The following is a 72,089-nucleotide window of genomic DNA, read 5'->3' on the forward strand; positions in this document are numbered from 1 at the left end:
CAATATGATGGTTTGTACTGGTTCTGTTCACAATTTAAGACTAGTAAAGTCAATGGTGACTTTACATGCCCTGGGAGACAGTAGTCAGTCCCAGGGTATGGAGTCTATGTTTGGGGGTCACTATGACACCCCTGTGTTACTGCACTGAGGGTGCTGTGTAACACATTTACCAAAACCCTGTGGAGTAAAAGACCCCATAGCCCATAGAACACATTACAAAGTCAAAGGATATCTCAAATCATGTCTATGAGTGGGAGAAAAAGAGTCTCACTCTTAGCAGGAGAAAAAAAGAAACCCCAAAAATCCAGCAAAGCTGCTGGGGGACTCACTAGGTTTGGGAAATGAGCTTTAACAGAGTATTCTCCCTAAGACTGGGACCCAACAAAATCACCAGTGTCAGAACAGAAGACCCAACCATAGGGTACATTTTGCTGTCTTTATTATCCAACAAAAATGACAGGGATCATACTAGAACAGCATATCGTTTCCAGAGCTCTCGTCCTCCAAATGTGTGTCACCCCGTTTTAATCAGGAGTGACGTCACAGAAACCGGTTACATCCTGTGAAACCTATCAGGGATGCGGATTTGTACGTTTAGTGAAAATACATGTACGGTATATATGAGTTTGTTCGATATTGGATCACCATATCTGGTGGCTCCCCCTGGGACCACTTCTACCTACAACAAATACAAAGTTGCAGGAAAGTAAAGAAGCTATTGGTCACTGGAACATGATATGCATTAACGTGAGAGGTAACTACGGATTGGACACAGCGGGCCTCATTACACGGATGGTGGTATGGGATTACCGGCACCGGTAAGGGCACCGGTGCCGGTAATCCCTTACCACCCTACTATGAGGTCCCTCAGTGGGTCCCGTCCTTTACGTGTGGTCAGACCACACATTAAGGACGGGACCCGCTGAGGGACTTCAGCGCAAATAACGGTACAGCTAATTGCGGTACCGTTATTTGCTCCTTCCACATTCCCATTGAGCCCTATGGGGGCTCAAATGGGAATGGGGAAGGGCCATGGTGAATGGGGAATTACCCCCCCGCCAACCTTGGAATAGGGAGGTAATTCCGCCATTCACCATGCCAGACTCCGGCAGCATGGTTACCGCCATCTGTGTAATGAGGCCCAGCGTGTCTTCCCAGCCATGGGATCTTGGACAGCTACCAGACTGGGTGTACCTTTTCAAGGCAATGGGAACGAGCAATGAGGTGCTGTGTGTTCCATCATGTTGCCATCTCTGATCACCTGAGCCTGAGAGACTACATTCAGTTGTTATCTTTGGGAAACAATTGTACCTTTCAACCTCTGGTTCGATGGGAACAGCTTCCCTCCATCTACCTTCAGTGAATAGGCATTGTCCTGTTCTTCCAGGTGATGTGTGTATAGACCATGAAATCGAGCTCTACTGCTTGTAATTATGAGGATTTTAGACTGCATTCCTTGCAGGTGCCTTCTTGTATTGGTAACTGGAAACTTTCCATCTCTGCTCGTCCGTGGTTAGGGTGTGCACTGTGTCTGTGCTCGAAGCTCTGTCTGCCTGCCTTGGCTGAATCAGGCTGTCCGCCCGTCCATGTTTCCGAAGTCTGTCTCCCATTCCTTATTTACTTCACTGCACCTATAGGTCCCATCTTTGTTCTTATGGCTTTCCATGTTAGTTGCAATCAAGCATGTGCAAGCTGGATATATGTATTCTTGGCATCTTGCAGTTTTTGGTTTGGCAAAGTATATATATGTGTCTGTCATCTACCTGCGTGAATCATAAGCATTTGTTACGTGTCTACCTACAATAATCAAATGTATGTTCGTGTTGCTTCATGCATGAATGCCTACGTACTTCATGTCTACAAGCACCTATGTCGTGATGTCAGTGATGCCAGTGATGACATCATTAACTACTTGAGTTACAGTCAGTCGACCTGTTCAATTGATGACAACTCTACCTGCTCCATATCGTCAGTCAGCTATGGTTTGAATATCTGTCTGAGAGAGTAACGTTTCTCACATCTGGGATACATCGATGATGGTGATGAAGGGGCTAGGAATGATGTGCATCTGTCTTTTCTCTGCTTTTGGGCTGCGAGTGAGGGTCACAAGGGCCACACTTGGACCTTCATCTATCAACGTAACAAAGTGATAAACACTTTGGAGCTAGATGTATATGATTTGAAGAACCGGAGAGGAGCCCATGCTTTGGTAAAAGTCTCCTTATGTAAGCCATGTAAGTGTGACTTCTGCAACATTATTATCTCTGCCCCTTGAGGCACACAGTACGCTTGGATTTTCCTAGCTTTCATGACATTGTTGAGGCACCCAATATTCCAAATCAGCAGGGTAATAGCTCCCCTTGCGTTGTCCTTTTTTAACAATACATGACTTTGCATTGCCATTCTATACTGTTTACATGTCCATGGCACATATAGCCATGCCCACAGGGCTGTGAGTCATGTTCTCCCAAAGATTGCACCCTCCAATGTGCATCAATGTTCCCCCACCCCCACTCTCAGTGCAGAACCCCACCCAGCAGTACATATTGCCCCGTCCTTCCAAAACATATTACCCGTAAACCATGGTCTGACCCCAAGACCAAAAGAAAGAGCAGCAAAGCCAGGTGTGGGCAACTATCCAGGGGCAGCTGATCTGATACCAGGAGCATACGCGACAGGGATCACAGCGCTATGACAAATACTTAAAAGATAAACTTACAGACAATGGCTGAATTGTTACATTCTAGATCACGTAGTCATCAAACATTAAAGCATAGCTGAATAGGGTGAAATAAGCCAGGTTTCCCCCATGGCCATTCCCCGGGTCAGATGATGATGCCAGGTTGTTCAGAAATGTATGTGTGTCTTTAGGCGACAAGCAAAAATGTGCCTTGTTTCCATGGATTATCCAGACCTTTGAAGGGAAGAGCATGGCGCATTTCATTCCTTTATCGTGCAACTTTTGTTTAACAGCCGAGATGGATTGACAGACTTTCTGTGTGTTCACAGTGACATCTGGGTAAAAGGATATGGTTGGTAGCAGAGTTCTCCTAGCTCGATTGCCCTCTTAAGAATTGTATCCCTATAGTTGAGTAAATGAACAAACACCGGTCTCAGGTTTTGACCCGGTTTCCAGTTGGGTAAAAGGACCTATAGGCTCCCTCCACCAGGATTTAAGATGAAAGAGGAGAGTGTTCTGGGAGCCCTATGATGTGAAGGTTATTCCTTCGGGACTGTGCTTCAAAGTCTTCATTTCTAGATTGTACTACCTTCATGTTTGACTGCAGCGTTTGAACTATACGTGTTAGGGCTGTGATGTCATCTGATGTGCACTGAAGCGGGTTTCGGCCTCCGTCACTCGATCGCTCTCTTTTTCTATGCTCTGCTCTGCTGCATCGTGTTGACCTTGAACACCACATTGTCGAGTTTGCAATTTACGGACTCAAAGCCGGTTTCCATTTGTGTGAAGACCAAGGAAAGGGTTGTAAAAAGAGCCTCCTGTGTCGGATAATCAATAGGCGCTGGTGGTGGTGCAGGCCCAGGGGTGTCGGGGCTCCCTCCACCTCTGCCGCAGCCACCACAAGCATTGCGTATTTCCTGCAGCTGGCTGTTAAGCGGGTTCTCTGAGGAACGGGCAGTTGACACTGGCTCTTGCCTCCTTTTGCCATTTGTTATGCTGCAGTGAAGTACTGTGCCTTTTCCCTTATTAACGATGTTGCAAGGTTGTACGTTTTGATGGGGCAGGATCCTGAGGGTTTCCTCATGAGCCAGGGCTCCCTCCACAAAGCGTCTCCTGTGCAACCATCTCACTGTCCAGCAGCCACACTTCCGAGTACCCTTTGGCAGTGCTAGACACTGTTGGGGGCCTGCTCCGGATCACCGGGCAGGCTCCATACACACGTCGGGATCACTCGACAAGTCCTTCAGGGCGGCGATCACGCCGCAGACAATGGAGTGGGGGTCACCCCATTCGCTCCAGGTCACTGGAGCCACACATGTGGCTGGGGGCACCAAACACACAGCAGCCCCGGCTCTGGGGGCACCCAGGACGGGGTCGCACCGGCAACCATGATCACATGGCCCGGCAGCCGAGGAGGGCGGCGTTGCCCAGCAGGGGAGCCGACCTTGTGGAAGGCCCCGTCCCTGGGCCTACTCCACGCAGTGGTGCATGGACCTGGTGCACATGAGGAACGACACCGGAGCCAGTTGTGGAGTTACTGACGAGCCGGAAACAGCTCGTTTTTATTAGCTCGGTCACCTGGTTCCCCATGTGACCATGACAAACACACTGGGAGATACCAAGTCTCCCTACAGGGGTGACATGCAACAGACCCGAGGCGCCGCAAGAGTTACTCTCCTCCCCTTTAGATGGCCTTCTTGCCTCGGCTCAGTTCCAACATTGGGTCTGCAAGGTCATTTGCTGCAGTGGGCACGCTGAAACACCACGTATCTCCCTTCACTGGGCCCCTGCTTTCGCTGACTTTCAACAGATAAGCCGTCGGTGGCCCAGGGCAGTCCACGGGCCTCCCCAGTAGGGCTTGGATTGTGTCAGGCTGTGCTCTTGCTCACTGCTACCTGCCGCTTGCAAATTGGTGTTGCATGGGCCACAGTAGGCTGTTTAATCCCCTGGTGCGCAGCTTTGCAGCACAGTCCAGGTTCCCCTGTCTCTTTCTACCCGTCCTGCAGGGGCACCGCTTCCCGCTTCGACACTCTCCAGGAGCGGGCGGCCTCACACATAGGCCGTCTGTTCGGAGCCTCCATGAGGTCTCCAGATAAGAAAATGTGGCCACTAGGTCCCCCTCGATCCAGGCCACGGGGGTTCAGCTAGCTCTTTGGTAGGATCAGGGGACACGCCAACGTGTGTCCTGGCACTGCTTGCCTCCATCGGAGCCTCTAGGAGAAGCTGGCACTGTGCTGCGCAGCTCTCTAGTGCCCCCAGAACACATGGGCTTTGTCAATCAGCCAATTACTAGCTTTATTTTAGCATATGCCATGAAATAACAATAATGAATAAACCTCCATCTTATACAATCTAATATATACGCATTGAATCCTTTACATCTTGTGTAATTTATTTCAGTATACTAGGCTCTGTCAACTTCAAATTACACATTTATTCACAAGGAGGATCTCTTGCACTTGTTAGAAATGTCGTCTGAACTAACCACACTTTCGAAAAATAAGCAGTAATTACATCATAGGTATAGCTCGATTCATTTGCTTTAAATAAAACACTGGCGTCTCTCCTCTGCATTATCACAAATGTATTTAGTAGCTGTTTGAGCCACGTGACTCTTAGACTGTCAGTTCTATTCATCTGCGTCCCATATTTTACAAAAAGATAAGGCGATTTGGGTGATGACCCCTTACCCCAGGGGCATCTGAACTGGTAAAGCGACAATACCCTGAAGTGTCATTTCACCATAAGGTTAATTCGATTTTTCTCCTGGGGAAAGTGAAGACATTTTTCTGGGTTTAAGGAATGTTTTACCTGCAGATAATGTGTTCATAAGTGCTGTCGAGTGCATGCACCCAACTGGTTTCTTGAGGTGCAATGATTATCTATTTATTTTATTTATTTATTTTTCAATTTGTGTAGCACACCAACCACAGAGGCATCTAGGCGATGTTCTTACAGAAATATACGTGTATACGTACAATGGAGATGTCATTACAGTGAGACACCAGTGTCAGTGTTGGTAAGTCAGGAAGAAATGCCGGCAAGGCCCAGGTGCAGTGGTTACATAGTTGCATCTGTAAAGTCAGTCAGACCGAGTTACACAGGTAACGTTGTTGGTCAGTCAAGAGATAATACAGGACAATGGTCGGGTTCAATAGTAACATTATTGCATAGGTAAAGTCAGACAAAGAGAGTGAGAAGAGATAAAAGATGTAAGGAGTTAAGCTGTGGTGAAGTCGTATTAAGCTGGGGTGTTACTTGTGTTACAAACTAGCAGGTTGATGCGGACAATTTAGTTGTTGATAAAACGGGATTCAAGTATGGGTTTCCAATTGCGCACGTATTATGCCAGAGAGAGGACCGATTCCATAAATATGTTCTTAAGAAATATAAACCATAATGGATTCATGGCTCCTTGTGTTTCTAGAGCATCTCTGAGTGCAGCGAGACAAGTTTGCAAATCACCGGAGCTCCATTGCGTAAGCCATTATAGGAGCAGTGTCAGGATGACGTTACATTAAATGCCTGCAATACCGTATACTGCTTTATTCGAACAGAAAGCAGTTCTGCTCTCCTAGTAGCAGTTTCAATTCAAATGGGAATATATGTTTTAGAAGTTTCTCTTCTTGCATGTATACTCATCGCCTCAAACTGTATCATTCTTTTTTTAAAGAATGATTTTAGTGGTATTTAGCTCGAAGCGTCTAATCATTTGGTAGCCAACGAGGGGACTGTGGTTCAAAGTGCTAGGTCTTCCTACTGCGTACTTGATACTACCCATAATGTAACGTGCCCACAACATACCTCCCGGGTTACCACACCATAAGCGGACTTGGTGCACAGCAGCGTTTCCACTTCTGACTTTGCTCTGGGCAGAATTCCACTGATGGTCTAATCGCGTGATGTCAGGGCACAGTGAGGAAAAGTAATTTGCCTGTGATCACACATTGTGGTCAAGTGGTAAAGCCAGAAATGGAATCTACGCACAGAAGTTATAGTTTTATATGATGGCTGCATACCCAGTCAGGATGTTTATATTGGACTGCAACATACAGAACGTAGGATATAATCATGTATGGAATTTATACTTACCAAAAACATACACGTGAAACTGCTTTTGCCTCTAGCCTCAAGCCACCACAGTGTGTATGAATTGCATTGCAGTTAATGTATTTCTTAGAATTCAGATTCTGGCTGAAGGACAGCTATCAACATCAATGTATTCCACTGAGGCAGTCTGAGCAACATCATAGACAATGAGAGTGAAGCCGAGAAATGTAATATGTCACTCAGAACCCTGAAGTAGAATACACCCCTTAGTTGTTAGCTACACATCAATACTTTTATATTGTGCACCCCCCTTACATCCCTCCTCCCCTTGACCTGTACCCATACACCTGCCTTGCACTAGTGGAGAATGGTGGCACGAAGGAGGCATATATAACATTAAAAAAGATCTGGCATGCGATGACCCTCCCTCACCTCACTTGTGTGTGAGGGAGGGTCATCGCATGCCAGATCTTTCCAAAGACAGCCTTGCTAGACCGTGTTGGCGTGGCCGATACGGCGCCCAATGAGAAAGAGGGGTTCCAGCTATGTGTACCATATTGGTGACTGAGGGAACTGCGATATTGACATGATGTTGCAATTTAACATGTATCTAGTGTAGTTAATGGGACTAGGATGAATGTTACTTTTAGTTTACTTTTAGTGTTACTTACCCAGCAAGATGAATGTCAAAACTATTGATGCAATATAAATGCAATAAAGGTGTGATTTGTCACATGGCGCCTTAAAGATTGGGCAGCGAGGAGCTTCATATGTGCATGCGAGAAAGGAAATTTGCAATGATATGGTGTGATATGAGAGGTTATTTATAACATGCTTAATACCCAGAGGTTTCTAAGCGCGGACCCAGGGATCGAATCTGTGGTACTCCGTGTCGTCTTGCTTCCAAGGCGAGCACGTGGCCCCTGAGCTACCCTCCCGAGACCACTGTGAAGAGGACGCAGTAGTCTTGAACACATGTGCACAGACATACATACATGGGGTCTTTAGGAATATGTGTTTGGGACAGTTGGGGGTTACATAATAAATATACAAAACTGTATGCCGCAAATCCTCTCGTAAACTAGGATTTGTGCAGGCCCAGAAGCCTGGGTTAGCGAGATGAACTCTGTGTCACTGGGAAAACTGGCTTAGCAAGGTTGGGGGTTGAGGAAGGGCAGCAGGCAGCTGCAATAATATCAGATGGTCAGTTACTGTCAAGCTCAGGTTTTTACAACTTGGCACTATAATGGAAAGGAGATGGAATCTTTTTAAGTACATGGGAGATTGTTATTCATTGTCCAGGGAAGTTTGGCCATCCGTTTGTGAGCAAGTAATAAACTCGGTGCAAGGGCCGCTCAAGGGCAGAGTTGACAAATGCTTTACGGGTTTCGATCAGTGTCGCAGGAAGTGCCCAGAGGCCATGCATGTTGAATTGGTAGTCGTGTAATTCGTTTCAAACAATGATGCCAGCAAGTCTGGATGGTTAAGATATTTATCGACAGTTCAAAGGGAACTTGTTTATTTCCCCCCTCCTCATATTGTTGGAAGTGTCCTTGCAAACCATGTGCCTAACTTCCAGAGTTAGAGGTCCCAGGCCATCTGAAATGCGTAATTAATTGTTTGTGTGTGAATGTGTAACTATGGGACGACATCTTGACCTACCATGGAAGGATCCCAAAAAGGGGTGTTTTGTAAGTATGAGCTGATATAAAGATGCATTGAAAGGGGATAGTAGCTAAATAAATTTGTCCAATGAGATTGGGGGAATTAAAGGAGATTATATTACTTTTGTATAGGTTTGACCAATCATGTGTGAGTGGGATGATTTGTAAGAAAACATATGGGAGTGGTTTAACTGTTACAAAAAGTATACAATGTGTAAACTTGTGTGGCTCGAGGAGACTCTGGTTAGTTTGACTTTACAAAGTCATCTAGCTCACCCCAACCGTTTGTACAATAAACTTGCTTTATGGGCAAACATGCACATACTTCTTAGGAGGTGGGCCTATAAGGTGATGAGAGGTCCATCCACACACCTGTAGGGAAATAAATATGAGATTGCCCAACATGTTGGTATGTCAGAAAAATAGCAAGCCAGAGGCAGAGCAAGCCACAAGCAGGGGCCTGTTGGTGTATATGGAAAACAAGAGATTTCTTAACACGCTGATACCTCTGAAAGCTCAGAAAGGCTTTGGAAGAGCACATACTTTCTGGTTATAGTGGGGAAGAAGGGACGGGAACGAGGGAGAGTGTGAGAGAGAGAGAGACCGAGAGCAGCAGACAGATAGACAGTGAGAGTAACAGAGCAAAACTGCTGCCCTGTTGCTCTCCACTTGTCCTACCCAGCTGACTGTGTTACCTTTGAAGGGAAGCTGAGTGGGGTTGGGGACACGGATGACATGCTCCTCTCTGCTGCCAGATAGAACAGCGAAAGGAGTGAAGAATCCCTGCTTCACACCAGCCCTGCCTAACTCCAGTTTCTGGCAGATAGTATGAATACATGGGAACCTTATGAAAACATCTGTTACATGATGTGAGCAACTAGTCATATGATGTGATTAGCTTGCAAATGATGTGAGTACCTCGATATATGATGCAAATACCCTCCATATGAGGTGAGTACATAGTCATAGCTCCCCTATCACAACAAAAAACACAACAACCATACCACAAACACACATCATCAGAATACACTGCACATACCACAACATGCAGACACAACACACGTATCACTCAGCACACATACCCCAACTCCCAGAATGCACTACAACACAGCCAACACCACACATACAGCACAACACACATTACAATGAGGGACACTTGTACTTAACAACATGCTTAGCACCATTTACCATACAACATGCATTCCAAAGGATATCACACATATAAACATCCCAACACAGCTGATATAACAACACATGGTGCATTTGCCACAAAATGCACATCACTCAACATATGAATCACACAACACAAATACTCAAAACAACATGCTACTAAATGAACCAAATACCACACAAAACACATAAGGCGACTATATTAGTGATAGCCAAATATCTGAAATACATGCATATGGCAACTCCCTCACAGCACACATACCACTTAACACACATGCCACTACTCAGACCACAATGCACACAACACGCATATAAAATATCATACCACATAGCACACATTCAATAACATACCATAATGCAACATATTTATTACCTAACACCCAATGTCATCATATGCACACATAACACATAAGCTCACATACCAGTGCTCAAAATGTGCATAACACAATATGCTCATCTGAAAAAATTGGAGATCCTTGGAGCGCGGTGAGTGTGTGCCCAGAAGAAACACCCACCTGGTGTTTGTTTTTGCCCAGTAGTCCATGGGCCCGTGCCCAGGAGCAGGCCCGTGCATCCCCAGCGCACCCGCCCGCCTCCCGACCCGCCCTCCCTCCCACTGGTGCATCCGCTGCACACACCGAGTGTACCGAATCGCGAGGGCCCCACCGGCTGTTTGGAGATACTTGGAGCATGGTGAGTGTGTGCCCAGAAGAAACACCCACCTGGTGTTTGTTTTTGCCCAGTAGTCCGTGGGCCCGTGCCCAGGAGCAAGCCCTTGCATCCCCTCCCTCCCCGCACCTATTCCTGGCTCCCCAGTTCCGAACCCTCCCTCCCATTGGTGCATCCGCAGCACACACCGAGTCTACCATCTCGCGAGGGCCCCACCGGCTCCTTTGGAGATCCTTGGAGCGCAGTGAGTGTGTGCCCAGAAGAAACACCCACCTAGTGTTTGTTTTTGCCCAGTAGTCCGTGGGCCCGTGCCCAGGATCAGGCCCTTGCATCGCCTCCCTCCCCGCACCTTTCCTGGTTCTCCAGCCCGCCCGCCCGCCTCCCGACCCGCCCTCCCTCCCTCCAATTGGTGTATCCACACTTCATCAACGGTCCTCCCAGGGCAGCCCTCTGCCCGGCAGCCCCCAGCGGCTAAGGGCCCCAAGGCCAAGGGCGGCTCCAACAGAGGCGGATCCAAGAAGTGTCAGCCGGCGTCTGCAGGGGAAGCAGTGGCCAGCCGTCAACCTTCATCCACAAAGACCAGTAAGGTAGGAGTGGCCTGGGTCAGGATTAGAGCAACTATTCTACCCCAGACTCCGAACCACTTACCAAACCCAAAGTAAAAAATGATTGCATTTCATGATGTTTAGATTGCACTGATAGGCTTCTCTCCCACTGTGCGGGTCTCTCAAATTTAGCAGGGGCTCCGTCCCCAAACAGCATTATATGATGTTTAGATTGCACTGATAGGCCTCTCTCCCACTGTGCGGGTCTCTCAAATTTAGCAGGGGCCCTGTCTCCTAATCGCATTGTATGATGTTTAGGTTGCACTGATAGGCCTCTCTCCCACTGTGCGGGTCTCTCAAATTCAGCAGGGGCTCTGTCCCCAAACTGCATTATATGATGTTTAGATTGCACTGATAGGCCTCTCTCCCACTGTGCGGGTCTCTGAAATCTAGCAGGGGCTCCGTCCCCAAACTGCATTATATGATGTTTAGATTGCACTGATAGGCCTCTCTCCCACTATACAGGCCTCTCAAATTTAGCAGGGGCTCCGTCCACAAACTGCATTATATGATGTTTAGATTGCACTGATAGGCCTCCCTCTCACTGTGCGGGTCTCTCAAATTTAGTAGGGGTTCTGTCCCAAATTGCATTGTATGATCTTAGGTTGCACTGATAGGCCTCTTTCCCACTATAAAGGTCTCTCAAATTCAGCAGGGGTTCTGTCTCCAAATTGCATTGTATGATGTTTAGATTGCACTGATAGGCCTCTCTCCCACTATACAGGTCTATCAAATTTAGCAGGGGCTCTCTCCCCAAATTGCTGTGTAGGATGCTTAGATCGCACTGATGGGCCTCTCTCCCACTGCGCAGGTCTCTCGAGTTTAGAAGGGGTTCTGTCTCCAAATTGCATTGTATGATGTTTAGGTTGCACTGATAGGCCTCTCTCCCACTGCGCGGGTCTCTCAAGTTTAGCAGGGGTTCTGTCTCCAAATTGCATTGTATGATGTGTAGGTTGCACTGATAGGCCTATCTCCCACTATACAGGTCTCTCAAATTTAGCAGGGGCTCTCTCCCCAAATTGCTGTGTAGGATGTTTAGATTGCACTGATAGGCCCCTCTCCCACTGCGTGGGTCTCTCAAGTTTAGCGGGGGCTCCATCTCCAAACTACACTGTGTGGTGTTTAGGTTGCGCTGGTGGGCGTCTCTCCCACTGTGCAGGTCTCTCAGACTCAGCAGGGGCCTCGTCTCCAAACGGCACTGTGTGATGCTTAGATTTCACTGATAGGACTCTCACCCACTATACAGGTCTCTCAAATAATCTAACTGCGCTTAGTTCAGTACTCTACCAATCCCAGAAACCCACCACCACCTAACTCAATTAAATCCCATACCAGCAGACCGTTAACACCCTAACCCCCTCCGACAGTGCACCCTTAGGAAACACACCCTACCCACTGACAGAAAGCAACTCTGAGCCAGAGAACACCCCGGCGTATCCAGAGAAGGAAAACCGAGATCACTGCGACCGCACAACACAGCATAGAGGACCAACTACCATACTACGCCTGCACCTACGACTGGAAAATGGCCCGTACCAGAAAAGGACGCTGAGAAAGAGAACAAGATTGTGCAACAAGAGACGCGAACACACAACACCGACAAAACCCACAAGAAACAGCCCCATTGGAAGAAAACGTGCCTGAAACAGCCACAACCGGAACAAAATCCACAAGAGAAAAATCCTTATACCTCACACCCTACCTCGCAACAACCATGGTACACCGACACCCCAACACGGAAACCTCAAAACATGCAAAGAATTTCCTGATACACGCGGAAAAAAGATGGGGGCACTCAACAAGAGATGGGGGAGGGCTCCGACCCCATTACCCCTTACATTACAAGAACAGAGGGGCAACATTGATTTCCACTACATCCCGCACAATACGGCGAAGTACCAACAACCAGCAACGCCACCTCCCACCCAACAATCGGACCCAATGAAGAAACCACCGCTGATCTTCATCCGAGTAGCATCACAGCAGAAACACCAAGACTAATCAGCCCTGTTATCAACTTACTAGACCGCTTCAATGAAGAAGCAGCTGTCGCCGTTCTTCATCCTACCGACATCAATGCGGGAACATCACGAACAGACAATTACAAACTCGAACAACAAATAACCTCCAAACAAAATCTCGCCCAGAGAATCCGCTGTAACCTAATAAACGCAAGGTCAATGTCCAAACACGCAACGGGAATATACGACCTCCTGTCAGAAGGAGGCATAGACATCCTATTTGTAACCGAAACATGGCTAGACGACAAGTACAAGATCACCCTCAACAACTGCCTGCCTGAAGACTTCAAATGCATCCAAGCAAACAGAAAATCCAAAAGAGGGGGGGGGGACTAGCGATCATCCACAAGGAACAACTGGCCATCAAAATGGAAGATCCACTAAACATCGATAAATGCGAATCCTTAATACTACGACTTTCAGTAAACCCCAAACCAACCTGAAATTCATACTGATATACAGACCACCAACCTACGATGCGACTTTCATAGACGCATTCACAGAAGCAATCACTACCCTAGCCATCAAGTACAATCATCTGATCATCCTCAGAGATTTCAACATCTGGTTTGACGAAGAAACCACAACCACACAAAAATCCCTAACCGCCCAACTAGCAGCCATGAACCTACAACAACTAGTCAAAGGAGCAACCCACTCAGCAGGGCACACACTTGACGCAATCTTCGCCACCAAGGATCTCATCACCACGGCACCCCCAATTCAAATACTTTGGAGCGACCACCTCATCATTCCGTTCATAATCACAACGGCCGCTCCAACAAAAAAGCAACAAGAAAAACAACCCATCATGATGAAAAGAAACTGGAGAACCATAAAAAACTCCAACCTAACCGAGCTCCTAGAACTCAGCAAACCACAAGCATCAACCATGGAAGAAGCAGACCTAGACAAAAAAGTTGCCCTACTTCACACCTGGATCGCAACAACTCTTGACGACATCACCAAAAGCCCTTCACCCCATCACACAAGAAAACTACAGCAAAATGGTTCACCCCACTACTCAACGCCATGAAAAGGAAAAACCGAAAACTAGAATCTGAATGGAGGACCAACAACACCACCGCCAACAAACTGAAATTCCTACAACAGATCCGCGCATATAAAAAGGAAATACAAAAAAAAACGAAGAGGAAACATTACGACAACCGAATCTTCAGAGCACCAAACGCTCAAAAAGAACTATTCAAAATCATAAACAAAATACAAAAAACACCGGCCAGCAACAACACGCCAATCCCATCGACTAAACTTTGCAAGGAACTCGGAGACCACTTCAAAAACAAAATAACCTCCATCCAACACACCATACAAAACAGACCAAGCGTTCACAGCTCAAAACCCACCGACACAGACGAGGAACACGCAAACAAGCTATGAAACTTCCCAGAAATATCAGTTGAGGCTTTCGTCAAACTGGTAAACCAAAGCAACAAATCGGGCTCTCCTGAAGACCCTTGCCCCCCGGACATATACAAAACAATTCTCAAACAAGGAACCCCCATGGAATACCACAGGAACCTGCTCAATCTCTCAATCTCAACAGGTAAAGTACCGCAGGCCTTCAAATCGGCTTACATCAAGCTGCTACTCAAAGACACAACAGGAAACATAGAGGACTTATCTAACTACAGACCCATCTCCAACATACCCTACATAGCCAAACTGCTAGAAACGTACGTCTACCAAATAACCCAAGAATTCATAGAAGAGCATTGCCTACTAGACCAGGCACAAGTTGGCTTCAGACCTATGAGAGGAACAGAATCGGCTCTCCTCTCAATATGGGTTGACCTAAAAACAAACGCAGACTCAGACAACAGCACCGCCCTGATTCTCCTTGATCTGTCTGCAGCCTTCGACACTGTCAACCACGCCATCCTCATAAAGAGACTAGAAGGACTAGGGATAACAGACACTGCCCTACTATGGATCAAATCCTTCCTAACAAACAGAACAGAAACAATATGGATGAAACCTTGTAAATCCAAACCTAGAGTCTCCGCGTGCGGAGTACCACAAGGATCATCCTTCTCCCCGCTCCTATTCAACATCTACATGTACCTATTAATCAAACTCATCAAAAAACACGGCCTCACATGCTACAACTACGCCGATGATACTCAAATAATCTTCAACATACAAGACACCTGAGAAGAAAACACCACACTAGAGAATTGCCTTTGTGACATATTCAACTGGATGAACCTCAACCATCTCAAAATCAACCCAGGCAAAACAGAGATAAAAAAGGGAGGAGACATCAACTACATCCCCTGGCCAAGAGAGCTTGTCACCAAACCAGGACCATCATCAACTGTAAAAAACCTAGGGGTCCTGATGGATAACAATCTCACTCTGGAGCCACAAGTAAACTCGGTAATCAAGAAATGTCTCTTCCTCCTGCGAGCAGCAAAAAGCATCCTTCCGTTCCTGTCGTTCGCCAACAAAACACTTACCATCATCGCTCTGATCGTGTCTAGAGTAGACTATGCCAATAGCCTATACCTGGGCATGCCCGAACGACTTCTAAAAAAACTGCAATGCATACAAAATGCAGCAGCCAGACTCCTCCTCAAGCTACCCAGAAGAGAACACATCACATCTGCGCTAAAAATAGTACACTGGCTACCACTGAAACAACGAATAATGTTCAAGGCCATGTGCATCACGCACAGAGCAATACACAAACAAGGCGCAGAATTCCTAAGCGACAAACTATGCCTACATCAACCGACAAGAATACTAAGATCAAGCACCGACATACGCCTGGAACCAAAACCCTTCAACAGAAAAAAACTCAGAGGATCGTCTTTCTCTCACCAGGCACCCAAAACCTGGAATGACCTACCTAAGAATATGCGGAATACAACAAACCACCTAGCATTCAGGAAACTCCTCAAATCATGGCTCTTCAAAGCGTAACCACAGCGGAGAGGCACTAGAATCCCCAGACATTAAAACAATGATGAAAATAACTCCAACCTCGGCCATTCTCAAATTGGACAAACACTCAAACCAAAGAACCAACCACTCGACAGAGTATAAGACATCATGGAAAATAGTCACAAAGGAAGGCTGCAGAGACTGACCACATACCTAGACCCAGATGAAAGCCCTCAAGTGACTCTCCCACTCGTACGTACCGGACAAACATATCCAGTCCGGCAGACGCACCTAGAGAGACGTTGGCCTGCGTCACATCTGGATAGGATTGATTGAAGGATAACATGCCCGCGCCTAGAAAAAACATGAATGCTATCATGTGCCACACATAGAGTTGTGAACACCAGCATGCGTGGCGTTCGGATGGAGTTGTGAATGTTAGCATGTCCACACCTGGACAGATCTCTAAACTCTAGCCTGCGCCGCATCTAGATAAAAGTGTGAATGTTGGCATGACCACACCTGGATGGGGTCCTAAACATTGGCCTGCGCTGAGTCTAGATGGGAATGTAAGGGCCAACAAGTGCCACACTCAGACAGAACTGTGAATGTTAGCATGGTAAAGGTCAGGTAACCCACTAACCAATATAAGCTCAAACTCTGCATACTTATCTCACTCCAAAAAACTCACACAACCATCTCTCGCACAACAAGCCGCACGCACTTCACAACACTGCAACAACACATGAGCCGGAACAACAGCACACACGGACTGACTCCGATCCGATACCCTTACCAAAGCTCAGCACTTGGTGTATAATGAGTTGAAGCTGCCAACCGAACACCAATCCTCTCACTATCCTACTCCCTTCTTCACTTTACTAACCCATCCCACCTTTATCATTTACAGCGCCTGGGGACCAATTCCGTTGGTGACGGTGCACGGTACAAATACCTTTAACATTTAACATTTAACATTTAACATTTAACATTTAACATAGCAGACAACAATAATGCAAATGGCTCAACACAACATGAACTCAACCCCATACCACAATATGCAGGCCTGGTAAGCCTGGTAACCAGCCAGCACTCTACCTGCTGACCTAGCAACAGCTGCACCCACTCTGTACCTCGCTGCTCCATGCTACCGCCAGAGGTGTTTGCTCTCATCATGCTTACTCTCATCAGGCACCTGTGCTATGGACTGTTTTGTCTCATCCCCCATTTTCCCCTGAGTCTCCAGCCTGAGTGGAGCCTTATTGGTGCCTCTCTGGTGCGTTGCCTATTGCTTGGTGTGCCATGGTCAGTGCTTCACCTGAACGGTACAGGCATATCCAAAATTGCTCCATGGCAGTCCGGCACATCCGAATATAGACTTTGCCAGACTGCCCCATGACCACTCTGCAATCTTTCAACAGGGAAGTCAGAGCTGTTCAGTGGGAGCAATGCTGCCGCTTGTTGCCCCTCCACCATTCACTCTACAACAACCCTTTTTACTGTTGCCCACCAACGTTCTTTCTTTCTCTCACTCCACTCTCTCATCATCCATGCTATCTCACCCAGTCACTTTCTCTCACTCTTCTCACGTCGGCATATCAGCATTTCTGGTACAGAGAGAGACTTGGGTTAGCAATCAGAACTCACAGCATCTCCACATAGATATTAAAAAGCAACAGCTGGAACATAAAGGCATGAACACCATAACACATGGAAGGGAATCCAACTTAACAAAACCTAGCTGCATAAACACTGCTTGATCTTTCATAAATAAGGAAATCATTCAAGTGCAAGCCCACCATATGGGTGGAGAGGATGTTAATCAGCACCTCACAACATCATCCACCACTTGCAGCGTAGAAATCTTGGTGCTACCCCCACAATTAAAAGCAGGCTGATAACACCCAAGACGATTCTGATTGGAGTTGTAAAGTAAAAGTTGATCTGCTACACACCTCTGGAGGAAATTCCACAAGAAAGGCATCTAGGAGATGGGTTGAGCATTAGAAAGATTAGTCAAGTCAAAAGAGTTTTTCTGAATCAGAAGTATCTTCTCTGTCCGCAAAGGAAAAATGTATTAATGGGGCTCACAAGGTCACAATTACTTTAGGGATTTGCACAACAAAAGTGGCAGAAATGAGATCATCTGTCAAAGATGATGGCTTCGGAGAAATCATCTGTCAAAGATGATGGTTTCTGAGAAGCCAATCCTTGGACAAAGCCATTTTCAGTTATCTGCTCAAAGTGATCCCCTATAGGGAAAACCCAGGGAGAGACTGCAGTGTTTGAAGTAAAAGATTTTGTGATTTTGGCTGCAATAATGTTTTGTATATTTTGAAATTAATCAGAAAAATAAAAACATAATTTGCTTGATCACTTGAACTAATGAGCAGCAATTTCTTATAATCTTAAACAAGTCATTGGCCTATTCAATTCACTAGCAAATTGATTTTGCAAAATATAGATTTTGCTGCTGTTGGATTATGTTTTATGAGTTTTATAAGCTGACGCTTATAGAACTCTTAATCAATTTGAGCAAATTGAGCTCTTAGTCATCATTTCCCAATGCTTTGGATAATGGATTTTTCACTTTGTTGTTCAGAAGTAACCAAAGAGTGGCAAAAGGATTTTTGGCCTTTATAGTTTCATAATGGACAAGGATACCACTTCCCTGAGAAGCAGAGCAGTACAGTACAAATCCTGAACCAGACTATTCACATGGTTTTTCAAACTGGAATCAGATATATTACTCATGAGAGTCTTTGTCGCTGCCATTTCTATCACAGCTTCATTTTTAAAAGAGGCACAGTGAAGTGACTGGTCTGGAGTAGGGCTGAAGTGGGAATGTGTACAGAATGGTCAAAGATAGGGGTGGTACAATGATCAGACTAATCTGGACACATGGAGAGCTCACAAATAAAAATTAAGTTTTAAAAAAATCAATAAATCACATTTGTTTTAAATTACTGTATACGGTTTATTACAAACCTTTATACAACAATCTATATACCTAATCATCACATGAAACATTATATGAATAAATAATCACATTTGAACTTGCAATGAATATATGCTCACAATTCCGATGAAATAGCGTGGGATATATTTGGCCCAAAAAGAAGGAAACTGTAGCCGCATTGGACCTAAACATTGCAGGGCATGGAAATAATGCTGAGAGGAATGCCAAACTGAAAAGGCAGCATTTCATTTGCATCTGTCAAATATCATAATGCGGTTTCAAATAAAAAGAAATCCACTTACTGATTGGACCGTGTATGTGATTGATAAAGGCAAGAAAAATGAAAGACTTATTCTACATGGAAAGCATGGCATTTGCAAACACAGAAACTGCGATCGTGGAAGTGGGTGCATTTTGCAGCTGAAATAGGAAACACATGGACTTAAAATTTCCCTTGCCAAAATGAACATATCATGATAAGAAAATGAACAAGTGGCGTCAAGATGCAATTATATTAAAAAGGCCTCATGTGCCCAAGGAAATGTAACCTTCATAAATATAAGTGTCTGTTTCTATTTCTTGAAAAGGGCTCCGTTTCTATTCAGAATACTCAAGCAGTGACTAGGAATGAATTTTATTGGGGCCTGTTTTTTGAGATAAGCAATGAGATGACCATTAGCCCTGAGAGAAGAAACGCTGATGGGGTATTTGCTGGCTAAACTCAACAATGGACCAGTAGAGACTGGAGCAGATGCCCCAATGATAGATGAAACTTAACTGTGAAATGAAAGTCAGGATCTGCATATATGTTTGAAGGTTCCCATTAGTTTAAATGGACGATAATAGTTGTTCATTTTCTCAAGAATCATAAGTCACACCATAATGGTTCAAGTATCACTAAAACGCTGCTGAACAAGCCAACTTATTGATGTAAACCATATACAAATGTGACCTTTGGGACAGGAGTTACTAACTAAAATGTGTTTTAACTCCCCAGAAAATGTCACAAAGCAGAGATTCAGGGATGTGATAACTTAATAAATAAGATATCTGGATAGGCAATTTTACGACCAAAAAAACATATTGGAGGAACCCGGTTATTACAGGGAAGGACAGACCTGGTGTATTAGCAGCATACATGACATCAGAGTACTTTCCTGTTGAATATTATGCTACACACATAATAAATCACTTCCAGGCTTCTGATCTGAAACATTGTGTGTTACAAAGGTTATTCAAAATGCATATTCAGAATTGATTCCTATCAATAAATATATAAAAATGCATAGAAATGCATGATGACACAAAATTGCATATACATACAACAACGATTAACGATTAACTAACGTCAACAAGAAATTGCTGCAAAAATATGGAAAAAACCTTTGATAACTGTTGAGACTTAAAATTACATAAAAGGAGAACCAGGGACAGCAAGGCAGGGTTGGCAAGGAGGAAAGAAGTGCAGTATTACCAGAAAATCCACAGAGTATCCTGGAACAGGAAAGGCCAAATACCAGTAGGCGACGAAATGTGGGATAGAAATGTAAATAATTCCTATGTATTCTTGCGTTCCCGAATGACACCGCGAAACGCTTCCGCCTTCTTGCAGAAGTTACACACTGTACTTACAGCACTTTTCAAGAAACCATGAAACAAAGACCTACCTAACTCCATGGGGCATACAAATACCCACCTGTCGAAGAAATAGGCAGACATTACTAATAGCCACTCAGAGGCCTCCCCAAGTGCAACTATGAACTTTGCTTGCAAGAATACATAGGAATTATTCTCCTTTCTATCCCACACAGGGTACGAGTGGCACAACGAATAACTCTAGTACCTGAATGTCCATTTACATGATGAACCATGTCTCATTAAGATTAACGCTTACGGATTGTACTGTAATCTAAATTTCTAAGCATTAAATGTAATGAATTACTGTATGTTAAAATGAAACTGTAACCAAACATACGATATCACAACCAAATGTTATGAATTATCTTGGTAAATAGCCAGGTATTGTGTAACTAGCTTAGAGGAAGCCATAGCTTGGCAAAAGAAGAGGTATGTGCACCAATAGGTTTTTGCTGAGTGCTCATCACTGCATCTGTATGCAATGCCTGATTAAGATTGCACATGAATGCACCTAAAATAAATGATGTAACTGAAACATAGTTCCTCACCTAATGAAAGCACCTCTAGTTAAACCCTACAAGGAATAGAATTATTATTTGAATGACTGTTCGCAGACATTGAGCACACAAGGGTGAGGAGTCACCCAGCTAATCCATGTACATTATTTCAGACCGGTAGGTGTTACGGTCTCCCTCCCTCGCCCCACCAGATTGACATTGTCCAATTTTTCTGAAATAAAATATCATTAACATAGACACATAGATTGGCGCAGTACCACTTGGCAACAGATACCAACCCATATTTATACATTAAAGTGCGGCCCATACAAATTGTAATTGGTGGCTCCTGATAGACACCCAACCCAGATACAAACACAAACCCTAGGATATCAGGATGCCCTTCGAATCCTGCTGCATCATCTACAACCGCCAACCTACCTTGCTGAGATAATCAGCATCTCTGGAGGCCTACAATCCACCAGAATTCAGGTCATGTGCAGACTTGAACTCTGTAGGTGCAGGAAAGAAAGAACCAGAAGACAGGCCTTTTCTGTCTTCGCCCCCAGAATCTGCAACCTCTTCCCCATCTAGACTGGACTTGCCCACTCCACAACTACACTACAATAAGGAGCTCAAGAAACTTCCCTTCAATGGATGGCTTCTTCGTAACACCTCCATTGCCCACCTCACCTGAGACTGGCCAATCTGCTCCCCCTGTTTACTCCCCTGGTTGCTTGTAGATCCCTTGCTGTCAAACTGCCTGCCCCCACACTCTCCATTGTTAGCTCCCTGCTCTCTTGTATTGATCCCTTGCAGTCTGCTTCCCTCGCCATGTACTGCCCTACTGTGTGACTTGTAAAGCACTCCATTGCTTCCCGAAGTGAGGTCTGTGCTCAATAAATAGCACAATTATAATCATAATAATAATATCTGGGGTTGGGGGCTGCATTGTGAAACCATGGACTACATTTGCAACTGCAATAGTAAGGGGAAGCATGTGAGTGGTTCCAGTGGTTCCTTGGAAGATGGTAAGACGAAGATATGTGCCTTACTCCCTGATATTATGACTCAGGTATTTCAAAAACTGAATGTGAGGAAGGAATTACTCTAGCAGGGGAACAAGTTAAATGTATTAGTTGGAATACGTGGTGGGTCATGTTCTTTTAGGGTTGAATGTATGAGTAACTTCATTTTTAATAACCATGATTTGGTGCTCTTTCAGGAGACCTGGATTCAGGTAAGTGTTAAATTGGATGGCTTCGCAATTATTGAATAACTGGCCATCCGCCGGAATGGCGGCAGGCCCTCAGAGGGGCTCCTAATAGCGATATGAAATTCATCCATGATAAAATTAGAATGTATTAGTTCCTGGACACAAGGAATTCTGACCAACAGAGTCTTCCTTAATTTGGGGAACACAACCAGATCGATGGTAGTAGTTAATCTGTATTGGAACCCCCATCATTCCAATTTAGCTGTGTTTCTTGAGGATTTCTCCTTTCTGCTCATGTAGGTGAATTCTAGATTTGGAGGTGATGGTTTAATACTGGGCAGAGTTCTGAATTCTTATTGTTTGCAAAGTGCTCACATGACGAACAAGAATTCTAAAATCGCAATGGGGAAAGATGGAATAGATTCCTTTTGGAGTGCAATCTGCAAATTGTTAATGGGAACGTACAGGGATTTGATGCCGGCGACGACATGGAGGAATGGGAATGTAAGATCAACTATTGATTACTTGGTGGTTTCCTCAGAGCTTTTCAACTGTTGTGAGACTTTGATGATTGAACAGATGGGATCAAGTGATCATAGTCCATTACAGGCCTCATTCGCATTCAGATCACAGAGAACTGAGAAAACGTTTTATCAAAAGGTAATTGTAAATCTAAGTAAGAATCAAATAGTTTGCTTCATATGAGAAGGCTCTGTTCTAAATGCAAAACTGGGAGAAGTGTTACACTCCAAGGAAAACCGTGACTTAGAAAATGTATGCACACCAGTGGGCTTTGATGAATTTCTGTGGGACTTAAATTCACCTAGAGTAAAAACTGGGCCAAAGTTTTTTCAGACATACCCATAATTTTGATGAAGAAACTTGCATCCGGAAGAGAGCCCTGAAAAGGGGGCGATTCAGGCTTTGAACCATGAGAGTTATTCTACTTTAAGCCTTCATTAAAAAAAGGGACCTGTGTAATGTGTATCGTAAATGATCCAGAAAAAAACAGATTTAGGCACACCTGGTGTGATGGTCAAATGATTTTAGAGGTGGTGATTCTAGGAAATGTAAAATCATTTTGGGGTATAATAAACCACCAAGTGTCTGCGAAGGGCCGAAGACTTAAAGTAGAATAACTCTAATGTGGTTTCGGAACACATTTGGATAAATTACTTTGGAAATATGTTCAAGGACCCCAGTCCAGTGAGTATTGTGATATCGAACGAAGTGAATTGGAGAATTCCTTTGGATAGTGATGGCATCGAAGGACTAATAATCCATGCATTTAGATCTAGGGCATCAGGCCCGAATGGTTTGATGAATAGGATCCTTAAGAATGATGTGGGAATTTGGACACAAATTCTGATCTATCTATTTAGGGGCATTTTGAGTGTTAGAAGATGTCCGGAATCATGGAGTTTGGCAATAATGTTTCCCATCTATAGGAAGGGCGATCGAGCTGTCCAGCTAATTACCGGCCGATCGCACTTCTTGATGCCAAAATAAATGTGCGCATAATCTTGAAGGAACTGGAAGACTGGGCGGAACGCAATGGCATTCTTTCAAAGCACCAAATTGGGTTTTGGAAAAGGCACTCCACAACATTGCATGGCTCCAAAATGAACATCATAAATGATTTTAAAAAAAAACTGAAGGAAGAGCAGCCCCAGAACATATGGAGCATGGATCGATTTATCCAAAGCATTTGATACAGTTAACAGGGGCGGTTTGTGGTATAAATTGAAATGCTGGGGTCTCCCAGAAGATCTGTTAGCCATAACTATGCATCTGCATGAGAATACGAGCATTCAGATTAGGCTTGACATGCAAGGGCACCTATCATTGCGCATAGCAACTAAGAAGAGTGTGAGACAGGGATGCATAATGGCTCCCTGCCTCTTTAATCTTTACTTAGCTAACCTTGCTGAAGCTCTATCTTCCCATACCCTTGCCAGCCCCAGAATAGGTGCTTGCAAAATTAATTGGATGGCCTACACGGATAACATAGTTTTATTAAACTATACTCGCATAGGCCTCCAGCATATGATCACCGCTTTAGAAAAATTTGCTGATTTCAACGAACTTATAATAAACCCTGAAAAACAGCTATCATGGTTTTTTGTAATTCATTAAAATGAACCCCAAGATGTAATTAGCACTTGGGTAAGCAGTCTCTACCAGTTACAAAAGAAGTGATATATTTGGGATTTCAGATGAGAGCCTGTACCTGGATGAAAGTCCTTGTGGTTGATATTCATAGAAAGGTAGTTCAATTACTATCTCAAATGAAAAGGATATAATATTTATATTGCATATTCTCATTACTTCTCCTGATTAAGTTCTATAAAGGAGAAGGCCATCCCTACCATTCTTTATGAAATGGAAATCAATCCCTGTGCCCGAAAACTAAATTGGATCAGATTGGAGGGGTGTATATGGAAGAAGGTTTTAAGCCTTCCCATGTCTCTTGCAATGGCTCATCTATGGTACAAGCTAGGCCCTCAATCCTTACAAGCTCACTTGGATTGGACGATTGTCGCACTGTATAGACTATTCCTATTACCCAGGAGGAACTCACTTTATGTTGATATAGGAGCTCACCTGAATCAAGGCAATTGCGATTTTCTCTATACCCTGAAACAAGATGCATGCAAAATAATTGTAGCCTGTGGCCAATCTGAAAAAGAGTTAATTGAAAATCCTTTGAAAGTTAAATAGAATCTTTCAGGGCATTCTCTATTTTGGATAAATCTAGAGGTTTTGTATTACCTTACATACAGTGATTTCCTAATGCAAGATGGAGATAAACTCTTAAGATTCCGTCTAAACTTAATTGTTACCAAAGAAGTCCAGGGAATTCGAAAAAGAAAGTGGGGTTGGGGGTGGTAGTATTTGTGGAGAATGTTTGTGATGAATTCTATAGTTATGACGTTGATAAACTTGATGGATTTATGTAAACTTCAATAAACTTAATAATAAAAAAAGAAAAAAGAAAGAAAGAGGAACCCGAAGAAGGGAATTGTGATCTTTGTGCGTTTAGGGTGACCCAAGATTTGAAACACATGTTAATTGATTGCAGAGCGACAAAGGATTTAAGGCTTAGGTACGTTGCACGCTTTGTGTATAATGATGAATGGTTGGACACTGAGGATTTTTGGTCAAGATTATCAGCTGGGAATTAAACTTTTTTATCTTTGGAACTTTTAAAATTGTTGAATGAATTAGACCTGGTTAAATTGGGTTCATTACCGGCATGCTGGAATGAGCGGGTCCGTGCTCGTATGAATTTGCTAACAATGGGTGATTACGAGTGGGCGAGCACGCGCGTTCCCCCATGCCGGTAGTGGCAATACCGCCATGCCGGTAAAGGGCCACCAACCCCCCTACACCGGCATTGCGGGGCCTGCCCATAGCGTTACCGCCTCATACCAACCTCTAAATACCGGCACGGTAATACCGGCACAGTATTACCGTGCTTGCAAAAAACGGACCCGGTAATTACATCATCGCACAGGAACGGGAAATGGGCCAGCGGCCATCTTTAAAAACACAATCCATTGCCATCCTCCACAACCACCAATTTCTTTTGTGTTGTTCTGTGGCAGAATAGAAGCAGGATGTCCAAGGCTACCAGGAAGGCGACCCCCAGGAAGCGATAACAGCGTTTTTCAGACACTGAGCTAAGTATGCTCGCTGACACCCTGGCCCAGCATGCGGACACGATCAGGAGCACCGTCATGAAGCATGCAGCCCAAACCAAAAAAAAAAGAAATCTGGCACGAGGTTGCACAGAGGGTGTCGGCAGTGGGAACCACAACAAGGAGTATGCGCGACTGTCGGAAGCGGTGGGATGACCTCCGCCTCAGGGTGAGGAAGATCCTGGCGGACAACAGGAAGGCCGCAATGGTGACAGGCGGGGGCCCACACTCCCCTGTGAAGTTGACGGCATGGGAGGAGACAGCAAGTACCTTTATAGATCCTGAATCCATAGAGGGAACCGGAGACCAGGAGGTGGGCGCCGCAACATCCACAGAAGAAGGTGAGTGACTCATCAGATCCGTGTAGACTAAACCATGATGTGGCACAAGTGACGTGGAAGTGAGACTAGCCAAGGCAATGCATGTCCCAGGCCCACATCAACATATCCAGTCAAGAATGTGTGCCACACCCTGCTACACACGCATGCTGAGAGCCAATCCCAATCCCAACACAAGTGCAACATGACCCAACCGTGCCCATGGAACTCACCACACATCCACCATACCAATGCCATGCCACCAGCCATGCATTGATTGCCCACATGCCCCCTCATAACACCAACTGCCACACCCCTACAATAATTAGATGCATGAATGTATGAACATATCACAGCGCAATGTATTATCGCTGCCATGTGACACCATCACTGATGACCTGCATCTCTTCTATTCCCCAGGCACCGATGAGGAAGATGGCATGCAGGACAGGGGTGCAAGTTCATCCACTGCACGGCAAGGGACCAGGGCCACCGCCACCACCAAGCCCAAGAAACTGCCCAGAGCAACAGGCAGTGTGCCACACCGGGCAGTAACCCTGCAGGAGACACCTGCACCAACTGTCCAGCAGCAGCCACCCACAACAGTGGGAGGTGTTTCTATTCCTGCTGCGCCAACCACCGCGGACGTTGTGGGTGCTGAGGTGGAGAATGAGGGTGCCATCATGTCCGGCACACCCACCCCAAGCCCCATTACCAGCATCCCTACCCCTACAGAGGCAGAGAGCATCTACGATCCCTGCCTCCACGACTCGGACCTTGATGAGTCAGACATATGCCTCTTTGAGGAGGAGTGTGCCCTGGACGTGGGCACCACACAAGTGCCATCCACCAGCCTGCCGACCACCAGCCTGCCGACCACCACCCTGCCTATCACCACCCTACCTACCACCATCCTGCCTACCACCACCCTGCCTACCACCACCCTGCCTACCACCACTCCGGTCACCAGCACTCCTGCAGCCAACGACTCCTTCAAGGCTCGCCTGTCAAGGGTTGAGGCACGACAGGAGTCGATGCTTGAACTGATGCGGCAACAAATATCAGATGGAAATGACTCCATGAGGGCCATTGCCACAGCCATCGCAGCCAACACTGCTGCTGTTGAGGCATCCACAAGTGCCATGAGGGAGTGTCTGGGGGCACTTACGCAGGCCTTGCTTGCAAACCTGCCTCATATGCAGCGCCCACACCTTGGGGCAGGCATGGGACTGGCCATCGACACCTCCACTGCCACAACCCCTTCTACCTTTGCCCAATCGAGCCCCGTGCGGTTGACGCGGAGGAGTGCACAGCGCTTGACCATGGCACCCCTGGATCCCAAAATAGCAAAGAAATAGAGTGGGCAGACAATGACATTTGGAAAATGTATGTTGGTCAAGGGACCAGTGTTTGTTGTACACATGGGGACATTTGGGGTTTGTAGGGTGGGTGAGGGAGTTTACTTGAGTATTTTTGGGGTTTGTAGGGTGTTTGAGGGAGTTCACTGGGGGTTGTGAGGGGATTATGTTCACATTATCACGTGTCTGGAAAATACACCCGTTGTGTGCAAGAAAATCATTGGCTGGACATACTTTTTTTTGTGCATGTACATTTGATGTGTGATGGTGTACAGTGGGGCACTTCTGACAAAACAAGTGTGCATGTCCACATGCAGCCAGTGTGTCACAGGCACATTACTTTCATGGTCCCTGCGTTTCAAAAGTATTCATCAATTAAAGCTTGGCGTACAGCATGGCGATCCCATGCATCACGTACTGGCAGGGGGGCTCCTTCGCCTCCGTCTCCATCCCCTTCATCCTCACTCGGCCCATGCATGTCAATGTCAGGTGGCAGTGGTACATTCCTTTGAACGCACATGTTGTGCAGCATGACACAGGCCATGGTGATCTTTGCCACCTTCTCAGGCCTATATAGGAGTGCCCCACCAGACCTGCTTAGGCAGCGGAACCGCGCCTTCAACAACACGGGTATGAGTGTGCACACGATTGTACTCCTCTTCATGGATGTTCTGCGGGTTCCACACAGGGGTAAGTAGCCACGGCCTCAAGGGATATCCTCCATCACCTGCAAGCAGATACAAATAGGTGTGTGTCACTCTGAACTGCCACCTTCAGGGAGCACAGTCATGGCACCAGCTCTTTGGTGTGGGCATGCACATGTCCCAGTACGTGTACAAAATAGTCACCTATATGCAATGTATACTGTAAAGAGGTGCGGTACACTGGATGGGGTTCAATAGATGATGCAGGGTGTAATCATGCATGCTGAGGCAGATGTGCTGTGGTAGTGCAACAATGTTTAGCCTCCAATTCATGCTGTATATTCTTTACTATGCATGGTCACACTAGCCGCATTGCCACAGTTGCCATCCTATTCAGTCATGCATTGCTTGCCATCACCATGGTGCCCTGGTTGTGCCACTTACTTGTTGTCATCCATATGCATTATTTGTGATATGTGGCCCAGTAATGTGTCATGTTCCATTTGGCTGGTTCAGGTGAGTTGTGTTTAGATCTGCATGCATTCTCCAATCACTGGCTATTGCCACCCAGGTGAATTATCCCCCCCCATTTCCCACCCGGGTACAGTAGCCCCCCCCCCCCTTCTGCATCCGCACACATCAGTACCCCACAGCATGGCCATGGGCCTGTTGTGCAACTCACCGAGCAGCCAGGCACGTGGTCCAGCATGCGTGAGAATAGTGGTTGTGAAATGCCATGCAGCTGGCCCACTGTGTGTTGGTAGGTGCCTGTGGCCAGGAAGTGTAGCACAGATACCACCTTTAGTAGTGGGGGGATGGCAGTGCGTATTTCTATGTGGCTGGCAATGTCATTCTGTATCATGTCCACTATGGCGGTGATGGTGTCACGGTCCAACCGGTACAGGGTGTGGATCTGCTCAGGGGTTAGGTTGAATGGGCTGGGTCTGGTGCGAGGGATTGTTGTCTGCTTACGAGGCACTGGTGGCTGCGCTGGTGGTAATTGCTGGGCCTGTCTCACCCTCCTTCTCCTCCTGCGTCTCATCTGTGCTGCCTGTTGTTGCTGCTGTAGTTGTTGTTGTTGTTGTTGCTGTAGTTGTAGCAGTATAGGCATGTCCTCCAGCGCCATGATTGCAACTGCTAGTGGTAGCATTTTGGTGTAGTAAGGGGGTGGTGTGTAGGTGTGCTCCTTTTGTACTGGGCCACTCAACATTGCCTACACCTGTGGGGGGGTTTGTGGTGTGTGGGTGTGCTCAGTTTATACTGGCACAGCCTCCATTGACTCCACCTGTGGGGATTGTGTGCACCTGTGGCAGCTGCCTTGTATCCTGCTTGCTGTTTGTGGGTGGTCCGCGATGCCTGTATGGCCGGCATCGAGCAGCTCATGATTACCGGCTTCGCGATGCCGGTATTTGCATGTATGCGTGGGTTGGAATAACACCTATTACCGGCATGCCGGTATTTGTTCCCTGAAGGGGCGCGTGTACGCGCCTATGCCGCTATTAGCGGCACCATTGTTTAGTGTGCCGCTAATACCGGGTTTGCGTGTCGGGATGCGACTCAACGGTAAACGATGCCGGTATTACCATACCGGCATCGTTTTTGACTTACCGGCATACCTCGTAATGAGGCAGTGTGTGGACTTTGCATTTTTGATTTGTGCAACCAAAGATGTATTTTATTTCTTGTTGTGTGTGGGTTTTTTGTTTTTTTCTCTTTTTCAAATAATTAATTTATTTTTTCTCTTTTTTCTATGCACGTTAAAATGAATGTTATGCATGTTTTATGTTGTGGTTAATGTCCTTTGTATGCCTGTAATTGTGAAATGTATTTATGGCTAAACACAAATAAAAAATAATTTGAAAAATTGCATTTGCTACAGGGCTATCCATTACACTCCTGTTTAAAATCCAAGTGGTAATTCTGTACATGACATTGTTGTGTGCCGTACTAATGTCTTGACATTCACACAATATGAACCCTTCTTCTGCAGATACATACATCTTTATATCATTACAATCCAGCAGAGCTGACATTTAGTTTTTAGCGCTTTCTTATAAAGATTACAATACTGTTCTCCTTAAAGTGACAGAGCGTGTGGTATTGCCAACCATCTCAATGACAGAAGTGAAATGGTATTTGTGTTTATGCATTTTTTAAAGAGCAAGAAACAAAGTTGCGCAAAATAATTCTCAAGCAATGACTGTATTGCATTGCTTTATTCTCTGCCCTATTGAACTATGACCCTCCACTCCTCTCTTTCCTTTCATTAGGCCCTGCCAATGGATCTGGAAATGGGTGGTTCCTCCTTTTGCTGACATAGTGCAGAATGTTGCAAACAACCACAACGAGGCAAACCTTACCAGGTTTCCTTCAGTAACTTGCAAACTGCAAAATTGCAAAATCAACTCTTCAACAGCTCTATTGTTGTATGCACATGTTGTACCATATAGTATCCAAATTATAATGCACCCAGCTGGGTAACGAATGGGGTACTGCACCAAGATTTTAAGAGAGGTGCACTACCACCTGCAAAAGAAAAGCGCTGTTGTGAAGAAACTGCTTCCACAATGGTCCTAGAATACAGCACCAGTAAAGTGGGCTCTGTGCGGGGACTGCAAAATAGATTTTGAAAGCTAACATAGGAAAGAAAATTGCACCCCTCCCTCAAATATGTGGTGTCAATGAAATAGCATCAACATTATTGCGGTGCAAGCAAAAATCACAACACATGCAAAGGTACATTCACTAAGCAATCAATGATGTACACACTGTAAACGGGGCAATTAAGTAAAGTTTTCATTGCAAATAGTGACTAAAACATCAAAAGAACTTGTAATTTACATGTTCATGGACTAGTGTATTTTTCCATTCCTGACTATTTGGCTATGAGATGGTACAACCACATTGTGGAAACCAACAGTGGTAGAAATAGCCCTTTGCTTTGGTTAGTGCTATAGATGTGTCAGGGTATACAAGAAAATGTTCAATATGGCCTAACATTGCATTCATAGCCTGACAAAGCATTGCACAAAGTCGCGGCATAGAACAACAGCATTTATAGCCTGTATGGCTTGGTAGGCCCTGAAACAAAAGAAATGCAGCAGCAACCGAAATTCACAAACTGTGGCATGCATAGCTGTGTGAACAGTACTGATAATACTCACAGTGACCCATTTCCGCTTATTTGGGTTTGTGTTGTTGGGGAGTCAAAAAGCTAAGGTCTCCGCATGAAGGGCTCACTAGGAATGTTTCATATGGGACAAAGAAGTGACCTGTTGGAAACAGGAATCCGGTGTTTCTTTGTCAACTAGGCAACAGGGCTCACCTGCTCATTCTAGCCATCTGTATTTACATGTCTACCACCTATTTATTGCCCTTCAGCTTTCAATCAATTTACTAAGAGACCGAATGGAAGCAATGAACCAGACATCCTGAAAAGTAGTCATTCCCTTATGAAATGAGGCTCTGCTATCACCTGCGTACGTTAAAACCTGGAGATTGTAGCGGTTGATTATCTGGAACAGTGGGTAAAGTAAACATTGAAAAGGATCAGGTATAAGGCTGAACTTTGGGGTGCACTGTGTTGTTACACACCTGGTAAATGAGAAAAGCGAGCCAATAATGTAGCTGAGAGTCCCAAATGGAAGTGCAGCTATTTTTCTTGCTGGAAATCCCCAACTCAGAAAACATTTCCAGTAAAGAAAAATCCCTTAGAAAACTGGTAGTGATGATCAACGTGGAACTGCAGACATGTACTGCCCCTCATCGAGATATCCAACAGCCAAATGCTAAGAAAAGGAAACATTTATTTTCTGCATTTCACACTAACAGTCCCAGGACTGTTGCGTTCATTCACAAAATATATATATTGGCACCCTATATTTGCCCACCTGGCTCTTATATTTAAAGTATTACTCCCCATGGCTCCACATCGCCCTTGAGTCCCCGTCCTGCTTCCCATGCCTCCGCCTCCCATCCCGCCCACCGGCCGTGATTGGACACCATTTTCCATGTGTTTGGGTCTAGCGACCCGATCGAGTGCGCACACTGCCATTTCCCATCTCCAGGCTCGTGAGTACTGCACCCTATATTGGCACCCTATATTTGCCCACTTGGCTCTTATATTTAAAGTATTGCTCCCCCAGGCCCCACATCGCCCTCGAGTCCAATTCCTGCTTTCCATGCCTCCGCCTCCCATCCTGCCCATTGCCCGTGATTGGTCCTCCACCAGGTCATTACTGACCTCCCCAGGGCAGCCCTCTGCCCGTGCACCACCTGCGGCTAAGGGCCCCAAGGCAAAGGGCGACTCGAACAGAAGCGACCCCAAGACGTGTCTGCAGGTGTCCGCAGGGGAAGCAAAGGAAGCCAGCAGCCAACAGACACCAACAAAACTGTAAGTGTGGCATGGGTGGGGGGTAGAGCAATCACTCTACTCCAGAAAGCCCTTCACACTCTACCTTGCCTCTCCATAACGTTGACTGCCATAGAATTACAACATGCATACTAAAGTGATTAGTGACCACCAACCGAAATACATTCTTGGCTGGACTATAAATGTTGCACTGCACTATGCACTAACATACTGCTATGTTATACTACTTGACATTTATATAGCGCTTTATATATCATTGGTAGGTTCGCAAAGCCAATGTTAACTAGTAACTAACCTATAGAGAACGGTCAAGATCAGACTATGTTACCTTAGACAGGTGTACTAATCACTAGCATGTGCCACACTTAGATGGAATCCTCAACCTAGCCTACGTCGCATCTAGACAGAATCACAAATGTTAGCATGTGCACACAGACAGGGAATTCCTAAGCTTAGCATGCACCACATCTAGATAGAATTGTAAATGTTAGTAAATGCTGCACTTAGATGGAATCCTCAACCTAGCCTGTGTTGCATTTACATAGAACTGTGAATGTTAGCATGTGCACTCATGGAGGGAATTCTCAAACCTGCATAAGCCATATCTAGATGGAATTATGAATGTTAACAGGTGCCACACTTAGATGGAATCCTCAACCTAGCCTGCGTCACATCTAGACAGAATCACAAATGTTAACATGTGCACACATAGAGGGAATTCCTAAGCTTAGCATGCGCCACATCTAGATAGAATTGTACATGTTAGCATATGCCGCACTTAGATGGAATCCTCAACCTAGTCTGCATCACATCTAGATAGAAATATAGTTCAATGATTGTTATACGACTCTCCTGCCAAGGTTGGACCAAGCGTGCAATCATGAATCAATAACCAACCCACTAACAACTTCACTCCTCTGCATACACCTCTCAAACTCGAATCAAACACAACCACAAGCCTTAAATGCAGCAAACCACACAAACTTCACTACACTGCAACAACAAAACAGACCACACATAGACTTGCACAACAGCACACCACGTCTACCGACCATAAAACACCCCAAGCCCAGCCAACGGACCCACCGAGCTGAGGCTGCCAACAGCACATCACTGTTATCTTGCACTTTTCCAGCTAATTCCCACTAACTCACCCCCCCCTCCCTCATTCAGAGCCGCCAGAGCGTCAGGGGACCACTCCGGTGGTTATAGTGCGCGGTACAAATATCCTTTAACATTAACATTAACATTAACAAAATGTAATGGAAATTGCCATTCAAAGATGGCCACCACTGTCTTGCAAGTAGTTGGTCCTTCTCTTTTTGGCAGCACAGCCTGGGAGTCAACAAAGAAACTGATTCTGCTTCAAGTGATATTCAACTGATTGTGTTGGGCATAAAGGCACATCAACTCCCGTCTAGCCACCATGGGTGCCCCGAGGGCCCAGGGGGGCCCTGTCATCAGCCAGTTATGCTTCTGAACACTGTCCAGGAACGAACATGCAAAGGTTTACAAATATACTTCCATTGTGACTTCTGGAATCAACTATCCACGAGTATCTGGCAACACTGGACTGGTCGCCAGCTGGTTCAGGCTCTTGGAAGCAGGTATCTCTTTCCAGGGCGTGGTCACTTCCTGAATTAGCACACAGGAAGGTGACATCTCTAATGACCAGGGCGTCTAGCTATCACTACTTAGCAAAAGGTTGGCACGTTTTTAAAACTCTGTACCGGGAAAATGCTGTTCTGATTGATTTGTGGGTCTGCAGTGAAGTTCTTCGAAGTACTAGTGCAGAGATTCCAGTCTGTATGAGGAGAGGGGGAGAGGGGGGGGGTTGGTAACATGGCCCCAGCATGAATCGCAGGTTTGCTTACATTCGAACTTAACTGCCCTGGCAACTCTGGTTGAAGTGCATGGCATTCAAACTTTGTAGGCAAATGCACATTTGTACATGTTTTATTTATTTATTTGTTGTGCTTATGGTTTCAAACAAAAGTAAACATTACACAAATGCACAGTAGCATCCAAATGGGCCAGATTATCAAAGGCTTGCACTGGTGCACAAAAGTGTCGCAAATGCATTTTGCACCAGTTTTACTGCTTTGATAATTAGGAATGGAGCAGACCGGTTTAGCGCCAATTTGTATTATTCAAACAAATTTACATCAGAGCAAAAATAAAAGAGACTTCTATTTACTGGGTTTCGGGAGTAACAGGCAACGAACTGTAGTAAACCGATTTCTTTTTATGTTATTCAGAAAACAGTGCAAAAACCAGGTTGGTTTATTTGTGTCCTAGTGCAAAGGTTTTGAGATAATGCGGTTTGTGACAACCCCCGTTTTCTCCATTTCATATTATCAACGCATTTGCTCACTTTTTAGAACTGTTGCAAGTGTTAGATAATCTAGCCCCAGGTGTAAAAAAAGCATGTTTAATGGGCCCGGAAAGTAACTCAGCAAAAAACAGGTCATCGTAGTGTCATGGCCGGTCTTCCGGTAGCATCCTCGTATGCATACTTTGTGGGAAACAGCCGGAATGGCGAAGTTACCTGGATGTGTATTGTTGTGGCTGGTAGGGATCACCACTGAGTACAGACACTGGCAGCCAGTCAGTGAGGGCACTTAGCAGTGGAAGCGCTGAGGCAGGAGAAGCCTCGGACTTATGGGTTGCCCAGGGGAATTTGCAGGCCTTCCTGACCTCTTAAGGACCAGCAGGGCCTGCAGGAAGAGGGACGTGACAGAGCAGTATCAGTGTTGGACTTTTCACCTCACAGTAGCATCTGTGTGTATTCTTCTCAGGTACTAACCTTCTGTGTAGTTAGAGCGGGGTTTCTGTTGCTGTTTAACTTCACAGAATACTTTGGTGTCATTTGCAATTTGTTCTTAATCTGTCTTTTTCTTTCGCGGTCACTGACTGGTTTACTCTCGTAAATTAACGATTACCTGACCCCTGAGCGTACACGCCACCGAACATCCGCACCCAAGTACCAAAGCACCCCATCTGAGCCCAGGCACCCCTACTCCTCGCTATTATCGCTATTAAAGAGCCACTATCTGCACGCGCAGCCGGTAATGCGAGGGAATGCGCTTGTTTACTGGCACGTTAGCGCGCTTTATCGCCTTCCAATAAACCGCTCTATAAACAAACTCGCTTACTGCCTCCGCCGTCCTTTGATTGCTACCGCTGCCACTTGCCTATTTCTTTCAAGTGCGCCCTTTGATGTGTTTTCGATTGTGGACAATATAAGCCATTAGGTCGCCTGCTCTGCATCTTCACTTTAGAAGGTGCAATTAATAGAAAGAGGCCATGTCAAGAGCTGCGAAATAACTGGCTTGATGTAGAAGAGGCCCAGTAAAGGTTGTGCAACGATTGCAACAGCACAAACGAAGGCAGAGGAATGAATCTGCTATCTCCACCCATGCTGTTGTAGACTCTCTCTCTCTTTCTCCAGTACCAACTCAGCAATGCTTAGAATAACCACCTGGTTATGCAGGAGTGCTCACGCCGAGGGCTCCTTTTACAATCTCCTTTGCCATGCATATGCAATAAGCTTTGGCGCGTGCTTCTATACAGTAGTAAATAAGACACTTGTGTGTGCAGAAGGGCAGCTGCCAGTGCTGAATGAAACGTCAACTAACGTCAAACTCTGGCTTAAATCCAACGACTGCTAAAATGTCTCAACTGCACTAAATACTCTGTACATTTATTGTAAAATACTTGAAACTGTAACATATCCCACATGTAAGTCATCCGACATTGTAACATAAGAAATGCTTGATTTATGATCCTGTAACATAAGAAATGTAACTTACTTATGCACCTGTAACTTAAGATTTTATTTTTTGCAAGCGCCCAGTTGCTTAACGGCCAGGTGCGCTCTATAAATAAATAAACAATACAATACAAACAACTCCAGACATGTCAATTCAATGTAGTTGGCAAGAGGCCGAGAGAGAGCTTGAAGGGATGTTCTGACATGGTCATGCTGGGGGGGGGGATCAGATTGTAGGGTTTGGTCATATGGTGCAATATGGCATTCCAGAGTGCACAGGAAAAGGGTCCAACCTACATCTAGTGCAATGTAGCAATACAGTACAAAGGAGCCGGTCCACACCTTCATGCGTTACACGTGATAAAACTACCTCTTGGGATTGCTTTGCCAGACCTGTAATTTGGGAGGGTATAGAAGCAGGTCCTTACCCACAGGCAGCGCTATATAATTGTAAATTTGGGCTGCGCGGGGAGGAGGCAAGGAGGAGCATAAGAGCAGTGGTCTACAGTTCATGATGTAAACCATCATTGCAAATAGGGAGCATGCAGAAGCAGGGTTCTCCCTGCATGCGGTGTTATTTATTTATTTATTTATTTTATGCTGTGCTATATACTTGCAATTTTGGGGTGCGTGGTTCTCTCTGCATGAGATGCTATGTACACAGAATGAGGTACCTGCAACTGTTCCAATATCGGATTTAGCAATTATACAAATTATAGTGCTGAGGAGCCTTGTGCCATCCCAGAAGTAAAGGCCAAAGGCCCAGATCTGTGTTATGTCATAGATCTGGAAAGTCCCTTGGTACAGTGTGATATTGTAGAGTTATAGGTATTTGATTATTTATTTTATAGAAAGCTACACGAATTATGCTTGTGGAGCTTCATGTGGCAGACATGTTTTCCTCCTCGCAATATTTTCATTCACAGTGTTTCGTGTGGGAAAGTTACCTTTTTTGGGCAATGACTGGGGGCCCTCAAATCTTTGTTGTCAAATTCTTTTAAAAGGCTAAATTACGACCAGGATTATGATAAGAACGTGCTCCTCATAGCAGTGCTTTCCACTGCAGGTCCTGTCAGCAGTGCCCCGAGAGCAGTGGAACATCAGTTGCTTTAGCAATTTGGCTCTCTGTTTTCCTTCATTTAATAAAAGGAAAAAACAGCTTTAAGGGCCTCCCACCCTCCCACTTCTCTTCAAATATAAATAAAACCGCCGATAATATTTCAAACAACTACATGTCACATAATTCTCATCAGAACCCATGGCAGGTGCATGAATGCCAGCAGGTCTTATTTTTATGTTTGTATTCTGGGACTCGTAGTATGAAGCTGTAAGGCTCAGGATGCAAAGACAAGATACTTGGCATAGCTGAGAGGTATGACGTCGTTACTCCCCACTAGGGGTGCACTGAACTTCGGCTTGGAGTCAGCGGCCGAATTCCAGTTGATAAAAAAAAGTTCTTTTGCTCAGAGAGACAAATATGGAGGGCAGGTTGAACATGAAATGGACAGCATTCCTGGTTACATATCAGACTAAATTCCATATGCTTGTTTTAGAGTAGGAGTGATGAGGAAGAGTGAGATGTGTGTATGGTGTGTTCCTTTGGGAAATACATGTGGAGAACCGTGAAGAATTCACAACGGGTAATGGAGGCCAGTAGGGATCTGATAGTCAGCTGCCTGTCAAGAAGAGTGCCATGCCCCCAGGAAAGCAGCTACTCAGATTAACTTCATGTTGGTAAATCGCTCCTGTTCCCCTCTCGGCCAGTCTGCCGCAGGGAGTGTAGAGAATAGGCAAGAGTACTCAGTTTATATGGGGCTAGTCAGAGTGCTATGCTCTACTAGTGAAATTGGTAAGAACTGAGAATGTTTGGAAATTGGAAGACTTCCCAACAAGCAGGCTGCCTTTTCAAGGTCAAAAGGGCTGGAGACGAGTCAGTTAAATGTCAGCAAGTAACATGCAAGATGCCGCTATTTCACCACCCAAAGTGGCCTTTGGGAAATCCTGCTTATTGGGAAACCTCTCGAGTAAAATCACAGGCCAATCTGCTCCAACAGGAATGCTGTGAGAGATGAGAGCGCTTTTCTGTGGGGGCAGAGTGAGATAGAGAACACTGTATCCACTGATTTTGTGGGGTAGAAGGCTGAATAGTAAGAAATTAAGAAAAAGCCATAGAGGCTTGCATTCGGTAGTTGGCCGGGAATGAGGTCTGGTAAGTGGACGTGGATCGAGATTTGATCGAATTGAGTCCAACAGGCATCAACCTCTGACACCCTCAGGGTATCCCTCTGACAAACTAACCTGCCGCCTGCTCCAAAGGCAATACAGACTCTCCATCTGCGCCAAGAAAAGGGCCCACATCCAGGCACGGGTATCAGGTGCATCCAACAACACAGCTGAACTCTTTAAAATATGCAGGGAACTAGCCAACCCTTCCTCAGTCTCCTCCTCCCTTCCTCCGTCCCTGCAATGCACTGGCTACACACTCTGGACATCCTGAGCACCCTTGCTATTCTCCCGCCCCAACCCCTCCACACCTCCTACGTCTTCTCACCCTGCTTCGTCCTCTCTCTCCTCCTTCTCCCCTATCACACCTGAAAAAGTAATCAGAGTTCTCCGCTCCATGAAGGTCTCTTCCACACAGGTTTCCCCTTGCTCCTGCATAACCATCAAGGACAACAATGACTCTCTTGCCCCGGCACTTGCTGATATATGCAACCACTCTTTTGCCACTGGATCCTTCCCATCCTCCCTCAAGCACTCCCTTGTGTGGCCCTCCTGCAAAAACCTTCAGTAGACCCTACCTGTCCAGCCAACTACCACCTTTTTCTATCACCCCCTTCCTTGGGAAACTGCTGGAGAAGCTGGTCTTTCCACAACTTACCTCACACACTGAACTTGTTGGTGGGTTCCACGACCATCAATCTGGGTTCCGAGCATCCAGAGGCATGGAAACTGCTCTTCTGAACACCTGTGAAGAACTGCTTGTAGCTCTGGACTCTAATTCTCCAGCTGTCCTCATCCTGCTCGATTTCTCCCGTGCCTTCGATATGGTTAACCATTCCATCCTCATAAAACAACTCCACAACACCCTTGGTATCTCAGAGCGGGCACTGGACTGACTTACCTCCTTCCTAACTGACCATTCATCCCAAGTAATTTTGGGCACCTTCTCCTCGCCTACTTCCATCACCACCTGTGGTGACCCCGGAGCTCAAACCTCTCCCCCTGGCTCTTCAACACTTACCTTGCTCAGCTAGCACTCCCCATTTCCTCCTTCCCTGCCAACTTCCAGTGGTATGCAGATGACACACAACTCTTTTTCAAACTTCCTGTTGACCCTCCTGCATCTTCCATCATCCCTGACTGCCTATCTGCCATCCAGTCCTGGCGTACTGCCAACAATCTCCGCCTCAATGTCAGCCAGACTGAGAGCATCTCTCCTGCCCTAAAAAACTCTTCACTGGCTCCCAGTTGCGGCACAGATGAATTCAAATCCCTCTGCATCATCCACAAGGCTGTCTGGGGCCTGGGACCACGCTACCTGCAACTTTCTCTTACTAAATACTCTCCCTCTAGACCTCTATGGTCCTCTGGCACCAACTATCTTCTGTGTAAAGCGTTTCAATAAACAGAGGGCCGGTGGCCAGTCCCTTTATTCAGCTGGCTCTCTCTTATGGAACGACCTCCCCCTCCCTCTCTGTCTTGAGCGGGGCTTCCTCAAATTCCGGAAGCTCCTCAAGACTTTCATCTTCACCTCCTCCTTCCCTTCATCCCTCCTCTGCTAATCTCAAAGCCACTGTGATTGGTGGCCAGAATCCTTATGCATCCCTCGGGGACCTAATTGCCCCAGCCTCTGTCTACCTCACTGCACTTGCCTCAACAAGCACCAGTCCAAATCATGTAGGTCTGCACTTTCTACCCAATGCGGCCCAAGGCCGCATAGCACTTACATCACTGTGCACTTCATCTGCTGCTCACCCACAAGTACAGACTTTCCAGCACCTACCCTCACCCCCCACTTCCCCTCTTCTCACTGCACTTGCACATATTGAATACTCACAAGGCATAGTAGGTCTCCCTTTACCTTCCACTGTATTCATTGTTTTTCAATCCCATGTTCCCTCCTTGATGCCCTGTGGGCGCTTTGAAACAGAATTGACTTGTATAAGCACCTAACAAATGCACAATAAAATAAAGAAATTGTAAACCTTAGAGTCTGTAGGGTTTGGGCGATTCAGTCATATCACAGACTTTTCTGCCTGTGATTACCCCTACTACAAAGCCCAAGGACTTCTCTGTCGGAGTCCTCACCCTTGTTTGGCCCCTATAATGCGTGGGAAAATTGGTAGATGGAGTCCACTATCCACACATGTGCCCCTGACTTGTGCCCTAGACAAGCGGCAGAAACCCTTTATACATTTTCATTTGAGCTGCAAAGAAGGTTTGAAACTCGCTTTCCACATAGAATACTTTGCAACTTTAAGAGCTGGCAATGTGTGCGATTCACAAAAGCGATTGCAAATTGCAATGTCCATTACTTAATTGCAGCCTGGATCTTCTCGTTCAGGAGGCCTGCCATTTTCAGTGAGACTTTCTTTGAATGAGCAACAACCCTCCTTAAATTTGTCCCTTGCTTTTTAGTAAATGTGTCCTTTTCTGGCCTGTTTGTTTTAAATAAGGATGATATTTTGAGTAAAGTAAAAAGAAAGGAGACACGGTAACACATTTAAAATGCTGCTTTTGATTTAAAGTGTTGTTTTCAATTTTGTGATATACTTTATTAAATTAATTAACTATTTGACTTGTGTTTTGCTTTGGCGCCAAATATGAGAAACTATTTGGTATTCGGCCGAATATTACATATGCTGTTCGGATTATCTCTACTTTAGACATGCCATCAGCTATCAATGTTGCGGCAAAGGAAAGGAAACATTGTGGCACTGATCAGTACACGTATGCTGAACTTATTAGCTACATAACTTCCAGAATACCATTGCTGGTGGCCTTATTGTGCCCCTGATCGAAAACAAGTTCTTACAATGGGTACCACCATTTAAAATGTGTGGGGTTTAGAGACCTTGCAGCTGTGGCAATTAGGTATCCGACATGGATACCGATTGGTTATGTTATGTTAAAAGGAGTTAGTACGTTTCCAATCCTAAATAATGTTGAAATGAGTGGCAGATGGGTAGGATAGCATATCGTGCACCTCTTTGGTGCCGTTTCAGAAGCTTTGCAACGCAGTGAAATATATTACATTTAGCTTTTTTGTTTTAAGCGCAAAATTGCACATTTGCCTAATATGACGAAGAGTTGTGTCTTTTTTAAATGTGCATTTAATGCGTGCATTTTTCAAACATACTTTTAAATTATTAGAAGACCCTTCTGATAAGGATTTGCTGATTTTTTAAAAGAGAGATGCAAATTGCAATGAAGAAATATTGATCATTTTTTCTTTCTCAGCCAATCTGTAAAATAGCTCGAGGGCGGGAAAGCGTTGTTGATCAAGAATAGTTAGTTAAAATAAAATCAATTCGTGACAAACTGTTGAAGATTTACCAAAGAAAATAAGGTTAAAAAACACATTCCTGGGTGGCTACTTCTCCCACCTCCAAAGCATAGTCCTGCCCAGCCTGCACCCCCCAGTCTGCTGCATCATGTGTGGGAAAGTAATGGGAAGCCATGGGAGGACATGCGTAGGCTGTTGCATGAGTGGGATCAGAGTTTCACATACAGAAAGAGACAAACTGAAGTCACAGCTATTTAAATTATGTTATGACTCATACATAATTGACATCCAAGTCAATCAGGTAGACCTCCTTTCAAGAATTAATAATGTATCCATATTTCGGCAGACGGACAGACTTCTCTTGGATTTGGAAAATTCTTTTTCTCTTATTTATTTGATTTTAGTTTTGGCTATTAGGTGGTGCTTTAGCACCATCTGTAAGTCAAAACTATTCAATTGGAGCACAAATAGTACTTTCCGACTGCCCAGGTATCACAAATCAAGGTGTTGTTGCATTTACTACTGTTCCACCATTTACGTTGTGTCTCCCACTGTCTAAGTATCACAAATCCAGCTGGTGTTGGATTTACTAATGTGCCACCATTTTAGGTGTTTTTTTCCCCACTGTCCAGGTATCACAAATCTAGGTGTTGTTGCATTTACTACTATGCCGCCATTTTAGGTGTTTCTCCCACTGTCCAAGTATCACAAATCTAGGTTTTGCTGCATCTACTACCGTGCCACCATTTTCAGTGTTTTTTCCCACTGTCCCGGTATCATAAATATGTGTGTTGTTGAATTTGCTATTGTGCCACTATTTCAGGTGTTTCTGGCACTGTGCAAGTATCACAAATCTAGATGTTGTTTCATTTACTACTGTGCCACCATCTTGGTGTTTCTTTTCCCACTATCCAAGTATCATAAATCTAGGTGTTGCTGCTTTTTTTGCATTTACCACTATGCCACCATTTTAGGTGGTTCCCCTACTGTCCAAGTATCACAAATCTAGGTTTTGTTGCATTTACTACTCTGCCACCATTTTAGGTGTTTTTCCCACTGTCCAGGTATCACAAATCTAGGTGTTGCTGCTTTTACTACTGTGCCCCCGTTCTAGGTGCTTTCCGACTGTCCAGGTGTCACAAATCAAGGTGTTGTTGCATTTACTACTGTTCCACCATTTACGTTGTGTCTCCCACTGTCTAAGTATCACAAATCCAGCTGGTGTTGGATTTACTAATGTGCCACCATCTTAGGTGTTTTTATCCCCACTGTCCAGGTATCACAGATCTAGGTGTTGTTGCATTTACTATTGTGCCACCATTTAAGGTGTGTTTCCCCACTGTCCAGGTATCACAAATCTAGGTGTTGTTGCATTTACTACTATGCCGCCATTTTAGGTGTTTCTCCCACTGTCCAAGTATCACAAATCTAGGTTTTGCTGCATCTACTACCGTGCCACCATTTTCAGTGTTTTTTCCCACTGTCCCGGTATCATAAATATGTGTGTTGTTGAATTTGCTATTGTGCCACTATTTCAGGTGTTTCTGGCACTGTGCAAGTATCACAAATCTAGATGTTGTTTCATTTACTACTGTGCCACCATCTTGGTGTTTCTTTTCCCACTATCCAAGTATCATAAATCTAGGTGTTGCTGCTTTTTTTTGCATTTACCACTATGCCACCATTTTAGGTGGTTCCCCTACTGTCCAAGTATCACAAATCTAGGTTTTGTTGCATTTACTACTCTGCCACCATTTTAGGTGTTTTTCCCACTGTCCAGGTATCACAAATCTAGGTGTTGCTGCTTTTACTACTGTGCCCCCGTTCTAGGTGCTTTCCGACTGTCCAGGTGTCACAAATCAAGGTGTTGTTGCATTTACTACTGTTCCACCATTTACGTTGTGTCTCCCACTGTCTAAGTATCACAAATCCAGCTGGTGTTGGATTTACTAATGTGCCACCATTTTAGGTGTTTTTTCCCACTGTCCAGGTATCATAAATATGTGTGTTGTTGAATTTGCTATTGTGCCACTATTTCAGGTGTGTCTGGCACTGTGCAAGTATCACAAATCTAGATGTTGTTTCATTTACTACTGTGCCACCATCTTAGGTGTTTTTTTTCCCACTATCCAAGTATCACAAATCTAGGTGTTGTTGTATATACTACTGTGCCACCATCTTAGGTGTTTTTTTCCCCACTGTCCAGGTATCACAGATCTAGGTGTTGTTGCATTTACTATTGTGCCACCATTTAAGGTGTGTTTCCCCACTGTCCAGGTATCACAAATCTAGGTGTTGTTGCATTTACTACTATGCCGCCATTTTAGGTGTTTCTCCCACTGTCCAAGTATCACAAATCTAGGTTTTGCTGCATCTACTACCGTGCCACCATTTTCAGTGTTTTTTCCCACTGTCCCGGTATCATAAATATGTGTGTTGTTGAATTTGCTATTGTGCCACTATTTCAGGTGTTTCTGGCACTGTGCAAGTATCACAAATCTAGATGTTGTTTCATTTACTACTGTGCAACCATCTTGGTTTTTCTTTTCCCACTATCCAAGTATCACAAATCTAGGTGTTGCTGCTTTGTTTTGCATTTACCACTATGCCACCATTTTAGGTGGTTCCCCTACTGTCCAAGTATCACAAATCTAGGTTTTGTTGCATTTACTACTCTGCCACCATTTTAGGTGTTTTTCCCACTGTCCAGGTATCACAAATCTAGGTGTTGCTGCTTTTACTACTGTGCCCCCGTTCTAGGTGCTTTCCGACTGTCCAGGTGTCACAAATCAAGGTGTTGTTGTATATACTACTGTGCCACCATCTTAGGTGTTTTTTTCCCCACTGTCCAGGTATCACAGATCTAGGTGTTGTTGCATTTACTATTGTGCCACCATTTAAGGTGTGTTTCCCCACTGTCCAGGTATCACAAATCTAGGTGTTGTTGCATTTACTACTATGCCGCCATTTTAGGTGTTTCTCCCACTGTCCAAGTATCACAAATCTAGGTTTTGCTGCATCTACTACCGTGCCACCATTTTCAGTGTTTTTTCCCACTGTCCCGGTATCATAAATATGTGTGTTGTTGAATTTGCTATTGTGCCACTATTTCAGGTGTTTCTGGCACTGTGCAAGTATCACAAATCTAGATGTTGTTTCATTTACTACTGTGCCACCATCTTGGTGTTTCTTTTCCCACTATCCAAGTATCATAAATCTAGGTGTTGCTGCTTTTTTTTGCATTTACCACTATGCCACCATTTTAGGTGGTTCCCCTACTGTCCAAGTATCACAAATCTAGGTTTTGTTGCATTTACTACTCTGCCACCATTTTAGGTGTTTTTCCCACTGTCCAGGTATCACAAATCTAGGTGTTGCTGCTTTTACTACTGTGCCCCCGTTCTAGGTGCTTTCCGACTGTCCAGGTGTCACAAATCAAGGTGTTGTTGCATTTACTACTGTTCCACCATTTACGTTGTGTCTCCCACTGTCTAAGTATCACAAATCCAGCTGGTGTTGGATTTACTAATGTGCCACCATTTTAGGTGTTTTTTCCCACTGTCCAGGTATCATAAATATGTGTGTTGTTGAATTTGCTATTGTGCCACTATTTCAGGTGTGTCTGGCACTGTGCAAGTATCACAAATCTAGATGTTGTTTCATTTACTACTGTGCCACCATCTTAGGTGTTTTTTTTCCCACTATCCAAGTATCACAAATCTAGGTGTTGTTGTATATACTACTGTGCCACCATCTTAGGTGTTTTTTTCCCCACTGTCCAGGTATCACAGATCTAGGTGTTGTTGCATTTACTATTGTGCCACCATTTAAGGTGTGTTTCCCCACTGTCCAGGTATCACAAATCTAGGTGTTGTTGCATTTACTACTATGCCGCCATTTTAGGTGTTTCTCCCACTGTCCAAGTATCACAAATCTAGGTTTTGCTGCATCTACTACCGTGCCACCATTTTCAGTGTTTTTTCCCACTGTCCCGGTATCATAAATATGTGTGTTGTTGAATTTGCTATTGTGCCACTATTTCAGGTGTTTCTGGCACTGTGCAAGTATCACAAATCTAGATGTTGTTTCATTTACTACTGTGCCACCATCTTGGTGTTTCTTTTCCCACTATCCAAGTATCATAAATCTAGGTGTTGCTGCTTTTTTTTGCATTTACCACTATGCCACCATTTTAGGTGGTTCCCCTACTGTCCAAGTATCACAAATCTAGGTTTTGTTGCATTTACTACTATGCCGCCATTTTAGGTGTTTCTCCCACTGTCCAGGTATCACAAATCTAGGTGTTGTTGCATTTACTACTATGCCGCCATTTTAGGTGTTTCTCCCACTGTCCAAGTATCACAAATCTAGGTTTTGCTGCATCTACTACCGTGCCACCATTTTCAGTGTTTTTTCCCACTGTCCCGGTATCATAAATATGTGTGTTGTTGAATTTGCTATTGTGCCACTATTTCAGGTGTGTCTGGCACTGTGCAAGTATCACAAATCTAGATGTTGTTTCATTTACTACTGTGCCACCATCTTAGGTGTTTTTTTCCCACTATCCAAGTATCACAAATCTAGGTGTTGTTGTATATACTACTGTGCCACCATCTTAGGTGTTTTTTTCCCCACTGTCCAGGTATCACAGATCTAGGTGTTGTTGCATTTACTATTGTGCCACCATTTAAGGTGTGTTTCCCCACTGTCCAGGTATCACAAATCTAGGTGTTGTTGCATTTACTACTATGCCGCCATTTTAGGTGTTTCTCCCACTGTCCAAGTATCACAAATCTAGGTTTTGCTGCATCTACTACCGTGCCACCATTTTCAGTGTTTTTTCCCACTGTCCCGGTATCATAAATATGTGTGTTGTTGAATTTGCTATTGTGCCACTATTTCAGGTGTTTCTGGCACTGTGCAAGTATCACAAATCTAGATGTTGTTTCATTTACTACTGTGCCACCATCTTGGTGTTTCTTTTCCCACTATCCAAGTATCATAAATCTAGGTGTTGCTGCTTTTTTTTGCATTTACCACTATGCCACCATTTTAGGTGGTTCCCCTACTGTCCAAGTATCACAAATCTAGGTTTTGTTGCATTTACTACTCTGCCACCATTTTAGGTGTTTTTCCCGCTGTCCAGGTATCACAAATCTAGGTGTTGCTGCTTTTACTACTGTGCCCCCGTTCTAGGTGCTTTCCGACTGTCCAGGTGTCACAAATCAAGGTGTTGTTGCATTTACTACTGTTCCACCATTTACGTTGTGTCTCCCACTGTCTAAGTATCACAAATCCAGCTGGTGTTGGGTTTACTAATGTGCCACCATTTTAGGTGTTTTTTCCCACTGTCCAGGTATCATAAATATGTGTGTTGTTGAATTTGCTATTGTGCCACTATTTCAGGTGTGTCTGGCACTGTGCAAGTATCACAAATCTAGATGTTGTTTCATTTACTACTGTGCCACCATCTTAGGTGTTTTTTTTCCCACTATCCAAGTATCACAAATCTAGGTGTTGTTGTATATACTACTGTGCCACCATCTTAGGTGTTTTTTTCCCCACTGTCCAGGTATCACAGATCTAGGTGTTGTTGCATTTACTATTGTGCCACCATTTAAGGTGTGTTTCCCCACTGTCCAGGTATCACAAATCTAGGTGTTGTTGCATTTACTACTATGCCGCCATTTTAGGTGTTTCTCCCACTGTCCAAGTATCACAAATCTAGGTTTTGCTGCATCTACTACCGTGCCACCATTTTCAGTGTTTTTTCCCACTGTCCCGGTATCATAAATATGTGTGTTGTTGAATTTGCTATTGTGCCACTATTTCAGGTGTTTCTGGCACTGTGCAAGTATCACAAATCTAGATGTTGTTTCATTTACTACTGTGCAACCATCTTGGTTTTTCTTTTCCCACTATCCAAGTATCACAAATCTAGGTGTTGCTGCTTTGTTTTGCATTTACCACTATGCCACCATTTTAGGTGGTTCCCCTACTGTCCAAGTATCACAAATCTAGGTTTTGTTGCATTTACTACTCTGCCACCATTTTAGGTGTTTTTCCCACTGTCCAGGTATCACAAATCTAGGTGTTGCTGCTTTTACTACTGTGCCCCCGTTCTAGGTGCTTTCCGACTGTCCAGGTGTCACAAATCAAGGTGTTGTTGCATTTACTACTGTTCCACCATTTTCGTTGTGTCTCCCACTGTCTAAGTATCACAAATCCAGCTGGTTTTGGATTTACTAATGTGCCACCATTTTAGGTGTTTTTTCCCACTGTCCAGGTATCATAAATATGTGTGTTGTTGAATTTGCTATTGTGCCACTATTTCAGGTGTGTCTGGCACTGTGCAAGTATCACAAATCTAGATGTTGTTTCATTTACTACTGTGCCACCATCTTAGGTGTTTTTTTCCCACTATCCAAGTATCACAAATCTAGGTGTTGTTGTATATACTACTGTGCCACCATCTTAGGTGTTTTTATCCCCACTGTCCAGGTATCACAGATCTAGGTGTTGTTGCATTTACTATTGTGCCACCATTTAAGGTGTGTTTCCCCACTGTCCAGGTATCACAAATCTAAGTGTTGTTGCATTTACTACTATGCCGCCATTTTAGGTGTTTCTCCCACTGTCCAAGTATCACAAATCTAGGTTTTGCTGCTTCTACTACCGTGCCACCATTTTCAGTGTTTTTTCCCACTGTCCCGGTATCATAAATATGTGTGTTGTTGAATTTGCTATTGTGCCACTATTTCAGGTGTTTCTGGCACTGTGCAAGTATCACAAATCTACGTTTTGTTGCATTTACTACTCTGCCACCATTTTAGGTGTTTTCCCACTGTCCAGGTATCACAAATCTAGGTGTTGCTGCTTTTACTACTGTGCCCCCGTTCTAGGTGCTTTCCGACTGTCCAGGTGTCACAAATCAAGGTGTTGTTGCATTTACTACTGTTCCACCATTTACGTTGTGTCTCCCACTGTCTAAGTATCACAAATCCAGCTGGTGTTGGATTTACTAATGTGCCACCATTTTAGGGTTTTTTTCCCACTGTCCAGGTATCATAAATATGTGTGTTGTTGAATTTGCTATTGTGCCACTATTTCAGGTGTGTCTGGCACTGTGCAAGTATCACAAATCTAGATGTTGTTTCATTTACTACTGTGCCACCATCTTAGGTGTTTTTTTCCCACTATCCAAGTATCACAAATCTAGGTGTTGTTGTATATACTACTGTGCCACCATCTTAGGTGTTTTTTTCCCCACTGTCCAGGTATCACAGATCTAGGTGTTGTTGCATTTACTATTGTGCCACCATTTAAGGTGTTTTTCCCCACTGTCCAGGTATCACAAATCTAGGTGTTGTTGCATTTACTACTATGCCGCCATTTTAGGTGTTTCTCCCACTGTCCAAGTATCACAAATCTAGGTTTTGCTGCATCTACTACCGTGCCACCATTTTCAGTGTTTTTTCCCACTGTCCCGGTATCATAAATATGTGTGTTGTTGAATTTGCTATTGTGCCACTATTTCAGGTGTTTCTGGCACTGTGCAAGTATCACAAATCTAGATGTTGTTTCATTTACTACTGTGCAACCATCTTGGTTTTTCTTTTCCCACTATCCAAGTATCACAAATCTAGGTGTTGCTGCTTTGTTTTGCATTTACCACTATGCCACCATTTTAGGTGGTTCCCCTACTGTCCAAGTATCACAAATCTAGGTTTTGTTGCATTTACTACTCTGCCACCATTTTAGGTGTTTTTCCCACTGTCCAGGTATCACAAATCTAGGTGTTGCTGCTTTTACTACTGTGCCCCCGTTCTAGGTGCTTTCCGACTGTCCAGGTGTCACAAATCAAGGTGTTGTTGCATTTACTACTGTTCCACCATTTTCGTTGTGTCTCCCACTGTCTAAGTATCACAAATCCAGCTGGTTTTGGATTTACTAATGTGCCACCATTTTAGGTGTTTTTTCCCACTGTCCAGGTATCATAAATATGTGTGTTGTTGAATTTGCTATTGTGCCACTATTTCAGGTGTGTCTGGCACTGTGCAAGTATCACAAATCTAGATGTTGTTTCATTTACTACTGTGCCACCATCTTAGGTGTTTTTTTCCCACTATCCAAGTATCACAAATCTAGGTGTTGTTGTATATACTACTGTGCCACCATCTTAGGTGTTTTTATCCCCACTGTCCAGGTAGCACAGATCTAGGTGTTGTTGCATTTACTATTGTGCCACCATTTAAGGTGTGTTTCCCCACTGTCCAGGTATCACAAATCTAAGTGTTGTTGCATTTACTACTATGCCGCCATTTTAGGTGTTTCTCCCACTGTCCAAGTATCACAAATCTAGGTTTTGCTGCTTCTACTACCGTGCCACCATTTTCAGTGTTTTTTCCCACTGTCCCGGTATCATAAATATGTGTGTTGTTGAATTTGCTATTGTGCCACTATTTCAGGTGTTTCTGGCACTGTGCAAGTATCACAAATCTAGATGTTGTTTCATTTACTACTTTGCCACCATCTTGGTGTTTTTTTCCCACTATCCAAGTATCACAAATCTAGGTGTTGCTGCTTTTTTTGCATTTACCACTATGCCACCATTTTAGGTGGTTCCCCTACTGTCCAAGTATCACAAATCTGGGTTTTGTTGCATTTACTACTCTGCCACCATTTTAGGTGTTTTTCCCACTGTCCAGGTATTACAAATCTAGGTGTTGCTGCTTTTACTACTGTGCCTCCGTTCTAGGTGCTTTCCGACTGTCCAGGTGTCACAAATCTAGGTGTTGTTGCATTTACTACTGTGCCCTCACTTTATACCTCTTACATCTAGCTGTTGCTGACTTACCCATGCACCCCCATCCTGGGTGTTTTTCACACTGTCCAGGTAGCACAAGTGTAGGTGTGGTTGCATTTGTTACTGTGCCACCATCTTGTTTTCTTTTTCTTCCCCACTGTCCAGGTGTCACGCGTCTAGGTGTTGTTGCATTTACTGCTGTGCCGCCATATTAGGCGTTTTTCCCACTGTCCATATATCACAAATCTAGGTGTTGTTGCATTTGCTACTGTGTCAACATTGTGGGTGTTTTTGCCACAATCCAGGTGTCTCGAATCTGGGTGATGTTGCATTTGCTATTGTGCCACCATTTTAGGTGTTTCCCCCACTTTTCAAGTATCACAAATCTAGGTGTTGTTACATTTACTACTGTGCCGTCATTTTAGGTGTTTTTTCCCACTGTCCAGGTATCACAAATCTAGGTGTTGTTGCATTTACTACCATGCCACCATTTTAGTTTTTTCTCCCACTGTCCAATTATCACAAATCTAGGTGTTGTTGCATATACTACTGTGCCACCATTTTAGGTGTTTTTCCCACTGTCCAGGTATCACACATTTTAGTGTTGCTGCTTTTTCCACTGTGCCCCCATTCTAGGTGCTTTCTGACTGCCCAGGTATCACAAATCTAGGTGCTGTTGCATTTACTACTGTGCCCTCACTTTAGACCCCTCACATCTAGCTGTTGCTGCACATACTACTCCACCCCCATCTGGAGTGGTTTTCCCACCGTCCAGGTAGCACAAGTCTAGGTCTTGTTGCATTTGCTACTGTGCCCTCACCTTAGGTGCTCCCTCCAGCCAGCTTCCCAGGTCTCTCAAATCTAGCTACCATTCCATATACCTCCATCTCAATTCTATTTACAGAGCTATTCCTGCAATTACTAGACTTTAGTGACTCGCTCCGCCAAAATAGCCCTGACCACACCACTCCCAGCGACCCACCACGACCCAAACCCCCTCCCACCAACCACAATGCTCCCCATCACGACCATGACCGACAATTTCAACCTGACAAAAACGCGTCGAGAACCGAGACCACCTCTCCGCGCCCTCTACTCTAACCCTGCAACTACGCAGTCACACAGAATAACAACTTTGCACACAGCCTCTCCACTTAGACTTCCCAACCGACAATCAAATGAAACATACTGACAAACACTGTTCCCATCCCATCGCCGCCATCCTAACACCTACGTTCTCAAACTCCAGACACCTACCCCACTTTTCTCTACCCCCTGCACCAGAATCAACCCACAATCTGACACCCTACTTCCTCCATGCTCTCACCACACCGCCCCCACCCCTCAGACCAGAGGAACCAACTGGCCCACCACTAACCATTGCCAGCCTACCAAGCTCCCGTCCAACCACGCTCATATCCTGCCCTCATCTAACACCACCTCCTGGCCACACACAGAAAATATCCATCAACCCCACCCCACCACTCACTGCACTATCTTGAACTCCCAAGCCAGAGGAACACTCTGGCGCTCCAATCACAACCCCCAAACGGGCACGACAACATCTTCACATCCCCCCATAAACCCTACGCCCAACACCTCATCCCTCCGAGATCCACTGCCTTCAACCCTTTCCACATCCACAAGAACCCCACACTGCCCTACATCCAACTCCCAAGCCAGAAGAGCAGACTGGCGCTCCTTACACAAACCCCTTGCCACCACTGTTTCATCTGCTCCTCTGAATTTCACCCGGTAGATCATCACCAATACCCACATCCCATCACACCTTAACCCGAACCCTGCAGACCCCTCAGCCCTCCCCTCAAACGACACCAATCACTCTTGCAAGGAATTGTACATGTCGCTCCAACAACCCCATCATCCCGTCGAAACAGCCACCTGCCAACTCCAACCTACCACACCTCACCATTTCCACACCTTCCACCCATACCCAAAATGCCCTAAGCACACCGTACCCACTCACACCACCCAGCCCCCCAATATTCTCTCAACCAAACCAGCTCTGCTCCCCACCGGCTATGCCCATCCCCCCTGCACACCCACACACACACCCAGCATCCACCTGCCCGCCATCTCAGGACATTCCCCTTCAACCCCTTTCCCTTCTATCAACATGGCACGACTTGCTCTCTACAAAACTATCATCAATTCCCCTTTCTCATTCCACCCCCCTACCCTCTCTCACACACCCCCAGCACAGAAACACTCTAAACTCATGAAAAATGACCGGCCCCATTCACAACTCATTTTGCATTTCCCCGCCTACATCAGTCCTCCTTCCCAACCACCCATAGCCCTGCTACCACAAATTCCCTGCTAGCAACACCCAGATTGTCCTTTGCATATGACCTCTGTCCTACCACATCTACTCCTACACTTTGCTCCAGACCTGCAGCCCAACAGCCTGCCGATACACACACACCGCACCAACACCACTTACCGGCCACCCCGCCGCCATCCTTCCACCTACCACCATTGCATGCAAACCCGCCACTGTACATGCTCTCTTCTCGCTCCAACCAATCCTCATTCCCTCTCCCCTCGCCATATATCATCCCTTACTACTCAAACTTTTCCGCCCTGTCCTACCAGCTAGCCTGGCACTGCTCCCAACCCCTCCCCATCAGCCACCCAGTCCCACCAGGTTCCGCCTGGCCACCAACATTATTGGAACTTCCACCCACCAAGTCACCTGCCTCTTATTCAATGCTCGCTCCATGGCCAGAAACCGACATAGCATCTTTGACCTACTATCCTTTGATAACCCCAATCTCATCTTCATCACTGAAACATGTTTCAAGGAGGACTTTAAACCAGTCACACATGAAGCCTTCCCCCCTAACTACACCCTCACCACCCACAAAAGAGCCACCAGAGGTGGCAGAATAGCCATCCTCCACAAGCCCTACATATCCATCTCTCTCACTGAAACCCAGTCGTGCACAGCTAACTGCGACTCCCTACTGGTCAGACTCTCCCTGTTGCCCACTCTCTCACCCACTTTCCTTCTCATCTACAGGCCACCAAGAAATGACAAAAATGTTCCAACTATCTCTGTGACACACTAGCTACCATTCTGATCAACCATCCTTCACTCACCCTTCTGGGGGCGTCAATATCTGGTTCGATATACCCAACAACCCCATGACCCAAACCATGGTCGACAGCCTAGAGGTGCTCAACCTCTCTGGACATACCACAGGTACCACCCACACCAGAGGCCACACCCTTGATGTAATCTTCAGCTCCTCTAAACTTGTCTCAGTGTCCAGCCCTAGACCACTCATCTGGACAGATCACTCAGCCCTACTGTTTTCCATCCACACTCCTCCCCCACCATCCACAGTCCTATCAGTCTCCTCTCACGACCACAAATGCTGGAACATGGTCAAGGTTCTACCTGACTTGGCTGATGCCTTGCTATGCACACTCCCAACCTCAGACAGGACTCTACCTATCAAAGCCTTCGACTCTTGGCTCAGCAACTCACTCCTCGCTCTCACCCCCTCACGCCCCGGCCACACCCACAAAGGACAGATCCCCAAATGGTTCACCCCCCACCTGGAAACCATCAAAACCCATAACCGCTCCCTCAAGCACATATGGCGAACATAAAAAAAACCTAAGCAAATCCCTGCTCTCCCACCATCACCGTAACTGCAAATGCCATATCCGAAAAGCCAAAAAAACCTACTATAATGAAAGAATACAGAAGTGCTGCAACAGTAGTAAAGAGCTCCACAGGATCATCTCGGAATTCATGAAACCCAGTTGCACCACTACCCCTACCATGCCCACGCAAGCATTGTGGAACTCTCTCTTATATCACTTCTACAGAACAGTACTAGACAGGACAGCCAGCCTTAACGCCAAACTCTATATCCTCACCCCGCCCATCCCCCGCTGCTCAAGATCACACTCCCACTGCAGCACCAACTCCTACAAGCTGATCTCAAGCGAGGAATTCCACAAACTACTGTCCGGCAGCAGAACGCCTGGGTCCCTCCTTGACCCCTGCCCCGCAAACCTCCTCAAAGAAACTTCTCCCTCACCTGTGCAGGAGAACAGGCTAGATCCATACTCAATCACTGCTTCACCTCTGTCTCCTTCCACAACCCCTTCAAAGTAGCGCACGTCAAACCCCTTCTGAAAAAGGCAGGTCTTGACCTACTCCAGCTATCTAATTACAGGCCCATCTCCAACACCAAATTCCTGGCGAAACTCATCGACTGCTCTGCCTACTCTCAACCTAATCTTTTTGCTGAATCCAATAACTTACTAGACCCCGCTCAGTCTGGCTTTCCAGCCTCACCATGGAACTGAAACCATACTGATTTCGATCTGGGGCGACCGCAAGGTCACGGCAGACTCTGAAGGATGCACCGCTCTGGTTCTCCTCGATCTCTCAGCTGCCTTTGACACCATTAACCACTCAATCCTCCTCGACCGCCTCTTCTCTCTTGGAATCCGAGACCTGGCACTCCACTGGATTGCCTCTTTTCTTAATAACAGGAAACAAGTCACCAGGGCGGGCCTTAGGGGCAGCAGCGCCCTGGGCGAATTGGCGCTCCCCCATTCCCCCCACGTGCCCCTGGTCAACAGGGGGTGGGGTCAGAAAGTGTTTTTTCTTTTTAAAACCTCCTCGCTCTAGCGAGGAGGTAATGTTATGAATAGGGTGCATTAGTTCTTAATTGCGCTGAGGTGCCTGCCACGCCTTCGGCCACTACGCCAGCTCGGGGGAGCCCTTAAAAGACTCCCCTGAGCTGGCGTGGTGGGGGGGTAATGGTGCCTTTTGTTGCTTAAGGCGCCCGCGGTGGAGGGGTGCATTTGGTGACAATGGGGTGCTGAGCACCCTATTGTCATTGAATGCGCCCACCTGCCGCGCCTCCTACCGCTACGCTAGCTCGGGGGAGCCCTTGAAAGACTCCCCCTAGCTGGCGTGGTGGGGGATAATGGTGCCCTGGGGAGCGTGGCACCCCGGGCGGTAGCTCGGTTCGCCCCCCCTAAGGCCAGGCCTGCAAATCACAATCCTCCCCCCTTAGACCTCCTCAGCTCGACCAGTGAACACCGGAGCACCACAGGGCGCTTGTCTCTCTTCTTCAACCTCTACATGAGCCCGCTACCAGCGATCATCCGCTCACACAAGCTCACCTGTTACAATTACACTGATGACACCCAAATCATCCTGAGAATCCCCAAGATGAGCTATGATCACCCCCCTGACCTAACAGCTTGCCTCAATGATATAGACCTATGGATGTCTAAAAACCACCTCCTTATCAACCTAGGAAAAAATGAGATCATGGTATGTGGCAACACAGTTCTACTCACGCAACCACTCCCATGGCCTCCCTCTCTCTGCAGCCTCCGCCACCTCCAACACAGTCAAAAACCTTGGCTGCATATTGGACTCAGACCTAACCCTGTCCCACCATATCAATAATGTATCCAAATCCTTTCACTACCACCTCAGGCTTCTAAGATGCATCTTCCCTATTCTCTTCTTCCCCAATCGATTGACTTCTATCATGTCAATCGTCATTTCCAGATTGGACTATGCAAACTTCATGTACCTGGGTGCTCCGGCATACCAAGTTAACAAACTTCAAAGAGCCCAAAACACTGCTGCTAAACTCCTTCTTGCACTATGACGAAGGGACCATATCTCGCCTGCTCCCGCCCCCTCCACTGGCTACCAGTTGGACGCAGGGTCACCTCAAAATCCTGTGCATCACCCACCGAGCCGTACACAAGGCCGGACCATCATACCTCCAAGAGAAGACTATGCGCTACCGCCCAACACGCAGCCTAAGGTCAAGCACGGCCCTCCTACTTATAATCCCATCCTCCCATTCTGTCAGACTTGGAGGGTCAGACTACTCTACCTTGGCACCTACTGTATGGAATTTGCTACCTCCTCATATTCGGCACAACCAGGACTAAATGGCCTTCTGTAAAGTGGTAAAAACATGGCTTTTCCCAAATCCATGAAAAGGTCCTCCCATGGCCATATACCCGTCCCCCTATGGCCTTTGTCCTATGAGAATCTGCACTAACCGGAAACAAGACATCACTGGAAAATCAATCAATATCCCAAGAAGCACCCAACAACCCAACTCAAAATCCCTACAGGTAACCTGAAAATGGGCCCTCCAAGTCCAACCACAGAGCGTCTCGAAAAGGACTGCCGGTCTGAAATAAATCAACAGACCCTCATTAGCCAGGAACCACCACCCGATAACCACAGACACTCATTCCTACCATTATGCTCACTCTCCTCTTTACATCAACAAACAATAGAACACAGCTACACCCCTTGATCAATTCGGCCTAGCGGCACACATATTCTCTTATACATGCCTCACAGCAGCGAGAATGCACACTCTGAGACCAGCCTCCTTGCTGTGCACATTACACTGATCCCTCACATCCACTGTGCCACACTTAGATTTAGAATGCAGCCAACTGGCTGCTCACATACCAAGTGCACCCAAGCACTATATGCTGCACTACTCTTTCAACTGATGTGGACCACAGTCCCAGAGGGCGTACAACCGCCAGCGCTTTAAGATCATACCAATGGTACATAAAGCGCTATACAAATGCACTATAACATAACATGAAGAGGGACCTGCAGACTGTGGGTGTTGTCTGTTTATTTATTCACCCATTGACTGCCATGGCCATGATAATCCTTAAAATCTTGTGTCCTGGCCGCTGTGAGGTGAGTGTCCTCCTCTCGATCTCTGTGCCCTCAATCTCTTTCCCATCTTCTGCCCACCTCCCCTTCCCCTGATTGGGTCCTCCTCAGAGGGAGTTGAGACCTACTTCCTGGGACTTTCTTGGGACCAGGACACTCCAGTCCATCTTGAGTCCTGGCCCCTGTGAGGTGAGTGTCCTCCTCTCGCTCTCTGTGCTCCCTGTCTCCTTTCTGCTGTTTTTTGTCTTTTTTTCCTTTTCTTCCCCCTTGCTAGACCTAGAATTGTGGAGAATAGACATGCATCACCTTTAGATAGAATTGTGAAGATTAGACATGCGTCACACTTAGAATTGTGAAAGTTAGCCACATGTCAATTTTAGATAAAATTGTGAAGATTAGGCATGAATCACCTTTAGATAGAATTGTGACGATTAGCCGCAGAGAAGGACTTTGAGAGTACCCAATGTACTAACTACCGCACTCTCGCTCCTCTGCAACACACCCACCAAGTCCTACACGCACTTGGGTTAGCCTAACTACACACAAATACACACCCAACACAAGTAACACTTGCAAAATCCCAGGCATCTAACCTTATCCATACAGATATAACACAGGTACTAGGCCACACCCTTACAGATACAACAAGCTAGTGCACACAACCAATCCCATCTGCAAGCCAACACACACAGACGCCAGTTTCCCCTCGTTCTGGACTTAGCCTATCACTCTACCCTCACTAACACACCCGTGCTCTTTTCTTGCAGAGCCACATGAGCACCTGGAGACTGCCCCTGGGTGGTAGCAGTGTGTGGTATAAATCAACATAACATAACATAAAATAACATAACATAAAATAGCATAACATAACATAACATACCAACTATTCCTACTCATTATCTGCCCTTCTCTTCCTAAATCCTCCTGGGATCTTTTGGGCGATTACTATCAAGGAGGAACATCAAGGTTTGTGTGTATAAAGCCTGCCAGTGTTGTTTCTGAAGTCTAATGTCTAATTGTATCCACAGCTGGGACCCACCAAGTCTTCTAGCATCCCAAATTTGGCATTGCTGCTTGGTCTCCAGCTTCTTCGAGCTTCAGCCGAACCTCGATGCAGGACCTCGACAATGTGTTAAGCCAGCCAAACCCACTTACTGCGAAGGCCAATCTCTGCTTCTCTGCACTCAAAGCCACTGAATCTTACAGCACTGCTGAACTTTACGTCATCTGACACCCCTAGCATTTTTTACTGCAAGCTGTTGCCGCCATTGAATAGCAGAGCATTGTTGGATCAGGCACCACCGCTTCCCGCCTGGACAACGGTGCAGTGCCAGAAGTGCTCAGATTTCCAACATAACGCTGAAAACACTGGCTCAATTTATTTATTTATTTATTTAAATTATTATTATAAAGGGCCAAACCCCTGTGGGCCTCAGACAATATTGAGCCCCAAAGACAATAACATAAGGTACTGTGAAGAGGCCCACCCCCCCTGTTCCACATTTTTGGATCCTTGTGACATATAAGTCCCCTTTCTCTACCTTGTTTTTCAAGGTATATCCTTTGAACAGTGACAATGTGGCAATATTGTGCCTGAACAACAATGCTCAGCAATCCAGGCTGCCCGCTCACAAAAATCCACATTCTCTACATTGTTTTACAGGGCTGGTTTTCTCAGTGGTTTCTTATTAGTTGTTTGCATTTTATTGTTTGATTAAAGGTCTATAGTTCTATAAAACATTGATTGAACATTCTTAAAACCATGGTACTTAAGTTGTTTGGATTGCTACTGTTATCAGTCACACCCCTCCTGAAGAGTATGGCTAGTCCTCGGTTGAAGATACAACAAAATGCAAAGGTGGCATGCCTGTTGGGGTGTGCCTTTTTCGCCATTATGATTGGGATAACGGCTGGTTTAGTAGTAGTAGTGTAGCGCAGAGTAGGTGGTTTATCCATTACTCATCCATGTACACATGCAGAGCAGCAGTTATTTTGACACAGGCAGCGCCTGCAATTGCATATCCCATGCCTACACAAAAGCCAAGGCTGTTGATTTTGCCAATGTTTGTTGCAAATGGATAAGCACAGTTGTGGAGCTGTTTCATAGTGCTGGGTGGTGGTGGTGGGGGGGGGTGACATAAAAAGGGATACAGAAATAGCAGAGACTAGAGTTAGGTGGGTGAGCAGATGGGCCTAAAGACAACAGGTGGATTGGAAGCAGGTGACTTTCTGGCCCTTCTAAAATGCAGCTGATCATGCTCAAAGGGTGTGTGGAGTGGTGGAGAGATTGGTACCTTTGTTCAGTTGGGATCTTCCCCAAAACACATATACTTTGTATGGCGGGCAGCTAGCAAGTTTTGGCAGGTCGACCAAAGGCACCTGGTAAGTTGTGAACACACTCCAGAGTTGTCAAGTCAGGTGACCATGCAAATCTTCAAGCGTAGCCCATTGTCACTGATATCTCTTTTGTTGGTAGCCACCAGTGCATGGTCTTCATGGTTGAGGAAATATAGCCAGAAAGCTTTATCTCAAAGATACAGTGACCGTGTGGTTTGAACCCAGTTGTGAACGATTGCCAACTGATGAAGGTGAGATTGAACACACTTTTGGATTTTAATAAATAAAATGATGCAGGTAACCCATTTCTAAATGTGTGGGCTGCTGATGAGACCATGTCCCTGTAGACAGAGGCTGCATTGAACTTCTGCACCTCTGATCTAAAATATATTAATTGTGGCCCTATCAGTCTGGTGGCAGGGTAAAGTGTAAAAATAAGGCATACCTTCAATTTTCATTTCTTTATTTATCATGCGCGTATTCGCCCCGAAGAAGGAGAAAAACCAGACAACAAACTGTATCTGAGACCAGGTCATATACCAGACAGAAGAACAGTAGGAAACACCTCGATTTGGTGAGCTGACTGGTTTGAACCCACAATTGGTAAAGCCACACACTATTTAATATCAATCAAGTTTCAACCCTGTGAGCCAGGCCAGCTATGGAAGGCTATGTGGATTAATGGCTAGCCTTCCCGTCTCCACTTCAGCAAGGGAGACAAAAGGCAGAATGCTGTTCTCCTTTAATTGTCTCAGAGGCTGGATAACACCTCCCCTCAAACCCAAGAGGTCTCAACAGGAGATCTTCTGGAAACCATACTTCAAAGAGGCACACACATAACAAAGACCAACCTCATCCCAGGGTGTTGAACACCAAAGGTCCTTTGAAACTGCAAGCGTGCATGGGGGTGGGCCTAGAGTAGCCAGAGTTGACAGACAAGGAACTGAGAGGGGTTTGCCGATCTTGGTGTTCTGTGGGGTTCTCTTTCGTTCCTGTCTCCTCCACTTACTGTGCAACAAGGCACTCTAGGTATGATGCAAGAAGGCAAAGGACACTTTTTAAAGTGATAGGGATTGGACCATTTGGAGCAGGCTTCCTTATGTCCTAACCATTGTGGCCTTTTGCCTTTAAATGGTAGGGGTCTTACACTCCTTTCTTGATTGATTTCTGGAGAAAAGGTAGAGGACATCTCTGGAACCCTGTTGGGAGTGAAATCCATTCGATGGTCCTCTGCCATAGAGGTGAAGATAAGTGCATCCACAGCAGAGGATATCTCTGTCCCCTAACTATCCCCTAGGGCCAGTGAAGGTAAACTTCTGAGGACCAAGGGATGAACTGCTGGCTGCACTGGACCAGGCTCCTTTTTACCAGAGGTGAAGAATATCCTTTATGGGCCAGCCACGTTCCCTAGAGTGCAATTCAGGAACTTACTTTGTCCCTGGAGAGGGCCTCCCAGTAACCCAGAAGCCAATTGCGAAGCCTGGGCCCAATGCCTTCATTAAACTGAATGTTAGCTACACCCACTCGGACATCGGCTGCCTGTACCAAGCTTATTCATGCCACATACCGTTGCTGCTTGGACTGCAATGTGTGTTGGGCCCCATCAAAAAGAAAACCAACCCAATGCCAACGCTCTGCCCTTGTAAGCTCCTAGAAGCCACGCTCAATGCTGTTGAGCACCCAAAGATAGGAACAAGGTACTGTGAAGAGGTACTCTCCCCCTCATCCACCTTTGGGACAATAGTGACTTTTGAGCCACCATCCCTGCCTTTTTCTTCAAAGACATGTCCTTTAAATAGTAGCATTGCTGTAATTCCTTGCCTGATTCACCCCAGTTCCAGTACCCAGAGTGTGATCACATATATGACATATGCATATATATAACATATAACAAAGCTCCTCTTACACCTAAGTGCTGATGACTGGAGCCCCTTTGAAGTCAGCAGATCTGGGAAGGGGGCATAGTTAGAGTAGCCAGAGAGAAGAGGTGGACTGAGGGAAGGGTTCCACCATCTTGGTTTCTGTTAGGGCTTTCTTCCTTTTCCTGTCCCCTCCATTTCCTGCTGGCAAGGTACTCTGGGTGTGATGTCATGAGGCAAAGAACACTTGTTGCGTTGCAACCAACGGGATTGGACCCCTTACAGCAGGCTTGCTTTGGACCAATCATCTGTGAAAAATCGCCTTTAAAGGGACAGGAGCACCCCTTAATGCTTTAGATTAATCTTCGGACCATCAAGAGAAGAAGGATACAGTGGACCTCTTTTGGGAGTGCAGCTCTAGTCCCTAAGCATCCCCAGTGAACAGCTCTGTACGAAAGCCTGCCTCTCTCGTGCCTGCACTGAAGCCAGGCTTCTATTGAATGGAGGTGAAGGACCACCTGTAGGTACTATCTACTATCAAAGCTCCCTGGAGCTTGAGTGCAGAACTGAAGGACTCACCTTGTCCCTGCAGACCATAGATTGGGCCTACCTCAAAACCCAGAAGTCAAGGAATAGCGCATCAAACTGCTTGTGCACGATACTGACCCCCACATCACCTGCCTGTTCTAAGCTTCTTTGTGCCACGTGTCATTGCTGCTTTTGAACCGCACAATGGGCTTAACCCAATCACCCAGTTCCTCAACCCAAAGCTGAATCACCACCTCAAAAAGTGCCTTGAAGCCTGGCTTGATACTGCTGAGCTGCACGAACAAGACAATACGATATTTGTAGAGAGCCTGTCCCTTCGGTCCATTTTAAAGTACCATTGTGACTTTTAAGACCCCCATCTCTACCTTTTTCCTCAAGAACTTAACTTTGACATTGTTGCCAGTCAATTGCCTTCAACCCTGCTCTTCTACCCAGAGTGGCCCTTTCCAAGGGTGCGCGTTGCCTGTGTTTCTTTTACAAAGAGGGGTTGTTCTAGTGTTTTCTGATCAGTTGTTTGCATGATCATCCCCACTGACTATGTTGAGGAGGTCTTACCAAAGATGTGATCAAAAGCATCTGAAAAGCCAAAGCTTTAAGGTCCCTGGAATAAACTTTAGTTGATGCAGAGGTAGAAATTGCATAAGATTAAGTTCAGAAAGAGGTAAAAAAAATGCTAGTAGGATTAAGATGAGGGGAGATAGAAAATGGAATTTAAAAAGGCCATCTTTATCTGCCTACTTATTTTTAGGGGGGCAGATAAACTCAGTGACTTCATTGCATGACAAACACGTGACCTTTCTTGCCAAATTGAGAAGTAGAACATCCCACTGTTATGAGTCAGGCAGGAGATTACATTTAGTGGCTGCAATTGTGTGTGCCATCTTTAGGTGATGAGAGAAAATACTTTCTGCTTGGAAATTAAATGTTTTAGAATACCTCTGAGACAAGAGGAGATTACATTTAGAGGCAGGAAATCAGTGCATCATCTTTTTTTAAACAAATCAAAAATAGATGTTGCTTGCAAAGAAACATTCTTGAAATTCTTTAGAGGCAGGAGGAGAGTATATTCTGTAGCTGGAGCTGAATGTGTTATCTTTTTGTGATGAGACGAGATGATTATTGCAGATCAAAAATAATTCTTCGGAGGCAGCACAAGGTTACATTCAGTGGCTGCAACTTCCTTTGCAATTTGTAACATGAGAAAATAATTGAGGCAGATAAAAAGTCTTAGAATGCTTTGAAGGCAGGAGATTATATCCAGTAACAGAAAATCAGTGTGACGCATCCAGTGGCTCCTAATACTAAAGATAAGGGAAACTAAGTGACATAACACGTTAGGCGAACACTGGTTTCGCTGGTGTGAGTGTAAAGAGGAGTATTGTTATTTAGCTGTCTTTTCAGTGCTGTAAGGGTGCAGAAGTACAAGTCTTGACACAGTTGTGGTAAATTGGTTGGCATGAAACTTTTATTTACAACAACAATGAAGGAAAAAGAAAAGACCTTCCCGCCCTACTTTCTATGAGGGGTTGCCCTACCTCAACAAAAATACTAAGGACCTGGTCAGGATGTCCGTAAAGTAAAGTGTCCACCATCCTGTGTCTCAACCTATTTCCGTCCCTTACACTTTCAAACTAACTAAGGGAAACAGAATATATCATTAATCCAGAACGAGGCCCCTCTCATTCTTGATGTAGAACCCAAGGCACAGTTTGTGTTAAAGAATATTTAGTTAACTGTTCATTGTTTGAATGTTTAACGCAGTTCCTCACTCTCCTGTGAGGAACCTCTTCATTGGTTCTTGCTTCCACTTAGAACCCAAAAGAAACCACACTTCTCCAAACCTTATGTTGGAATCCTCTTCTTTCGTCTGTGAAACAAAAATGAACCTTTCCAGTCTTTTATCAGGCCTGGTTCACTAACCTGCCAGACCTGATCAAAGACTTTTGTAATGATGTATCAAGTTAGGTTCACTAACCTGCCAGACTTCATTCCATAGCTTTTGAGTTCCAAAGACGTTTGGTTTCCTACTTTATTTTATTTTTAACGTTTGTTTATTGCCATTTTCAAGTAAAACAATAACAATTAATTAAATCACCCACCCATTAATGCCCCAAACCCTCGACTCCAATACCCCTCCCAACGCTACCCACCTCCTCCCCCCAGATACAGATGGGCTTCCGGAAGTATACGGCCAACTAGTTAAGGTGGGCATGTCAGTTAATTCCCAAGAGGCGCAGTTTATGAGGACAGTATGCCTTGCGATAGTCATTGTGTAGGAAGGCAAGAACCACCCTCAATTCATCCGAGAACCTATTGACGTCCCCTGAAGCAAGTAGGTCAGCCATTCCAGGGCTACGAAGTGCCACACTCTGGCATAACAGTCTTCTTCATTTGGAAGATCCTTCACTTTCCAGTGTTGCGCTATCATCAAGCGTGCCGCCTGGGTAATATTGCATAGACCTTCCCCTGGGGCTTCGGCCAGTCTTTGTTTGCAAAGTCCCCAAGGCCTAATATGCTTTCTTTTATGCCTCTCTTGATCTGGTTGCTGAACAGTTTCTTCATATTGTCATTGACCGCTGCCCAGTATTTCAAAGGTTTTTAACAGTTCCACCAGATATGGGCCCAGTCACCCCATGCCCCACATGCCCTCCAGCAGTCCGGGGAGATACTTCCTCTGAAGCAGTGTAACCGCTCTGGCGTGTAGTGCCATTTGGTTAAAACCGTATACCATATTCCCTCATTTGGCTCACCCGCGTGAGCTTTGGGATATCCCTCCATAGCTACTCCCACTCCCCTATAACTATAGGCCCCATTCCCATTTGGCAATGTATGCATTTGGTGGTCTAGGGGTTCCATCAATCAGGAGTTTGTATATCTTAGAAACTATCTTCTTATCTCCAGGGCTGGTAGTGATTAATGTCTTGAATGGTGTAAGGGACCTTGTTGCGGCTTCCTTGTTAGCGTGGTACATTAACCAATGCCTGAGCTGAATATATTGTAGCCTGTCATTTTCCCTAAAGTCCATCTCCCCCTTGCACTGTCTGAACGGTTTGACCTCCTGGCCCTGAAACATATCTCCCATCTTTGTGCACCCCTTGGCCTTCCACAGAGTGAATGCTCCTTGTTCCATCCCTGGGGAAAACTGGGGTTTTGAAACAGTGGTGTGAAGGGAGATGGAAATGCAGTGGTGCAGCACGGGTGTGCCGTCTGGTTCCAAATGTTTGCTAGTAAGCCCGTAATGGTGCTTTTGTGTACATTTGATGGTCTATCGCTTCTGCTAAGCCATAGAACCTCCTGGGGGTGAGGAAGCACCCATCACTGCTTTGTCTTTGCAGTAGAGAGAGAAGTTCGGTAGATCCAGCCCCCCCACCCCATCATTGTGTGTAGGGTAACCCGCAGTGCCCTGTTGTTCCACACGAAAGCTGCCAGCATCTTATTTAATACCCGGAAAAAGTGTTTGGAGATAGGGATTGGAAGTGCCTGGAAGTAGTATTGCAATCTGGGCTGAATCACTATCTTAATGGAATTCATTCTCCCAAGCCGAGAGGCTGAGAGGGGAGCCCATCGGTGTAGTTGGGTTTTGGTTGCTGCCAGCAGTGGCTTATAGTTTGCATCATAAAGCCCTGCCAAGGACTTCATTATCGTCACCCCCAATTGCCTTATGTCCTGTGGCACCCATCAAAAAGAGGTACTGTCAACTGCCCACTGGAGTGCAACCCCTTTGAGTGCTAAATTCAGGACTTTTCGACTCTGCAATGTTATGATATGATATGATATGGAATTTATAACGCGCCTATACACAAGTGTTTCAAGGCACGATGAGGCAAGGGCGGGCAAACAGACAGACAACGATCTTACTAGGCCAGGTGACATTCAGATTGCGCAAGTGCAAGGGAAGGGGGAAAAGGAAAGTGCGGGGTGGGAGGGGAAAGTTGACTTGTAGCCTGTCATTTTCCCTAAAGTCCAACTCCCCCTTGCACTGTCCGAACGGTTTGACCGCCTGGCCCTGAAACATATCTCCCATCTTTGTGCACCCCTTGGCCTTCCGCAGAGCGAATGCTCCCGGTTCCATCCCCGGGGTAATCTGGGGTTTTCAATCCCGGTACCACCCCAAATGCTTCTATCACCCGTACCATGGTCGGGAGTAAATGTTCTGGGTCGGTGAGGGTGAGGAGCATGTCGTCCGTAAACGCCATCATCTTGTGGTCCTCACTCGCAAATGGTATCCCTCGAATGTCCCCCTGAGATCTGATTTTACTCAGGAATCGCTGTAAATGAATCGCATAGAAGAGTGGGGACAGGGGGCATCCTTGCTTGGTTCCTCTTCTTAGCAGGATGGTCTTGGATAGCTGACCATTAATTGACAGTCTAACTGTGAGATTTCTATAGTTAGCCTGCACCTTTTGGAAGAAGGACGCCCCCAACCACATCACCTCCATCGTGCAGAACAAGAAGGACCACTCCACGTGATCAAATGCTTTTACTGCATCAAGCGAGAGGAGTACCGATGGAGTGCCCTTCCTTGAGGCTTTCTAAATTAGGTGGCAGATCCTACTTATATTGTCAAACATTTGCCGCCACTTGATAAAACCTGACTGGTCTGGGTGTATTAGTTTGGGGAGGAGATCTTCTATACAGTTCACCAGGACCTTTGCATAGATCTTGGCATCTATGTTCATTAGGGCAATAGGTCGGTAGGACCTACACATCGCTGGATCTTTGTCCGGTTTCAGAAACAGGACCAACTTCGCTTCCTCCATTGTCGGAGTTATGGGTTCCAGGTTCCCGATTGAGTTAAAGAGGCTAGTTAGTGTGGGGGAAAGTTGCTTCTGGAAAGTTTTCTAAAAAGTGCACGGGTAGCCATGCGGGCCATGGGATTTGTTGGGCGTGAGTTCCCTAATTGCTCTGACTACCACCTTCATAGCGATGGCTTTCTCTAGTTGTTCTCGCTCTCCTAGTGTTATCTTCTGCAAGGGAACTGAGTGAAGGTAAGCATCCTGCGAGACGGGTGTTGGGGCAGTCGGAACCATAAAGGGAGGTGTAGAATGTTGCAAATTGCTCAATTATGCCCTGTGCTTTAATGTAGCTTTGGGACCCCCAGAGACTTTTATCTCTTGTATGTTCTGCGATGCCGCCTTTTGTTTCAGTAGGCATGCTAGTAGTCTAGTAGGCCTTGATGGCCTTCACATAATATTTTTGCCGCATGTGTAACAGCCCCTTCTCTGCTTGTTTAGTCTGGAGAAGTTCAAGCTTACCACGAAGGCCCCTATATGTTTTGCCAGGTTGCCTGTCCGCGTCCGTCTACATTTTACATATAACTTCCCGAGGTTCCTGTTCCACCTCACGTTTGAGCGCAGAGGTCTGTTTCGCCCTTGCCGGACGCATTGCTGTAAGGTCACCCCGCAGGGTCACCTTGAAGTCGTCCCAAAGGCAGCACTATGTGATTTCCAGTGAGGCATTGATGTCAAAGAATTATGTAATCTTTGATTCTATTTCTTTCCCCAGCACCTGGTCCGCTAGTAGACCTTGGGGGAATGACCAGTTCCACACGCCTCTCCTGGCCCTTGGCAAGTCCAACCTGACCGCCAACGGAGCATGATCTGACAGCTGGATAGTCCTGAGGTTGTTCTCCTTCATCGGGCACATCAGGTTAATTGACAACCAGATATAGTCAATACGGGAAAAGGATTTATGGACATGTGAGTAGAAGGTGTGTCCCTTCTCAGTTCCCTTTAGGGCTGTCCAAGAGTCTGTCAGGGTCAAGTGGTCCATCTTAGCGCAGAGAGCTTGTGAGGGTGGAGGCATCCTGTGATACGTATGTGCACTTCTATCCCTCCCGGGGTCAGACACCAAATTGAAATCCCCCATCAGGAGAATCTCCTCCTTCCTAAAGGTCTCTAAGTCTGTTAGGACTGTTCTAAGAAAGCAGTCCTGTCTTGTATTTGGGGCATAAATAGTTGCTATCGTAAGCGTTGTTATACCCCGATGAAGAATCAGGAACAGGAAGCCCCCCTGGCTAACCGCCCTCGAGTTTAGGATCCGGGTGTCTGGATCCAACCAGAGAGCTATAAGAACCCCGGCCACCTTACCATGGGCGTTAGATTGGTAGATGCTTGGGTAGTGGCATCATTTTCATCTGTGCCTGTCATATTTCCTAATATCAGTCTTTTGGAAAGCAACTATGTCCAGTTGCTCTCTCAGTAGAGACCTCTCTACTTTCTGCCTTTTCTCTGGGGAATTCAAACCCTTGACATTTAATGCCAGGCATTTGAACGCGGTCTGGTTTGTGTATGAATGCTGTTGCCTCTCACCCACTGTCACACCCTGCCTGTTATACCCCTCTTGCCCATCTGCTCTCACCCTGTAACCCCCCTAACGCCTCCCCCATCACCTCCTCCCCACCAAAATCTCCTCCCCACCTCCCAACTACCTGGAGCAGGCCAAAGTTCTTAGAGATTCTTCGGGCATGTTATCCTCAGATTTGGCTCACCAATGATTCCAGCATAAACTTGCAGGGTAGAATTATAATCCCTTGTACGATTCCAAGTGGGTTCCATCAAGTTGACCGTCAGCCTCCAAAGTCCCCATGCGATGACTCTCAGTGAGACGGGCAGCTGCCGCCCCGCCCTATTGATCATTGTTATGTTGACGCAGGCTGTGGTTCATTTGTGGGGCGCATATCCAAGGGGCCTATGCGCGGACGCTGGTTCCTTCTTCGCAGCCTTCTCAATTGCGCCGATTCCCATGGTCTTCTCTTTATGGGCTGTATACAAGAGAAAGGGGGGGTCCTGCCTGTGAAGATACTATTTGGTTGCAAACTTATTCAAATTCAAATTTATTTACATAAATGGCAACTGGCAGAATACTATTTACTGTCATGTTGTGCACAGCTGTGTAAAAAATGCAGCTAGGCACTCAAGAGTGAGTTACAGTTTGTTTTACTGATAGTTAACACATTCGTTTTTGAAAACATACATAAAGGTTAAAAAAGTTCTGTGAGCAAATGTACATCAAGACCCAAGAGGGTTCATATAACAAGAGACAGGTTATCTCATGATCAGCAAAAAGTAACAAGTACCAGTATAATTCCAACAAAATGAATTCTTTATACATGCAAGGGTGAGTTACCTAAGTAAGTGAATACCCAAACCAAGCAAGTACAAGCATTACTTCATGCCAATGTACATGTATCAATGTACTACCAACAGCGTTAATTGTTTTCACATATAAGGGAGGGAGAGGCAGGGAGTTTCCAGCCACAAATGCATTACTTCATGCAGAATTGTCATTCCATGTGAACACTGTAGGTATGTACAGAAAGGAAAAGAGTCCCAAATGATAGAGTCCGTAAGATGCACACAATTCTAAACCTTGTACTTGGAAGTGGACATTCTATGTAAAGTTATTTTGGGGGGGGGGTTACCTTCTGTCTTCCTTAGTTCGAATGTAATCAATGCATTCCATCTAGAAGACTAGAACTTAAGAGGGTCTGTTAGAGCCTGGCTAAAGGGTGACCTTGTAAGGTCTGCCGTCCCGTCCTCCAGGAGGTCTGCAAAGATCTGCTGTATCGCTCCAATGAGGTCTTTGTCCCCCACCTCCTCCACAGATTGCTGATACAAATGTTAGATCGCTGGGACCGGCTCTTGAGGACTTTGCATTGTAGCTCTAATTTAGGGGAAATCCTGACCAGGTCTTCGAGGGTTGCATCTTTTTTTCTATTGTCCTTTACTATCTCCTGCAGTGCCCTCTCTGTCCTGTCAGCGCATTCCAGGCTGCAACATCTTTTTTCAAGTCCTGGATCGCTTGCTTTACTTCTGAGTTGAATGTTGCGTACTGGGTTTGAAAAGAGGCTGTGAGCTTGATCTGTAAGTCGTTGAAGCATGCTTCTAGCACCTCTTTGGACATTGCCATTGTGCTAGTACTACTGTGGGGGTGTGCGTCTTCGATGGCCTGAACCACCGCAGGGGCGGGAGCAGCTTCAGGTTACCTTGACCAGCACTGGCAGAGGGTGCCCTCAAATAGCGTGGATTCCATCTGCCGCTTGCTGGAAGTACTTCGCCACTTATTTCCTGTCGTTTGGGAGCCAGAACACTGCTTTTGAGGCACAGATCTGTGTGTGCTCCTGTGGTGGAACGTCACCACGCTATCGCCAACACTCTCCAGTCTTGGAAAGTGTCCTTCCCAGAGTAGCTGAATGTCCCTAGGGACTTGGGAAGAGCGGCCACTGCCAAAGGAGAGGGGGTAAGGCCTCAGTCCATGCCGCTGGTGGCCTCAGGTGGTATGAGCATGCATGTGGGATCTGGTGGGAGGCTGCTCTCCTCCTCAATAGTTGTGTACTTGTCAGGCTTGATGATGCTTTATGCTCCTGTGAGAAGGAGCATGCAGGAGGCTCTCTTCTCCCCTGTGCGAAGGGGTCAAGGCACTATGCTGCTGGCAGGTGCTGTGTGTGGACCCACTCCAAGGGCCTCTTCCTTGCCGCTCACTTAGTATGGCCTCTCCGCAGGCATTCAGGGTCACTCCACTTGCTGCCAGGCCCGCACTAAGTGCTGTATGCTCCGGTGTCCAAAGTGGAGGCGAGGGTGGAGGGGAGAGGCCTACCTGTCAGCCCAGCAATGCTGACTGGGGTTCTTCTGCCGTGTTAGCCCTCATCTCAGCCCATGGACCCCGCTAGGTGGGCCCCCACCAAGCACTTGAGGAACGCTGTACTTGGGGGTCCCGGGCAGCACACACTCGCACACCCTGTCCCAAGCGCACCCTCGTACAACATGTCCCTCTGTCATGCACCTGGTGTGCAGGGTGCATTGGGGCTCCCGTTCCTTGGTCCACCTCCTGAGCGGGGCCGCCTCTCCGCTTCAGGGACTCTACTGCAGCTGGGGCCCGGAGTGGCCGATGCAATCCGCTCCTGACAGGTCCAGGAAAGGCTGATGCAGTCCACCCCCTGTTACTCCCAGGGGGCTTTGATAGCAGGCCCCAGGCTTTTTTGTTGTCTCGGGCCAGTACGTGGCATTCACCATAGCTGTCGGCTATTTGCACCTAATTGCGGTGCTGGGTGCCCATTTTAGTATGTTATAGGGGGGCTGTGGAGATGGAGCTCTCAATCTCACGTCCTTCCACTGCAAGTCACCATCTTGGAATCCTGTTTTATCTTTTTATGACTGGTTCTATGTATCTTTGCATTGATATAGGTCTTCGACCCTCATATACTTTATTGATGGCCTTTGCCTTTTTTCATTTGGGTATCAGATCGTGTTGCACACTGGCGGGGCTTCCCTGCTTTCAGATCGGTCCCAGACCCTGTTTGTCTGCCTCTCTGGATCCATGTTCCTGCTTTAACTAGTGTTCACTTTGACAGACCGAATATACTCTCCTGCTAGGTACTATCCCACCTAGGTTTATTCTCAACATGGGTGTCAGCATGTCTGATTTTTCTGCTATCCCCTGGTGCTCTTTAGGGTGTGTTTGTCTGGTTTACAACGTTCGCATTAAATAGTACAATTCCTCTTTATCCTCTTTTGCTCTTCAGGACATATTTACGTGGTTTACAAATTGTGCGCAAAGTTGTACAATTCCTCTTGTATCCCCATGTGCTCTTTGGGATATATTTACGTTGTTCACAAAATTTGTATCAAATGAATGATTCCTATTTTATCCCCTTGTGCTCTTCGGGATATATTTACAAAGCTTTTCATTGTATTCAGCTCCCTCAGTGCCCCAACAACCAGTCTGACCCTTTCCCTACCTTTGGGCAGTCTCGAGGGGTCTCCGGTCTCTTTGGGCGGTGGAGTGCAGCTTCTCTGTTGCTGCTGTGCTCTGTGTTCTCTTCCTCACAGCTCTGCAGCCCCAGACTGTCCCTCACATCTCCGGCTGCTCACGTCTTCATTCTCGGTCTGCTTTCACCGGTTTGCCTTCCATTCTCTCTGCCAGCGGCCCGGTCCACCTAGCTGGGACCTTTCAAATAGTCACGCCACTCTGTGTCCTGGTTTCCAACCTTTGGGTGCCCTGCCACAGAACAAGTATCTCGTCCCTTGCTCCTCCAGTGCTGGGTTGACAGACCATTGAATTTCT

The sequence above is a fragment of the Ambystoma mexicanum genome, chromosome 3q (genome assembly GCF_040938575.1).
Source record: "Ambystoma mexicanum isolate Mex_15411 chromosome 3q, UKY_AmexF1_1, whole genome shotgun sequence".
NCBI lineage: Eukaryota > Metazoa > Chordata > Amphibia > Caudata > Ambystomatidae > Ambystoma > Ambystoma mexicanum.